The sequence below is a fragment of the Lepus europaeus genome, chromosome 10 (assembly GCF_033115175.1).
Source record: "Lepus europaeus isolate LE1 chromosome 10, mLepTim1.pri, whole genome shotgun sequence".
Classification (NCBI taxonomy): domain Eukaryota; kingdom Metazoa; phylum Chordata; class Mammalia; order Lagomorpha; family Leporidae; genus Lepus; species Lepus europaeus.
The window spans coordinates 77,342,514-77,414,602 of NC_084836.1; the positions used below are offsets into that span (position 1 = coordinate 77,342,514).

The 72,089-nt window shown below is 45.8% G+C and overlaps 1 non-coding gene and 1 pseudogene across 1 annotated transcript; both read right to left on the minus strand.

Annotated features, from left to right (window-relative positions):
* Positions 1 to 1,293: 1,293 nt before the first annotated feature.
* On the minus strand, positions 1,294 to 1,400 carry LOC133769220 (U6 spliceosomal RNA). Its single transcript, XR_009867122.1, has one exon. It is a non-coding gene; the product is annotated as a U6 spliceosomal RNA (small nuclear RNA).
* A 10,005-nt stretch (positions 1,401 to 11,405) lies between these two features.
* LOC133768105 (coiled-coil domain-containing protein 115-like) lies at positions 11,406 to 41,083 on the minus strand (annotated as a pseudogene).
* Between the last annotated feature and the right edge of the window lie 31,006 nt (positions 41,084 to 72,089).

Here is a 72,089-nt window from a genome sequence, read left to right on the forward strand (position 1 = left end):
CTGTATTGGAAGAGGAGCAACTGGGACTAGAACCAGTGCCCATATGAAATGCCAGCACTGCAGGCTGAGGCTTAGTCTACTATGCCACAGCACTGCTCCTGTCTTACTTTTTTGATGTGTACATTTATGTGTTCTTTGTCAGACTATGTTGAAGGTTTTTATTTAATGAATACAAGTTTCATATGTACAGCTTTTAGGGATATAGTGTTTCTTCCCCCCATTCCTGCCCTCCTACCTCTACTCACATCCCACCTCCCACTCCCTCCCCAATTCCATTTTCCATTAAGATTCATTTTTAATTGACTTTATATACTGAAGATCAACTCTATACTCAGTAGAGATTTCAACTATTTGCACCCACACAGTCACACAAAGTATCACGTACAGTTTGAAGACAAGTTTTACCATTGATTCTTAGAGCACACTTCATTAAATACAGAAGTCCAACATGGGGAGCAAGTGTTGTTGATTTAACAAAAGACTCTCTTATTTATAACGTCAATGATCACCCAAGGCTCGTGACATGAGCTGTCAAGGCTATGGAAGTCTTCTGAGTCCACAAACTCCATCTGTTTTTAGACAGGACCCTATGCAGAGTGGAAGTTCTCTCCTCCCTTCAGAGGAAAGTACATCCTTCTTTGATGGCCCTTTCTTTCCACTGGGGTCTCACAGAGATCTTTCAAGGAGAACCATTTTTGCCACCATGCTTTCTATGCGTGAAATGCTCTCATGGTATTTTCAGTCAGATCAGAATGCCTTAGGGGCTGATTCTCAGGTCAGAGTACTGTTTAGGGCGTTTGTCATTCTATGAGTCTGCTGTGTGCACTGCTTCCCATGTTGGAACATTCTCTCCTTTATAATTCTATATTTATTACCAGGCACTCGGTCTTATTTATATGATCCCTTTGACTTATGGTCTATTTATATGATCAATTCCATACTTAATACGATCACTTTATCACATAAGATGGGATTAGTGCCACACAGCTAGAAGGGATTTGGAGCCCCATGGCAAGTTTTTAGCTTCACCCTTAGGGGTTAGTCTGTGGGAATGTGTGAGGATTTGTATGGCTCCTCACCCTCTCTTTCCCACTCTTGTTTTTAACTGGGATCTATTTTCCATTGACTTAATATATCTATGATTAATTCTATGTTAAGTAAGGACTTCAACCAATGGTATTAAGTAGAGAAACAAAAGAACAAAAAAAAAATAAATAAAATGAAATAATAAACTGTTCCACGACAGTCAAGATAAGGGCTGTTCAAGTAACTGCCTCTCATAATGTCAGTTTCAAAACTATGGAACGCTTCCCAAATCTGCATGTCATCCTTGGGCACGGGCCATGCTAATCCTCTCTGTATTGTTCCAGTTTTAGTAGATGTGCTGCTGAAACGAGCACTCTCTCTAACTTTTTAAATGCACTTTAGACATCAGGGTACTTCAAGAAGTTTGCAGAAAGTAATAGAAGTAAAATATAAGCTTATTTTTGAAGAAAAATACTGAAATGTATGCAGAGTTTTTTGTCATAATATTCACATTCAAGAACATTTTGAAGACCACGTGTGTATGCATGGATATTTCTTGGCACCAAAATGAACTTTTCCTTTTTTTTTTTTAAAGATTCATTTATCTATTGAAAGGCAAAGTGAGTGAGTGAAAGAGAGAGAGAGAGAGAGAGAGAGAGAGAGATCTTTCATCTGTTGATTCACTTCACGATGGCCACAATGGCTGGACCTGGGCCAATCTGAAGCCACAAGCTTCTTCTGGGTCTCCCACATGGTCATTAGCAGGCAATTGAATGGGAAGTGGAGCAGTCAGGTCTCGAACCAACGCCAATATGGCAGGCCAGCATCACAAGCTGCAGCTGTACCTGCTATACCACAGTTCTCGTCCCATAAACTTGTCTTTTAATGCTGTTTTCCATAACATTCACAAGTGCCCTAAAATACATACATATATATATATATGCGTATATTTATAAATATATGTATTAATATATACTGACCTGGTCATCTTGCTATGGGGATAGAAATTCTGTGTGATCATCTCTCCCCCACAAGAAGCAAAGCCTGTTAACACAATTTCAGCCATATGCAAAAGTCTGGCTTTGAGTCCTGGGTTGCTGACTTCTTTTCCCTTTGCAGATGGGGCTGGGCATTGTCCTTCCTCTAATGGAATTGCTCCAGACATCCAAAGCTTACTCCTGTGTATCCCTATGTACACACAGATGTGCTATTTCAAAGTGCAGGGGCTCCTGCTTTCTTGGCTTGCAGCTCCTCTTCCTCACCCTTCCTTCCTGAGATTGTCCTGTTTGTCTATACTTTATGCATTCTCCAGAGGCTTCCCTGAGCCCCTACCCATCAGCAGTTTTCCACCTGTGGTTCTGGGCATGCTCTTAACCATGAAAGGGTCTTCTTGCAACAAGCTCTTGTTTGTTTGCTTGTTTAAAATATCCTTTATTTTCTCAAAGCTAATAAGTGCATTACAGGAAACTTACAAACACAAGAAGCAAAGAACAAAGTCATCTGCAATCACAAGCAGTTGAGTTCAACATGTCCTTTTGTGTCCTGTGCATGCACACATAAAATCCACATTTATATGACTGAGATATAGTATGTACACATCATGATTTTTCACACTTCAAGAATATTTACCAATTCCAAATCACAAAGCTGGAAAGAGTATGTTGATAACCAAAAATATACTACATAAACTCAGTCTTTTAGCAAAAACTAATTGATTTCCTTGGAAACAAAAATTTTGTACAAGACAAAAACAGTAACAGGCCTCTAAATACAAGTTTTGGCCAAGTTACAGTTAAGACACTGCATTCCCTTACTGCCCTACACTGATAAACATAGCAACATGTTCTGTGTGTTCTGTTTCTAAGATAACTGTTCTTTTTCTAAGGGAATTCATGACCACATTGGTATTATAAAAATATTATCAAAAAGGCATGTTGGCCGGCACCGTGGCTCAATAGGCTAATCCTCTGCCTGCAGCGCCAGCACACCAGGTTCTAGTCCCGGTTGGGGTGCCGGATTCTGTCCCAGTTGCTCCTCTTCCAGTCCAGGTCTCTGCTGTGGCCCGGGAGTACAGTGGAGGATAGCCCAAGTGCTTGGGCCCTGCACCCGCATGGGAGACCAGGAGGAGGCGTCCACCATTCCAGTGACTATGCCCAGGACTGTGATATCTCCCTCCCAAAGGAAGGCTAGCAAGGTCACTCCCAGAAGACTTCCTTCCTAAAAACTACTAAGAGGGGTGTTTATACAGGCATTATCTTATTACCTCTACTTTGAATATACATTGGGCATTATTAGGACATATGTATCTTTAATACACAGCAGTATCAATTAAAATGCATATATATGTATATATATATATATATATATATATATATAACAATGGACAATTGGAACAATCTAACAGGAAGGAAACTGTTCTATGCATACTGCCTCACAACCACACCCCCGACACCCACCACCCAGTGACTTCAGCATTCTCTCCAAGACATCAAGTTGAATGCCATTCCCAAAATGCAACCACTCCTATGAAATTACAAACTACTTAAACAGGTGTTACTTTTAAACACCTGGAGACCAGATGCTTCTAGTAAGGGCTTCAGTTTCCCACTAAACACACAATAGCCCCTAAAATACCCACACATGTAACAAAGGCTCTAATGGGAGCGTCTTCTCAACAAGAACATTCTGGATATTCTTTAATATCTGCAGACTAGATATTGTAAAATTAGGACTCTTTGTCCCATACATACACAAAATATAAAAAACAGCCAGCTTAATCAAATGCATGTAACATATAGGGCAGTAGGCAAGCTCTCATTTTCTAGTACACAGTAGCAAAAACACGGTTTGTAATCTCTTCCCACACAGCTCCCTAAACCCAACCAACAAAGTACAACAGAGTATACTCTTCATAAAACTGGCTCACCAATTCCACTTCCAAGGTTCCCTACCACATTTTTTTTTTGACAGGCAGAGTGGACAGTGAGAGAGAGAGACAGAGAGAAAGGTCTTCCTTTGCCGTTGGTTCACCCTCCAATGGCCGCCGCGGTAGGCGCGCTGCAGCTGGGGCACCGCGCTGATCCGATGGCAGGAGCCAGGTGCCTATCCTGGTCTCCCATGGGGTGCAGGGCCCAAGCACTTGAGCCATCCTCCACTGCACTCCCTGGCCACAGTAGAGAGCTGGCCTGGAAGAGGGGCAGCCGGGACAGAACCGGCGCCCCGACCGGGACTAGAACCCGGTGTGCCGGCGCCGCAACCTACCACATTTTAAAAGCTATTTAGGAAAGTGCTAATCCACTGATCCTACTTTTAAAAACGCCAAGCACTTCTAACATCTCAGTCACTAGATAGTTCACATGGAGATCTTCAAAAAGTTCCTGGAAAATACTTGCCAAGAAAAGGCTATACGGGGTTTTATATTTTGCACCAAAACAAACATCTTTTGACATCATTTTCCATGAACTTTCTGAACAACTAACATATAAGGACAAGCCCATTAAGAAGACAACAACTTTACACAAAATTGCACAAATGTTAAGGGCTATGATCTCAGGTATCATCTAAATGTGTTCATTTTGGTCAGCAACCCCTCCGACTGCCTTCTCCCTGGCCACACCAGCATCCAGTGGCGCCCAGCCCGCCCACCCCGGCCCATGGTCACTCACCACTCTGCCGCCTTCATCTCGTGGGTCTTTGCTCACTTCTGGGCTGCTCTTCTCACTTCCTTTTGCCGAGGCCTTGGTCCAGTCCATCTTCCCAGGCCCAGTGAGGTGTCGGCCAGCTGGGACACTGCGCTCACCCCAGGCCCTGCATCCACAAGGCCCCAAGGCTGGGAGACCACGCCCCACTTGTGCAGTAGAGCCCGCCTCGCCTGCTCGGCCCTGGAGCTGCCAATGGCCTAAGCAGCCTGGCCGCACGTGCACAACAAGGGCTATCACTCTCCAAGACTAACCACCCATGCACACACAGGGATACACGGACACATGCACACACAACACATGCACCCCACATGCATCACACACACACATACACACATGCAGAGAGAAAACACACGCACAGACTGAGACACCACACTTACACCCCCCCACAGACTGAGACACCACACATAAACACTTAAACACACACACTCACTCATGCACTGACACACAGACACACAAACATGAACACATGCACATACGCACACCCTCCCAAAGACACCACACAGACACACATGCACACAACCCACACAGACTCACAGACATCAGACATACCCACATGCATACACAGATGCACACACACATCCCACAACATACACACGCTTGGAAAGTCCACATGTGTAGTGTTTACAGATGGCGTAACAAACATTCATCCAAAAGTCATTTACAGTCATTTATACTCATTTCCTATGAATTTCAACAGAAATTATATAAAATACAAGGATTTTATGACCTTGTCATACACTGACAATCTCTTGAACATCTAGAAACAAGCAAAAATTAAGGGACCGATTTCATTACTTCTACATTTCACCTAGGACTGTTCAAGAACCAAGGGGTGCGCACAAGACCTGTGATGTTTCTCACTCTCGCCTATGGTACCTCGGTGGCCTCTGTCCATCCAGGACCCTGGATGCAGCCACAGCAGTTGCTTTGAAAAGGCCAAGTGGGATGGCCGGCGCTGCAGCTCACTAGGCTAATTCCTCCACCTGTGGTGCTGGCACACTGGATTCTAGTCCCAGTCGGGGCGCCGGATTCTGTCCCGGTTGCCCCTCTTCCAGGCCAGCTTTCTGCTGTGGCCCGGGAGGGCAGTGGAGGATGGCCCAAGTGGTTGGGCCCTTCACCCCATGGGAGACCAGGAGAAGCACCTGGTTCTTGGCTTCGGATCAGCGCAGTGCGCTGGCCGCAGCGCGGCGGCCATTGGAGGGTGAACCAACGGCAAAGGAAGACCTTTTTCTCTGTCTCTCACTGTCCACTCTGCCTGTCAAAAAAAAAAAAAAAAAAAAAAAGGAAAGGCCGAGTGGGAAAGCAGAGAGTGGCTTCTGCATTGACACATGCAGGCCTCCAGACAACAGCCCGCCCATCCTCCCAAGGGCCGCGGGCTTCTTGGATAGCCTTCTCCCTGCACACACCAGTGTCCAGCGGCGCCCAGCCTGTCCACCCCAGCCCATGGCCACTCACCACTCTGCCGCCGTCGTCCTGCAGGGGCTCTGCTCACTTCCTGGCTGCTCTGCTCACTTCCCTTTGCCGAGGCTTCGGTCCAGTCCATTTTCCCAGGCCCAGTGAGGTGTTGACCAGCTGGGCCACCGTGCTCAGCCCAGGCCCTGCATCTGTGAGGCCCCAAGGCCAGAGGACCAGGCCGCGCTTTCACAGTAGAGTCCGCCTTGCCTGCTCGGCCCTGGAGCTGCCAATGGCCTCCTTGGCCTGCCAGCGCCTGCCAGGCTCCTCGCCTGGCCACATGCACACACCAAGGCCCATGGTCCCTGCACAGCACCCAGTAGGACTGGAGCAGTCATTTGCAAATGCTGCCAAACTGCCAAGTACAGCATCACTCTCTAGACTAACCACACATGCACACACAGGAATACACCTACCCATCACACACAACACAGCCACCTCACACACATCACACACACACACACACACACATGCACAACAAATGCACAGACTCAGACACCACATATACACCCCCCCACAGACTCAGAGACACCACACATACACATATGCACACACACTCACCCATGCATTGATACACAGACACACAAACATGAACACATGCACACACACACACCCTCCCCCCCACACAGACACCACACAGACACACAGGTGCACAGTCACATATGCACACAACCGACACAGACTTACAGACAGCACATGTACCCACATGCACACACAGATTCACATACACATGCACACACAGATGCACACACACATACCACAACATACACACACTTGGAAAGCCTACATGTGTACGTTGATTGTATTGAATCAACTTAATCAATAAACTACTCTTCTGAATAGAGTCTATCTTTAAATAGCTTAGGGTCATGAGCTTCTTGGTTGGGTAATAATTTTATAGCTTTTGTTTTGGCTGGGTTGTTTGTTGGGATAGGGGAAGATGATATACCCTATGTTCTCCCTGATCTGTGATAACTCTTAGAGCCCCAAAACGTTCATTTATAGAACTGAAATCGACACTGTGAGAAGCAATGTCTTTGAGCAGCCCTTGTCCTGACTGCGGAGGAACAGTCACATTTTTGGTCTTGAAGAATGATGATGATATTAACCAACATCAGAGGATAGCATGGTTTCTGTTGGACTAGAGCTACTTGTCAGACATTTAGTGGAGATTTCAGTAAACAGGAGGACGTAAGTCTGCAGTTCAAGGGTGCAGGGTTGGAAATGGCTAAAGACAGTATTTCAAATAACCATTTAGGAATACTGTAACTGGAGGAGAGATCAGAGACTAAGGTGTAAATCCTGGAAAACCTCAAAACTCATAGCTGATAAGAAAAGGACCAGTAAAGGAGTTGAGAAAGAACAGCCATGAGACAAACAATGTAAAGCAAAAGCCTTGGGAGAAGTACAGAGAACTGACCATGAGATTTAGCACAGCAGAGAGGCAATAGCATCTATGAGCACATAATCTAAGGCAATATAATCTAAGATCACGGCTCCACCTCTAACTAGCTGCAATGGCCTTGGGCGAGTTACTTAGCCTGTGCTTCAGAGTCATCAGTCAAAGGAACCACAACAGTACCTATCTCAAATTACAATGAGGATTCATAAATAAGTGTAAGGAGCTTAGGACAGTCCAGATACAGAGCAGGCATGATATAGTGTTTTCTGCTACTGCTATTATTATTACAGATAATTAGCAAAACTTTCAGTTGAATTAAAGAGAATGGGGGGTGTGGCATAGCGGGTTAAGCTGCCACCTGCAATGCTGACATCCCATATGGGTTCTAATTTGAGACCCAGCAGGTACACTTCTGATCCAGCTCTCTGCTATAGCCTGGGAAAGCAACAGAAGATGGCCCAAGTGCTTAGGCCCCTGCACCCATGTGGGAGACCAGGGAAGAAGCTCCTGGCTCCTGGCTTTGTATTGGCCCAGCTCCAGCTGTTGTAACCATCTGGGGAGCAAACCAGTGGATAGAAGATCTCTCTCTGCCTCTGCCTCTCTGTAACTCTGCCTTGCAAATAAATAAATAAATCTTTAGAAAGAAAAAGAATAGGAGAGAAGTGAGAATGGAGATAGCAAGTGCAGACACTTCTTGAATTTGCTGTAAAGGACAGCAGAAAGAAGCGCAGTCATTGCAAGGGGACAGTAGGTTCAAATGGGGAGAAAACATTTGATTCTATTATTAAGCAAATGACTTTCTTTTTTTTGAGAAACAATATGAGTAAAGAATGGAATTTTTAACTAGAATTTTTTTCTTTTCTAAGTTTATGAAGCACTACACAGGAAAGAGAAAGAACTGCCTGGTGGTGGGGGGAGTGTGGTGGACGTGATGGTGCCAGAGTCAGGAAGGGTAAGTGAGCTGACCAGATGGTGTGGAGACATTTCTGATCACTCTTTATCTTTCAGGTCTATCTTGCTGTTTCCAGTGTCTATGTTATTAGATTGGGAAATGTTTGTTCATCCTCACTCAGAGGAATGCCATGTACCTATCTGAAAATATCCTTGTATTGTCTCACCTGTGAGAGAGATTTTCTCTGGGTAGAGTTCCAGGTAGGCAGTTAGTTTCACTGAAGACTTGATTTGAATGAATTCTCACTTTAATTGTTGGTGTTCAGAAGTCAGCTGTCAGTCTGCCACTTTTCTGAAAGCAATCCTTTGTGTTTTAAATAAACATTTTAATTGAAGGATGGCATTAAATATAGAAAAGCATGCGAATCCTAAGTGTACAGTTTAGTTGTCAGAAACCGATCACACTGTGTAATTACCATCCAGAGATACAATGCACATCATCAGGTACTGTAGTCACCTTTAGGACCCTCTCTAATATTCACTTCTGGAGAGTTTATTAATTGGCCTTTCATATTTAGCTCTGCCATCTATCTAGAGACAATTTCACATACATTAAAGTTAGGATTCATTTTTCTTCTCTATATGGATACACAGTTGACTCATCTATTAAAATGCCTCTAGGGTTCGCACGGTGGCATGGTGGCCTAGGACACTGCCTGTGGCGTTGGCATTCCATATGGGCACCGGTTTGTGTCCAGGCTGCTCTTCCGATCCAGCTCTCTGCTGTGGCCTGGGAAAATAGTAGAAGATAGCCCAAGTGCTTGGGTCCCTGTACCTGGAGGAAGCTCTGGCTCCTGGCTTCAGATCGGCTCAGCTCCAGCCATTGTGGGCATCTGGGAAGTGAACCAGCAGATGGAAGTTTCTGTCTCTCCCTATCTGTAACTCTACTTCTCAAATAAATAAATAAATAAAAGCTTTAAAATAAACACATAAAACACCTCTATTTCTCCATTGTTACATAGCTATCCTTTTCATAAATCAAGTATATATATAAACCAAGTACATATATATGTACATAAACATATATATATAAACTTATATATAAGTTTATGAAGCAGTACATAGGGAAAAGAAAGAACTGGCTGGAAATCCACACAAAGTTTTTATACAAAATGCATCTTCTATGAATTCTATGAATTTTCCTTATTTCACTAACTACACTTGCAGTAAGATGTAAAACAACCGTGGTAACAGCACTCATACTTGTCTCATGTATGACCTTAAGGGAAAGCTTACAGTATTTAACTGCTTAATATGATAAAGATTATGGGTTTTGTTTTTTGCAGAAAATACCTATTTTTCTCAGGAGCAGATACTGTTAGCAATTATCTTTTCTATATATATTATACTGTTTCCCTTTTATTCAATTAATGTGGTTAAATTATACATACTGATTTTTGGATGTTAAATCTTATTGTTTATAAAAGGAACCTGATTTGTGATATATTACCCTTTTTATATACTGTTGGACTATTACCAGCTAATATTTTGTTCAGGATTTTTGCAACTCTATACATGACACAGATTGATGGTTTTTGGTATCTTTGTAGATTCAGAAATCACAGTCATGCTGGTTGCATAAAACAACCTAGGAAGCACTCTTTATTGTCCTTTCTCTTTAGAAGAGTTTTATGTAAAATTGATAATATTTTTTCCTCGAAAATTTGGAAGAATTCCTTGGGCCTGGAATGTTCTTTGTGGGAAGTATTTTAATATGGATTTAATTGTTTTAACAGAAATTTATCAGATTTTCTATTTCTTCTTTACAGGTTTTGGAAAACTGCTTTTTTATAGAGTTTTTTCGTTTTATTGAGATTTTTAATTTTACTGGCATAACGTTGAACATAATACTCATTTTATCTTGTTAAAAAATCACTAGGATTTCTGATATTTGTAATTTGTGCCTTCTTTCCTCTTTTGATCAGTCTAACCAAGCACTTTATTTATTTTTTTTTTGTGCAATTCGATGGATGTTTTATTTCATAATACAATTGTTTTTGTTTTTGTTTTTGTTTTTTTGACAGAGAGAGAGAGAGAAAGGTCTTCCTTTTTGCCGTTGGTTCACCATCCAATGGCCGCTGAGGCCGGCGCATCGTGCTGATCCGAAGCCAGGAGCCAGGTGCTTCTCCTGGTCTCCCATAGGGGTGCAGGGACCATGCACTTGGGCCATCCTCCACTGCACTCCCGGGCCACAACAGAGAGCTGGACTGGAAGAGGAGCAACCGGGACAGAATCCGGCGCCCCAACCGGGACTGGAACCCGGTGTGCTGGCACCGCAAGGCGGAGGATTAGCCTAGTGAGCTACAGCGCCGGCCTCATAATAGTTTTAAAGAGCAACCCCACAAGCCAAGTTAAAAGACAAACCGGGAAGAAACATTTTACAGCTGGTATTATGGACAAAGAACGAATTCCCCCCAAACAGAAAGAGCTCCTAGACATGGCCGAAAAGACCAGCAACTCAGCAGAAAAATGAAGCGAGGGCAGAGTTCCCGCACAAGGAAACACAGCTGCCCCTCAACACGTGACCAGAGGCCCGGCCTTGCTCGGGGTAAGGTAAAGCCCGAAGGCCTCTTCTCACAGGCCCCTGACCACCGCGGTGGGGGAATTCTGACGGCGGTGCTGGCTTTTCACTGCCTGCAGCCGCCCTGGGCCCCTGAGGAGCCAGTGTCCCGGCGCACTGCTCCTGGTCGCCCACAGCGGAGCCTCGGCTGGCCCATCTGACTCTGTGCGCCCGCCTCACGCAACACGGGCCTCGAGGCGGTCTCAAAGCCGCCATTTTCGACATCCTCCTCTTCGACCCGAGTTGCAAACGTGGAAAGCAGGGACATGGGAAGGAGGGCATTAGCCGGGCTGCGGCCAGGGGCAGGGGCTCCTCACGAAGGAGGGCAGACAGCAGGCGAGGCGGCCGCAGCCCAGGACGGCTGTGCTCCGGGCCCCGGCCCCGGTTCAAGCTGCCCGAGTTTCTCCGGGAGCTTCCGGAGCTGCCTCTGACCCCAGCTAAGCGGATCCGGAGGGGGGCAATGTCCCCAGCCAGCTGCAGGCCATCCCGGAAGCTGGTTTGCGCCTCCGGAGCTGCCTCTGACCCCAGCTAAGCGGATCTGGAGGGGGGCAATGTCTCCAGCCAGCTGCAGGCCATCCCGGAAGCTGGTCTGCGCCCGCCGCAGACGGAGAAACCAGGATTCCGAACCAGTTCAGGGGGTCCTGGGGCGCTGGGGCTCAGGCTCCTGCGTCTTGGTGGGGCCCCGGCGCAGAGCTGCCTCGCGGGGCCCCGCCTCCTCCGGGATCCGGGCGCCGGCTGGGGTCCGCCCGGGGCCTCGCTGGCTCACACACACAGCTGGGGCTCCGTGCGGGAGGCGTACTGCAGGGGGCCTACCGACTGCACACCCATGGCGCAGCGCGCCTGGGCGAGCGACATCCAGCCCTCCTCCACACGGCCGTTCAGCGCCGCCCGTTTCGCCTCCAGCTCCTCCAGGTCCGCGAGCAGCTGCAGGATCAGCGAATCCAGTTCCGCCCGCACGTCCCGGGCAGCCACGGGTCCGCCATACTCGGGTCTCAGGTGGGCCGAGGATCGGGTCTGGAGCCGACTCCTTTAGGTCGCCCAATCACCGCCAGCCGCGCTGGGGTGAGAGCCAATCGGCGTGCGGGATACGCCCCCAAGGAGGCGTCCCCAGCCAAGGACCCGGACATGCCAACAGTATCTAGACTGATCACATCACCCCAGAAGTATAGGAACCGAGTTCCCCAATTAATGCCCCAAGCAGACCAACCAGTTGCACAGTCTACGAGGGCTAAAGGTGGAGGCGGTGGCATTTTAAAAATCAGCTTACCGCTATAGCAAAGGAAAAAGGCGAAGCCGTTTGGCAACCATTTTGATTCGGGAAAGAGTGGCTTTAATCACAGAAGGCGCCTTCAGGTACCTTCCCAATTAGCCTCTGTGCTACTGTTACAGCCGATAGGTTTTCTCGAGTCCCCAGTCATGACTGCTTCAGCAGTTTATCGCCCGTTGGTAGCAGCTCCGGAAGCCCTCGGGGGCCGACATCTTTGTTAACGGCCGTCCCACGTCACGTGACCTAACCAAGCACTTAAATTTTTTTTTTTTATATTTTTAAGATTTATTTATTTATTTATCTATCTGACAGGCAGACTTACAGATAGAAGGAGAGACAGAGAGTGAAGTCTTCCATCCTCTGATCCATTCCTCAAATGGCCCAAGGGCAGGAGCTGGGCCAATCTGAAGCCAGGAGCCAGGAGCTTCTTCCAGGTCTCCCACGCGAGTGCAGGGGCCCAAGCACTTAGGCCACGTTCACTGCATTCACAGGCCATAAACAGACACCTAGATTGGAAGAGGGGCAGCCGGACATGAACCAGTGCCCAGATGGGATGCTGGCACTGGAAGTGGGTACCACAGCACCACCCCCCACAACCAAGCATTTTATCAGTAATATTAGTCTTTTTAAAAAGCTAACTTTGGCTTTGTTAATATTTTCTAACTTTGTTTTCTATTTCCTTATTTTCTGTTTTTGTATTCCCTTCCACTTTCTTTCAGGTTTGATTTACAGTTTTTTAGATTTTTTTTTCTAACTTACTGAGCTATACACTTAAAAAAAATGTATTTGTTATTTGAAAGACAGAGTGACAGAGAGACAGGCAGAGACACAGACAGAAAGATCTTCCAACTGCTGCTTCAATCCCCAAATGGCCACAACAGCCAGGGCTGGACCAGGCAGAAGCCAGAACTCCATCAGGGTCTCCCACATGGTGGCAGAACCCAAGCACTTGGGCAATCTTCCATTGCTTTCCCAGGGAGAGTAGTGGGGACCCGGACAGAAAATAGCAGCCAGGACTTGAACCAGCACTCCAATAGGGATGCTGGTGTCAAGTGGTGGCTTTACCTGCTGTTCCACAACATCAGCAAAATCTTCCATTAAAATTGCAAATTGAGCTTCTGGCCTAACTCAGAGACATAATGTTCAGGAGCTTTGAGGAACTTGGCCAAGTGGGCCTCGTGCCGGCAGGCTGGCATGATTGCAGACGTCATTGATCAGGACAGGGTTTTGATTGGTGGTCCCTGCACTCAGAGAAGATAGTTCACGCCTTTCAAATGCATGCCGCTGACTGAGTTTATTCTCAAGTTTCCACACAGTGCCCTCACAGAAATACACCCAAAGAGCCTGAGATAAGGCAGGCATTAATATAAAATGGGCAGCCACAAGATGGGCCAAGAAGACTGAAGTCAGAGAAAGGAAAGCCAGGATGACCGATCTTGACTGTTTTCAAGTCATGAAGGCAAAGGGGTTCCTGCTTTCATTTAGGTTACTGGCTACCTTGTCAAATGGTTGATGCTCTGAGAATTATGAAACTACTTTATCCAGCATTTTTGTTGGCATCATTGGGCTGAATAATTCAGACTACCAAACTGTAAAGACTGATTTTCAAGAGATTTCAATTTCTGTTCTAAATTAAGCTTTTTTGCTTCCCAATGTTTACCTTTCCAAGGGAGCCCAATTCTAAAAAAGCATATAAATCACCATCAATTGCTATTTTAACTTCGTTGGTTTTTTAAAAAAGATTTATTTATTTGAAAGGCAGAATTATAGACAAGGAGAGAGAGAGGGAGGGAGGGAGGGAGAGAGAGAAGATAGCGAAAGCTCTACCCTCTGCTGGTTTATTCCTCAAAAGGCCACAATGGCTAGAGATGGACCAGACTGAAACCAGGAGCCAGGAACTCCATCTGGGTCTCCCATTTGGGTGGCAGGGACCCAAGTGCTTAGCTTATCTTCCACTGTCTTCCCTGGTTTATCAGCAGGGAGAGGTTTCAGAAGCAGAGCAGCCAGGACTCAACCCAGGCTTCCACTGTACCACAATGCCAGTCCCTGTTTTGCTTTGTAAGAGATAACCTCTCAATCCCTCAAGTAGGATGTTCCATCTCTGGGACTGACAGAAATTTGGAAAAGCTGGAACATCTAAGCTTTGCAAGTATGAAGGTATTTTAAAAGGCTCGTGGAAAATAGCATTAAAGATCAGGGTATTTTGGTGCAAAATAATTTTGAAATCTATGCATATGTGCTCCACAGATGTCTCCTTGTATTTCCACACACACACACACCCCACCCCTGGCATGCTTCTTGCTGCAGCCCAATCTAACACTCCAAGTAATTGAGCACAATATTCCTTTTTCCTTCCAAGAATTCTGGTTAAAAGTTCTGGGGTCGGCATTGTGGTGTAGTTTGTAAAGCCAATGCCTGCAATGCCAGTATCCCATATGGACACCAATTCAAGTCCCTGCTGCTCCACTTCCAATCCAGCTTCATGCTAATGCTCCTGGGAAAGCAGTAGAAGATGGCTCAAGTGCTTGGACCCCTGCACCCACGTGGGAGACTTGGAGGAAGCTCCTTGCTCCTGGCTTCAGTCTGGCCCAGCCTTTGCCAGTGAGCCATTTGGGGAGTGAACCAGCATATGGAAAATCAATCTCTCTGTGTGTCTCTGCCTCTCTTTCAAATTAATAAAAAATGTATCTTTAAAAAAAAAAGAAAAATAAATCTGTGCATATGGAGGGTCTTCAAAATGTTCAACGTGTATTATGAAAAAACTTTGTAGATTTCAAAAATTTTATATAATATACACTTATTTTTTAATTCCACTTTTCCACATTTGTAATTACCCTTGTATGTTATAATAAACTCTAATCTGTATGTACTATGGCATCATTCAGGTAAGAAGAATCTTTGATAAACTTTTCAGCAATTTGCTCACCAGAAAACCTCAAAGGGTGCAAAGACAGTGGCAATGATGTCTCCAGAATGAGGCAACACAGTCGTGGAGGTAATGGAGATTTGCATGGTCCAGGCAAAGCGTAGTATCACACCCTCTATGATGCACAGTAGTAGTAAGCCTGAGGAATAATAAACAAATTGAGTAGGCCTCCCACCACATTTCTCAAAAATAAGCACTTCTATCACCAACAAGATTCACAAATTTCTCACCAATAAGCACAGGTTCAAGAGGAAAAAGATTTATATTTCATTTGGGGAAGAAGTACATACTATATTTTAAGACTATTTCCAGGGCTGGTGCTGTGGCTCAGCAGGTAAAGCCGCTGCCTGCAGTGTCAGCATCCCATGCGGGCACCGGTAGTGCATCCACTTCCAATCCGACTCTCTGCTATGGCCTGGGAAAGCAGTAGAAGATGGCTCAAGTTCTTGGGTCCCTGCACCCATGTGGGAGACCCGGACGAAGCTCCTGGCTCCTGGCTTTGGATTGGCACAGCTCCAGCCATTGCGACCAACTGGTGAGTGAAGCAGCGGATGGAAGATCTCTCTCTCTCTCTCTCTCTCTCTGCTTCTCTTTCTCTTTCTGTGTAACTCTTTCAAATAAATAAATAAATATTTTTTAAAGAAAAGAATATTTGCATCAATTTCATTTTTTTAAATGGTACAATACTCAAAATGAAGTGTTACTTAATTTGAGTGATCATTTCACAAATACACTTCATTCCCTTATTTTAATATGAGACTCTCCTCTAGGCCCCAGAAATTATGAGCCAGATGGGATTACTGACTGAAACATATTCTAACAGGGATATGATAGCTAATGACTAAAGTGCTAGCATTAGAAAAGATAAGCAGATTATTAACTGTGCTATTTGCACTTATTTATTTCATCTGAAAGGTAGAAAGACGAAAGTGGGATCTTCCATCTGCTGGTTCATTCCCAGAATGCCCACAATGACCAGGGCTGGACCAGGCTAAGCTAGGAGTCTGGGAATCTATCCAGGTCTCCCATGTGCATGGCAAGAACCCAAGACCTTGGGTCATCAGCGGCTGCCTCCCAAGAGCATTCGCACAAAGCTGGACTGGAAGCAGAGGCAGGACTCAATCCCAAGCACTGATACAGGATGCAGGTGCCCCAGGAAGGGCCTTACTCTGCTATGCCAGAACACCTGTTTCTTGCCTTGCTTCCTGACATCAGTGAATGAAATAAAGCGTGGCTATCGCACACAGGGTGCAACTTAGGAATGTTCTATTTTCACTAGCAGAAGACAGTGCTCAACTCATACCCCCAGGTAGGAGTACACACACTTTAGGAGTCGAGTTTTAGCTATTATAAGCTTCAAGTACATAAACTGCCAGCAGAGCAGAACTGCAAGGCATGGTTTTGTCTGTTTATCCTCTAGGAAATTAGCTTTTTAAATATATGTATTTAAAGTTTGTGATTTTTTTAGAACCAGAATATTTGTGTATTAAGCCATAAGATTGGTTTTATTTAAACTAATTTAACAAAACAGCAGTACTAGTCTCTGTTAGAGGGCTATTTATTAAAAAAAAACCAAAACACAGGAGCCCCTTTACTACTTTCTCTTTCTATTCCCAAGAGACAAAAATTTTCACTTTATTTCTTCTACTTTTTATCCTCTTTATAATTAAATAAGATATGCATGCTACTCTATCTTATAGTCAATTTTAAATATTATCTATTGACTTATGATTATGATATATTTTATTAGGGTTACTAAGAGGGTTTTAACACATTGATAAATCTTCCTGTTCCAGTCTGCATCCTCCTAATATGGTGATAATGCAATTCTTTGATAAATCCACATTCAGCATACTTATTGTTAGGCTTAAACATGCTTTTAGCAGTCAGTCTAGGGGCTGGTGCTGTGGGATAGTGAGTAAAGCCTCTGCCTCTGATGTTGGCATCCCAGATGGGTGCCAATTTGAATTCTGGCTGCTCCACTTCCGGCCCAACTTCCTGCTAATGGCTGGGAAAGCAGTGGAGGATAGCCCAAGTGCTTGTACTGATAGGAGAGATCTGGATGAAGCTCCTGGCTCCTGGCTTTGGCCTGGCCCAGTCCTAGGGCATTGTGACCAAATAATTGGGGAGTGAACCAGTGGATCTCCAAGTCTTTCAAATACAAAAATAAATAATAAAAAAAGTAGTGTATGGTTGATGGATGTGGGAACTGATACAGAAAAGTGAAGTTTGAATATGGAGATAATAAAAATGGTTCCTGCACATGGAATGTCCTACTTAAAATTATGCATATCTAGTCATCAAGAACTGTTTTGTTTTTTTTTTAAGATTTTATTAATGGCTACAACACAAGTGGGAATGGGCCAGGCTAAAGCCAGGAGCCTGGAATTGCATCTGGGTCTCTCACATGAGTGGCAGGAGTCCAACCACTTGGGCCATCTTTCACTGCTTTCCTAGGCACATTAGCAGGAAGTTGGATCAGAAATGGAGCAGCTGTGATTCACATATGGAATTCCAGTGTTGTAGGCAGTGGCTTAACTCGTTGTGCCACAACATCAGCCTCCAGTAACTGATTTTAAGGTTTATATAGCTGTGCTTTTGATTTTTATTTATTCAAAAGGTGTTGAGACAAAGAGAGGAGACAGCTTCTTCTGGTCCAGCCCTCAAATACCAGCACCCACTGAGGCTAGGCCAGGCTGAAGCCAGGAGTCTGGAACTCCATCTGGGTCTCCCCCCTGAGTGGCAGAGACCAAACTACTTGGGCTGTCACCTGCTGCCTCCTTGGGTGCACATTAGCAGGAAGTTGGAAACCAGAGCACAGCTAGGACTTGAGCCTGGGAACTCCAATGGAGGATGTAAGTATCCTATCACTGCACCAAATGCCCACCCAATGTGTTCTTAATTTTTAATGAAGGTCCATTGGATCTCAGGAATGGCCTCTTTACTTTTCAAGCTTAAATGAATCTTACTCCAATATTTGCCTTTTTAAAATAAAAAGGGAGCTGGCACTGTGGCACAGTAGGTAAAGCCTCTCTGCCTGTGATGCCAGCATCCCATATGGGTGCCAGTTCTAGCCTTGGCTGCTCCACGTCGGATCCAGCTCCCTGCTAGTGCTCCTGAGCAAAGCAGTGGAAGACGGCCCAAGTGCCTGGGCCCTTGCCACTCACACCAGATACCTGGATGGAGTTCTAGGCTCGTGGCTTCAGCCTGGCCCAGCCTCTCCTCTGTAGCCATTTGGGGAGCAAACCAGTAGATGGAAGATTCTCTTTCTCTCTGTAACTTTGCCTTTCAAATAAATAGATAAATCTTTTAAAAATAATAAAATAAAATAAAAAGAGGGCCAAGATTGTGGTGCAACAGGTATCAAGACACTGTTTATGATGTCAGCATCCTGTATCAGAGTACCAGTCTGAGTCTTGGATGCTCTACTTCAGATCCAGCTTCCTGCTAATGCTCCTGGGTACACAGCTGAAGATGGCCCAAGTACTTGGGTCCCTGACACCCACATGGGAGAAACAGATGGGGTTACTGGCTCCTAGCTTCAGCCTGGCCCAGTTCTAGCTATTGCAGCCGTCTCTCGCTCTCCTCTCTATCACGCTGCCTTTCAAAAAATAAAACAATGAAAAGAGGTGTGGTGATCCAGAAAATTCTTCTTATAAATTTGCAAATTATAGTGTAGGAAAACATACACTTTATATTGTAGGGTCATAAAAGTATGTAATAACAAAGAAACTAGTTAAAGCTTCTTTTTTTTATATATGTCAAATATTTTATTTAATTCATAAATGAGTGAGGGAATAAGTATGATATATAGAGCCAATTAAGTAAATGAATATTAGAATAAAATTGCTGGTTACATACAAATTGACTAATGTCTTACAGGGTTATATACAATTTAACTAATGTCTTACAGGGCAATAAAACCATAACCCTAGGGATTTCTCTTTCAAGAAACAAGTATTATTTACACCTCTACCAGGAAAAATTGACAATTTAATCTATGCCCCTTCAGAGTTGTAAAATAGGCAAGTCAATTGAATGTTAACCCAGGATAAGGTTTAAACATGCAGTAACCTTTTTACTTATTTCTTTTTTTTTATTAAACTTTTATTTAATGAATATAAATTTCCAAAGTATAGCTTATGGGTTACAATGGCTTCCCCCCTCCCATAACTTCCCTCCCGCCTGCAACCCTCCCCTTTCCCGCTCCCTTTCCCCTTCCATTCATGTAAAGATTCATTTTCAATTCTCTTTGTATACAGAAGATCAGTTTAGTATATATTAGGTAAAGATTTCAACATTTTGCCCATATAGCAACATAAAGTGAAAAAACTACCATTGGATTACTAATTATAGCATTAAATAGCAATGTACAGCACATTAAAGACAGAGATCCTACATAATTTTTTTTTCAAATTAATTAATTTTCTATGCCATTTCCATTTTAACACCAGGTTTTTTTTTTTTCATTTCCAATTCTCTTTATATACAGAAGATCACTTCAGTATATAATTAGCAAAGACCTCATCAGTTTGAATGCTAATTCACTCCCCCTTTTAAACAGTTATAACTTACAGGTTTCTATGTAATAAAATTAGTGAATAGAAGCTTTAACTAGTTTCATCAGTTTGAAACTAGTTAGCATTTCCGTAAAGCTACACACAGTTCCTCTGTGCAATCCTCACAGCAGGAAATGTGTGTCACAGCTCTCACTGAGGCAAGAACAACACAAGCAGCTATACGGTACACAATCTGGTAAGCACGGAAGGGCCTGCTTTATCTCAGCTTGTGATCACTATCTTCAATGACTGATTTTCTTTTCAAATGAAATTCATAAAAATGTGTACTGTCTTGGTCATATTGTAGGGAACCGCAGGCTGACCACCTGTGAGAACCTCATCTACATAGTTTGCAGCAATCGGTCGACCACAAGGCCTACGAAAACAGCCAGGTGAAACAGGTGAAACAGAATGGACTCTGCATAAACAACTAGGAAGAACCAGGTGAAACAGATGAACTTCCGACCTGAGGCTATACGCGCCCTTTCATCTGATTGGACGATATCAGCATAAAGGGACATTGGGATCTGGGCGGGCCGGCGCGGCCCTTCCTCTTTTCTCCTCTCCCCACTTTCCTTCTGCCCCCACAAGTAAAAGTTCCTTGAGAACCGATGAACAGTGACCGTGTCGTGACTGCGTTGGACCGTTGCTGGCGAGGGTCTGACACATATATTCTAAATTTTCACACTGGGCTTATTACATAATGGAAGTAAAAGATCATTAGCAATGAGCACCCCCATCTCCCTCTTCATTTGCTTATCTGAAGTTACTCTACATATCATTCAGCACTCTCCTCTGTCTTCAATCCTCACACTTGCAAATAGCGTCTCCTACTCAACAACTGAATATGACACATTCCCACACTTTTGAAATATATTTTAAAGTATTCATGATATTTTGAGAAACTGTAAAATATGATTTATCCAATCTATATCTTCCTTCCTTATCACAGAATTTTAGAATTAGGAAAAAAAATAGAAGATAATCTAGTCTAATACCCTTACCTTATAGAAGAGAATTCACTGTGGTATGAGTGCCTACAATTAAATGGCTGGTTAGAAGGGGAGCTAGAATCAGAATGCACATATCAGGATTCTCAATTTGTTGTTCAATTTCCTTTAAGGTCTAATCAGGACATTCATTCTTAACTAAAACATTTGTGTAAAGATACTTTCAGTCTTTTGACTTTTTAACTTGGCCTCTCATTTTTTATTCATGTATACAAAATCCTTAAAATAATTTTTGAAGAAGTATCTATATTTTCTCATTGAATTGGCATTTGATTATAACCAACACTTGTTGAAATAAATCAAAGTGGAAGGCTTTCTGATGCACCCAACTTGAGTCAGGCACTTCCTTACTTTTGTGAATTCATAATACTGCTCATTCAGCCAAAATATTTAGTCATTCATTTCATTAAGTGTACTACATATCAGGAACTAACTATGATGGACAGTGAGAGATATGGACATCTGAACAGATAATTACAAGATAACGTAATGACTGCAGAAGTTTATATAGGGTAAAAAAGGATAGGGACTAATGGCCACGTATGACAGGAAAAAATAAAGGCTTCTTAGGGAGAGTACCACAAACTGGAGGAACAGGAGTTTACAAAAAGGAGGGAATGCCATGTTCAAAAATAAGTCACAAATTATACTGTTATTTTTCTGTTGAGTTATTTATAACATTGTGTTGTAGTTTATTTAAATTATTTATTTAGATGATAGTTTAAGGTCTCCCTGGGGACTTTGTTTTTATTTCCTGTAATGCCTAACATAGTAAATACCTAATACATTTTTGCTGACTGAACAAATCAGTATTTTTGATAATTATTGTTCTATTTATATTGGGTTAGAATAACTAGAGGTTGAATCTATATTGCAGTAAGATTTAGTCAGTGATACAAGTAACTTTTCTTTTTAAACAAACACAAACATTCCTTGCACCTACTTTTGGGGGGTACACAATCTCCTCTTGGAGAAGTGTTTTCTCCAGCATTCTTTTCAAAGAGACCCTAGTCTATCTTCAGATCCCAGATGAGGTAGAGGAGGAACTGATGACACAAAAGACAATCCACAGGTAGAACAACATGGGGTCTGAGTGACCTTGTTCTGAAGAAAGAAAAGGGAAGAGGAAAAGAGGCAATTATTAGAGTTAAGTAAAATTCTTCATCAAATAAAACTGAAAAACAGACTCTTCGCAGAGCTCCATAAAGAAAGAGGCCTTTAAAGAAATTTTTAAAGGATCACTGTCTAAAAAGGTTAAACAATAAAGATGATTTCCTCGAAGTCCAAAGAATTCCTCAAATATTTATTGAGTACAAAATATTTGTACAAATGTGCATTTGGAGTTTTGGAGTCTTCATGCTAAATACATAAAAGTTCAAATAATTGCAATAGTTTTACTTCTTTTTTTAGATGTATTTATTTGAAAGAGTTACAACGAGGCAGAGCCAGAGGCATAGGCAGAGAGAGAGAGAGAGAGAGAGAGAGAGAGAGAGAGAGAGAAGAGAGGTAAGTCTTCCATCCACTGGTTCACTCCTCAAATGGCTGCAATCGCCAGATACGGGCCGACCCAAAGCCAGGTGCCAGGTGCTTCTTCTGAGTCTGCCACGCAGATGCAGGGGTCCAAGGACTTGGGCCATCTTCTACTGCTTTCCTAGGCCATAGCAGAGAGCTCGATTGGTAATGGAGCAACCAGGACTCAAACCAGTCCTCATATGGGATGCCAGTACTGCAGGCAGTGGCTTTACCCGCTGTGCCATTGAATAGGTCCCACTTTTTGTTGTTGTTTTTTTTTTTTTTAAAGATTTATTTATTTATTTGAAAGAGTTACAGAGAGAGAGAGAGAAAGAGAAAGAGAGAGGGAGGGAGGGAGAGAGAGAGAGAGAGAGAGAGAGATCTTTGTTATGCTGGTTCACTCCCCAGAGGGTCCCAATGATCAGGACTGAGTTAGGGACTTCATCTAGGTATTCCACATGGGTGGCAGGGGTCCAAACATGAGTCATCTTCTGCTGCTTTGCCCAGGCCATTAGCAGGGAGCTGGATTGGAAGTGGAGCAGCCGGGACTTGAACCAGTGCCCATATGGCATGCTGGTGTCACAGGCAGCAGATTTACCTGCTATTTTTTCCCCACCTGTTAAAGATTTATTTATTTATTTATTTTGAAAGTAAGAGTTACAGAGAAAGAGAGACAGAGAGGGAGAGAGCATGCTTCCATCTTCTGGTTCACTCCCCAGATGGTCACATTGGCCAGTGCTTAGCCAGGCTAAGGTCAGGAGCCAAGAGCTTCTTCTGGGTCTCCCACATGGCAGGCTATGAAAAAGATGCTATTATTATTAACTCCATTTTTCTTCCATTTTTACAGTGATAAAAACTGACATTTAAAGAAATTAGATAATTATTCCATTGTTAAGAAGTGACAGATCTTAGGCATAAATCCACAAACAGGTGACCTATAATTTCAATAACAATCATGTTGAACAGTTCATGATAAGCAGAGTTGATGTAAGGAAACCTATTCTTAACTGTATGGGGTCTTAATTATACTGCCACCCATAAGGGAGACCTGCATTAATTATAATTAAGACCCCATATAGTTAAGTTAAGGTATACTTCCTCCTCAGGTGAGTAGTACAAATATAAATGAATTCTGAGATCGCTGGAGGTAAGCTTTGTGAGAAGAAGTACTGGTGATAAGGCTGTAAATATAAATGACAAAAGCCAAGAACTTTTAAACTAGATTACAGTATTTGCATTTAATTCACTACTGTTTGGTTACAGTGTTCAAATTTCCTACATCCTTGGCTTGTAAATTGAATATATTTCAGTCACTAAAAGTCACATTGCTATTAGTGTGGGAACAAAAAGAAAAAAAAATATTGTGCAGCTCCTTGGAGAGAAGCCACCACGTATATCCAATACCCAACGTGAGAGTCTACTGTTTCATCTCTAGGGCATTTTGTGGCTCTCTGATGCCCTGTGTTGCACAGTGGCAGACTCATCCCCGAGGCCCACTGAGGAATACATCAAGGCATTGGTGCATTCTCTCATTCATCACTCATTCACACGCTCATCGGTTAAAACGTACAAAAGGGGTTACTTCAAAAAGTTCATAGGGAATGGAATTAGAAGTTGATTTTAGGCCTGCACTGCAGCTCATTAGGCTAATCTTCCAAATGCAGCGCTGGTACCCCGGGTTCTAGTCCCAGTTGGGGCGCCAGATTCTGTCCCAGTTGCCCCTCTTCCAGTCCAGCTCTCTGCTGAGGCCCGGGAAGGCAGCGGAGGATGGCCCAAGTCCTTGTAGCGGCCATTTGGGGGGGAACCAACGGAAGGAAGACCTTTCTCTCTTTCTGTCACTGTCTAACTATGTCAAAAGAAAAAAAGAAGTTGATTTTAGTGTGAATTTTTTAAATCTATGAATGCTTTTTAAGAAAATGCATATTCCTAGAACTTTATAAGGACCTTTCCTATATTCCATGGTTTATTTATAAACTAATGCTAAGAACTTACTGTCTTTCAGATATTGCATCAGGAAATAATGAAAAAAGTAAGAAAGACAAGTTCTTTGACCTCAAAGAGAGGAAGTGAGATACTATTCAAGGATATGAACATTAATATAATACTCTGAATTTCAGGGCTGGACATTTTGCTAGTGCTTGAGCTTCTGATTAGGCTGCCCTCATCCCACAGCAGAGAGCCTGGGTTCAAGTCCCAGCTCTGCTCCAGCTTCCAGCTTCCTGCAATACTTACCCTGTTGGGAAGATGTTGGTGTGAGACCTGGATTGAGTTCCTAACTCCTGGGTTCAGCCTGCTGCAGCCCAGTCCTGCATTCAGACAATGAATCACAATGTAGGAACTCTCTCTTTAGCTCTCAAATAAAGACATTTAAAAAGTAATTTCAAAAATTAGTAAAGACTAACAATAACTGCGACTCTCTGTCTTGGTAAAAAGAGGACAAAATCCTTGAGCGACCAAGTCCAAAGAAGTTATCTTGATGAGGTAACAGTAACGTGAAGCCAAATGGATAAGGAGGATCCAGCCAAGACAGAGTGAAGAGAGGTTCTGGACAGAAGTAGCATCAGTGATAGACAGGAAGTGGGAGTGGGAGTAGAGGTAGTGATCAAGAGAAGGAATGGCTTGAGATGAGGTTGGAGATGTAGGTGGGGTTCCTGTTGAGAGTTTGGATTTTTTGTTAAGCATGGTTGAAAATACTTCAGCAATGGAAAGTTATAATCTGATTTGCCTTTTTAAAGACTACTTTGAGTTCTGTAGGGAAAATTTTATTGGAAAAGGCAAAAGGGAATTTGGGCAAACTGGTAGGAAATGATTGACACATAGTCCAGGAAAAGATGGTGGTGACTTATTCAAAGAAGAAAAGAAATAAAAAATGAAACAGGAAAGTGACAGAATTTTAGGGATATGTTGGTAAGATTTGGTCATGAATTGTAGCAGAAAAAGGAACGAGTCAAAAACAATACACAAAAAGTTCTTTAACTTATTAAAAATGCCGAAAACACAGTTATTGCGGGATATAGCAGACAGGCAAAAGGAACTTCCAGCGCTGTCCACAAGGGAATATTGGAGACCCAGATGGGTAAAGATTACATCTAGCAGAGGTTCTCAAGCAGACACACACAGTTTCTTAGTATCTATCTTCTCAATAGACTTTGCTATGATGATGGAAACGTTCTATATATGTGCTGTCCAACGCTGTGGTCATTGGGGCTATTACACACATGAAATGTGATCAGCTGAGAAACTGACTTGAATTTTAATTTAATGAAATGTAAAATTAAATATCCAATGGTTTAGTCAAAAGTATTTGCCCAAACTGTGTTTGCAGTGATTTTATCCCATCCCCTCCCCAAATTAATGTGTTGGAGCCCCAACCTCTAATGCATTGGTATTTGGAAACATGACTTTTGGAAGGTAGGCAATTAGGTAATTAGGGTTAGATTAGGTGAAGACAACAGAATGCGTTTGGCCCGATGCGATTAATGAACTTACAGGAAGAGATACCAGAGAGATTTCTCTGTTTCTCTCCTTGTCTGAACAGGAAGAGGTCACGAGAGCCCACAGTGGGTTGACGGCTGCCCACAGTCCAAGGGGAAGGTGCCTCGGATGGGACTTACATTTCTAGCATCTTTGGGCTTGGGCTTCTCAGTCTCCAGAACTGTTAGGAATACGTTTCTATTGTTTAAGCAATTCAGTGACTGGTATTTTGTTACAACAGCCTGTGTAGCCTACAAATGTCTCCTATGTTCTAGGCATCGTACTAGGCATCAGAGCCTCAACAACATGTAGAGAGATGTGTCCTTACTCTCCTAAAATGTGGGTAAAATCACCCACAAAACCCTTTTATCTGGAGAAGAGAAGATAATATTTCAGAGAAAAAGATATCAGGAGAAGAAAGAACAGTTGAAAATAAGGAAAAACAGATTATTGGACAGACACGAAGTATGCTTGGTAAGTCTCTTAAGGGGACATGGATAAAAGACCGTAACAAAGTAGTCACAGAACCACTGGGAAGACTGGTGGACTGGTTAGTACCCAAGAATGATAGCAGAGAATAAGCAACCACCAAACTGAGGAAAAAAGGCACAGCCTGTGGTAGCCACTGCCTGAATATTGAGAGATTCAAACATCTTGATGAGAGTTGCACCCTTTTCCAAATATGTGAGCATTCTTCCACTAAGACGCTAACAGTTCAGTAGGCCACAGCCTACTCCCACTCCTTATCTGGAGCTAGATGAAGTTATGAATGTAGGGTAATCTGGTGAAATGTTTGTCAAGGAAAGAATAGGTGGTAAAGTCCTTTGATACTGAATCAAAGGTCTTCAGGGATTTGATATTAACCACTAGGAGGGGTAGGCTAAATTATATTATGCTCCTAAGTGTTGGTATTACTGCTGTAGATGAAACAAATACAATGAAAAATGAAAAATTAACTAATTCTTCTATGAATCCTTTTTGAAGAAAGACAACAATATATGGATTTTACAAGCACAAACCACTTCAGTAACCTTTTTAAACGTCAATTATTTTCTAATTTTATTTCGACCAGAAAAAAATAAAAGAACTCTTGAGGTGGCTGGAATAATCTCTCCAGAAACATAGCATCATTTCCTCAATAAAACTTTAGAATAACTTGTTAATAATACCCATTGTTTTCAGAAAATGAATTTCTTTAATTTCCTGCATTCAGCTATTAATTATGCAATATGGACAAATAAAAGAGAAGTAATGACATAAAATTCTGTAAGGAAAATAATTATTATTCAGTAAAATTACTTTTCTTTGCACTCCCCTTGTTTAAGGATAATTCATCCCTTTTTTATGATGTCATTTTGGACATCTCAGTTTGTCTAAGGAAATTCCACAGATGATTTTCTTGCAACTCTAGTTTTGGGAGAGAGTTTCATTGTATTTTTCTGGAAGGATAATATTTAGGGGATAATAAAAAGAGTATTTTTTTTTAAAAAAGGCCAGGTACTTGCTAACTCTTAAAGGGGTGGTCACTGTCAGACACTGATGTGGTTTAGGGAGACATCAGCACTTTCCTCCAAGCCTGAGTTGAAAGCTATTTTGCACTCTAGCTCAAGTTGACAGGAAGACCTAGATATATTATTCAATTTATTTACAGAGAAAATTCCCAAAGTTAGACCAGTGTGTGAGGAGAATCTCGGTGCCTAGGTGCAGGCAAATGTATAGCCAAATGTCTCCAATGAAAACAGAATAACAAACAATGAAAGCACAGTTCATGCATGGGAATAAAGTGATCTCTCTTCTCAATGCCACCCTTCCATTTAGGGGTCAGTCATCCAGTTTGGACCACACTAAAAGACAGAACAATTTGTTCAGGAAAAATTCGATACAAATTACAGTACTGCTGCATCTAAACAATGCTGGTCAGGGTTTGACAGTACCTTCCCCATTTACTTTCCAAGATTAAAGAAGGTCCTGCCCTTAATAGTAACCATATCGACACTGACCACAGCATGGGTATGTCATCTTCTGTTTCTAGCTCCTTGGATAATCTGAAACAGGCTTACTGTACACACCTACTTGGTGAGAAGCATCACAGTAGGTTATTGTGAGGCACATCAGAATGTATTATATTCTTGTGTGTGGCCAAGAGCTAATGAGGAAATTGATGAAATAGATCCACTTGGAGCCTCTGACAGATGAGTGTGAACCTGAGAGGGGCTCTCTCTATTTGCTTCAGAAAGGGAGACCCCTTTGGGAAGGTGCAGGAATTAAAACCTCTTACAGAGAGGAGATTGCCAGGGCCAAAATGTGGACAACAGTTCCTGGGTGGTTGGAGTGGAGATTTGATAGGAAGGTCTATAGACTGAGGCTGGAAAGTTAGGAAAATATGTACAGTGCAGGACTTTGAATAGTCTCATTGCAGAGTTTAAGAGTTATGCTATGTTTTTTCCTTTTAACACAGGGCTTTTCAGAACCTGCAACATACTAACATGCCTTGTCTTTCCCCAAGAAGTAGTGTAGCAGTGCAGTGGTTTCCCTCTCCCTTCCTCCCTCCCTCTCTCTCCCTTTTTGCCTCAATTTTTGTTCATGGAGTTCTGGAAGTCAGGTACCAAGATTCCTTGCCCAACTGCAACTTCTACTTAGGGAAACCTACTTTTAAGGAATTTGACACTGATTCATAAGAAAAAGCAGTCATATATACTATCACAATCAGAGCAGCCTACAAAATATTTTGAGCCTGTGCTTGTCATATATGTTCTAAAAATCACAAAATCATGAATTAGAAGATCATTTAGAATCAATTTGTTATTTAAATATCCTCTAAAAAATCCATATATTTAATTATTTAGCTCCTGTTGAAAAGGAACTCAATTAAAGAACTTCATTCCATTGTCAGAGTATATTACTTTCAGTTCAAATGTGTTTTCTCAGCTCCATGGGGGCTTATTTTAGGGCAGTCACTAAAAGGCGAAACATTTTCCTACCCAACAGTCATTTATGTCCTGGAAAAGAAGCATCTCATTTCTCTCTAGTCTCTTTTTCCTAGTTCCTCCCAGTGTAGGTCATGTAGCACAGTTTCTACATCCTGCCCAGCCTGCTCTTTCCCCTGGGACATTGCAGTTTGCCAGTTTTTCTCTTGACATCAGACAGTAGACATGCTCCATTCTAATGCCATCTGAGCTCAGACTGGAACACCCTAAATTCTCGACTTTATGCATCCAAATATACAAATCAGAATCATTTGGGTTAAATTGCACTCAATATGAAGTTGTAGTTCTGAATTACTGAAACTATTTTCATATCAACGTCTATTCACCACCTCTTTATGATTCATCCCACTGTGATTGGCATAGTGTTCTTGTTTGGTTCTAACTTCTTGTTAGGGCTATATTTCTAGATTGAAGCAGTGTGCATAATTTGGACCATGGACACAGAGGGCAATCACCAGGTGAGATAAGCAGAGCTAGGGATGAGTAAGCTTCACTCCTTACACAGAAAACTAATTTGTTAGTCTGACAACTTAATGGATGATTGACACTTGAGTTAACCTGACTCCGAACCTCAATCCAGTGTTCAGAATACGGACAACTGAATGGGGCTACTCCTCAGTGTGTGAACCTATCTCTGCCCTGAGGTGGGGAAGTTGCTTTTAGAGAGTACTCCCAGACTCATCAAAGTTATACAGAAGAGTTCTCTAGAGCACTGTTGTCCCACCCCAGCCATAGGCATCAGAGGGTAGAGTTGCACCTGCCTGATGTTTGCTGATTTTCCTTTAAACCCCTGAGCCTGGATGAGGCAAGTGGTCATGGGAGTTCCAATGCATCTTACAGGGTGAGATCTCCATTCCTCCTTAAAATTCAGTAGAGCTTGGTACCTGGAAGCCAGCCAACTCGTGTGCAAGGGCATGACTTTTGTGTAAGGAATTTGGAGACCAAGGTCTCACACACATGCAATCAGAGGCTTCTGGTGTCAGTATTCATGAATTATCCTCGGGGAAAGGAGATGAGGATTGACACATCAAAATTCTGCCTTTGTATAGGGGCATGTCTGTATAGTTCTGATCTGGTTTATAATCATGTTCATTATTTGAATTTATCTGCTGTCTTTCTTTTATGCCAAAATGCTTCTGGACCAATATAGAATTACTATGAATTAACCTTGAGGTCAATGCAAAGTTCACCACTTAGGAAAAAGAAAAACATTCTAAGGTGTAGGAAAAGTAAAATAAAACTTTTCACTAGTAAGCATATCTTTAATAGAAGTTTTTCAAGAAGAAAGAACAATAAAATGAATACAAATCATATTTAATGACTGGATCAAAATGTGTCTTCATATTTTACACTTTAGTTAGCAATACACAAAACAAGGTGAGGTAATGGGAAATCAATTCAAGGAAGATTTCCATACTTCATTTGAAGTGGAAAAATGTTTATACCAGCAGAGTGTGATAAGCCTTATCCTATTTATACGGTACTTGTCAGAGCAAAATCACCCAGAAAGCTATTGCTATACAAAAAGATTTTAAACTAGGAAATACTTTTAAATAAAACTAAATGTAATCATGCACGATGCTTACATAACACACATAAAAGCAAAAATAAAGAAGTAGAAAAATAAAACCAAAGAAACAAACAGAATATAAATAATAAAAAGACAAGTTTAAGTTTTAATGTGCCAATTACAGTTTGGGTCTTCAACAGTCTCACCTTCAGCAAGCGGTAGGACAGCAAGCAAAATATCAGGAATAATGCTGAAGAAATGAACAATATAACCAACGCACGTGATGCAACTGATATATAAAAATATCGTACCCAACAACATCAGAATATACATTTAAAAATAGGCCAGAATATTTTCTATGATAGTCCATATTCTGGACCAAAATTTATACCTCAACGAATGTAAAAGAAACTGAAATAATGCAGACATTGTTTTGGAGCAACTAGATAAAATAGAAAAACAACCGGAAAATCTACAAATGAATAGCATTAAATATATATATATATATATATATATAATGTATAAGTCAGAGAAGTAGTCTCAAAGGGAATTTAAAATGCATCTGAGTTCATATGAGAATAAAATATGTAAAATGTGTATTGGTGTTATTGCAGTGCCGTGAGGCAAATTTTTATTACTAAATACTTATATTAATAAAGAGAAAAGTACTCATATCATTAATTTAACGTTTTATATTTAGAAACTAGAGGAAGGAGATGTAAATATACCTAAACCAAACAAAAATGAGGAAGTAATGAAATTAGAAATTAATAAATTTGAAAAGAAGCAAACTAGAAAATGAAACAAAAATTGCTATTAAAAATCAATCAAGTTGGTAAAACTCTAGCAAGACTGCAAAAATATAACGAAAAAAGAACCTGCTAGTTTCAATGATGAAATAAGAGGGGCTGGCTCTGTGGTGTAGCAGGTAAAGCCACTGCCTACAGTGTCAGCATCCCATATGGGCACTGGTTCAAGTCCCAGCTGCTCCACTTCCAATCCAGCTCTTGTCTGTGGCCTGGGAAAGCAGTGGAGAATGGCTCAAGCCCTAGGGCCCCTGCATCCACATGGGAGACCTGGAGGAGGCTCCTGGCTCCTGGCTTTCGATCAGATCAGCATAGCTCCACCCATTGTGGCCAATTTTGGAGTGGTCCACTGGATAGAAGACCTCTCTCTCTCTGGCCCTCCTCTCTCTGTTTAACTCTGACTTTTGAATTAATAAATAAATCTTTAAAAACAAAACAAAGCAAAACAAAGATGAAATAAGAAATACCATCTACAGATTCTGTAGGGTTACTGTAGACATTAACAACAGAGGAATACTAAAGGAACTTATTCATTTGACAACCTAGAGGAAATCGGTTAATTTCTCAAAAAATCACAAAGCACAGAAAACTTAACCAAACAAAATAGACCATATTAATAGTATTATAACTAATAAATAGATTGAATCTGTCATTTTAAATCTCCTGATAAAATTTTCATGCCCGGGTGGCTGAACTGTGCAAGGCTGCCATTTAAAGAATTAACACCAACCTTAGACAATTTAACCTCAGACAACCTCAGACAATTGTAAAAAGAGAAAATACTTTCTAAGCCATTTTATGAGGTCCCTACTACCCAGGTTAATAAGAAAGCCAGACAAAAAAAAAAAATAATGGAAAGAAAGTAAAACAAAAATCTGCTGTACAATATAATTCCAGAATAAAAGTGCATGCAAAAATCCTCAAAATATTAGCAAATTGAACTGTACGATGTTTCAAAAGATGTATACCGCACAACTAAATGAGGTTTGTTCTAAGTGCATTGCTGTTGCAACATTTACTCAAAGTTGATACAGTCCAACATGTGAACAGGCTAACAAGAGAAAAGTGAGTAAGATTATATCACCTGACACAGGAAAATATTTCACAGAACCTAACTCTCATTCATGATAAAATTCAATATAAGTGGAGATACTGCAGGGTCAAGGAAGAGTAGGGGATGAAACAGCAGAGGAAACTCTTCCGGAACTAGTGATTCACAGTGGACCTGCGTGGAGAGCGTGGGAGCCCAAGTTCGGGACACCAGCAGCAGACTCAACGCACCAGCGCTGGAACGCGAGGTGAGCCGAACCTCCATAGCCCGAGATACCAGCGGGCAAGCGGAAAGAGGAGGCTAGAGGGAACGAGGCTTGAAACTCCGTGGGGAAAAGTTCACCAGGCTAACTAGAAGAGAGAGAAAAAAAATAAAAAAAGTGACCGATACGGACACGAGTTTCTCTCTCTCCGCTCACCTCTCAAAGGCGAGCAAGACAGAGCAGGCGCCATTTTGGACATACGTCATAAGCAGGGCGACCTCAGGTCTGCACCAGCCCTGAGCCTAGCAGAAAAACCTGACTCTGGGGGGAGGGGTGAAATAACAGGAGATTAGCATCTAACTTGGCAACCCAGTGGGAGACTGCAGGAGAATTGGAGCCCACACTGAGGGCAGCAGAGATTCCCTGTGTGATCCTTGGGAAAGAGCTTCCGATCTCTGGCTCCTGTGGGTATATCATTCGCCTGCTAACTACCTCCAATTACATTCAGCTGTGCGGAATTACTTCCCTTTTGAATCAAAAAAAGAAAGAGAGATTTACCACACCTAACCTGGGAGTGTCATCTTTGACACACCCTCAACCCTGAGGAACCAAACACAGCTCTCAGTCCACACTCATCTCAAGCCTCTAAGGCTCCACTGAAAGCAGACAGTCCACTTAATATAGAGCCATAGTATAACAAGAAAAAACACCACAGTGAAGAAACCAAATATCTCCAACATGCCAAACAACAAACACAAAAACCAAGCTAACAAGAACAAGGAAGAAACTATGACGCCCCCAAATGAAAAAGACACCCCAATGCAAGATTATGAAGATGATGAGATCGAAGAAATGCAAGAAGCGGATCTCAAAAAATTGATAAGAACATTAAGAAGTTCTCAAAAACAAATTCTTGAACTACAGAAATCCTTCATGGACAAGATAGAAAATCTCTCTCATGAAAGTGAAATATTAAGGAGGAATCAAAATGAAATGAAACAACTAGTGGAACAAGAAACTCTGATAGTGACTAGAAATCATAATGAAATGAAGAGTTCAATAGATCAAATGACAAACACATTAGAGAGCCTTAAAAACAGAATGGGCGAAGCAGAAGAGAGAATATCAGACTTAGAAGACAGAGAACAGGAAAGGAAACAGGCAAACCAAAGAAAAGAAGAAGAAATTAGAAATCTAAAAAATATTGCCGGGAATCTACAGGATACTATTAAAAAACCCAACATTCGGGTTCTAGGAGTTCCTGAAGGCATGGAGAGGGAGAAAGGATTAGAAGGCATTTTCAGTGAGATACTAGCAGAAAATTTCCCAGGTTTGGAGAAGGACAGAGGCATCTTAGTACAGGAAGCTTATAGAACCCCTAATAAACATGACCAAAAGAGATCCTCACCACGACATGTTGTAATCAAACTCACCACAGTGAAACATAAAGAAAAGATCCTAAAAGGTGCAAGAGAGAAACGTCAGATCACTCTTAGAGGATCTCCAATTAGACTCACAGCAGACTTCTCATCAGAAACCCTACAAGCTAGAAGGGAATGGCGAGACATAGCCCAGGTACTAAGAGAGAAAAACTGCCAGCCCAGAATACTATACCCTGCAAAGCTCTCATTTGTGAATGAAGGTGAAATTAAGACTTTTCATAGCAAACAGAAACTGAAAGAATTTGTTGCCACTCATCCTGCCCTGCAAAAGATGCTTAAACATGTGTTACACACAGAAACACAGAAACATGGTCACCAATATGAAAGAAGGTAAAGGAAGGAAACCTCACAGCAAAAGATCACTGGAAGCTCAATTTCTCTTTGACATAGAATTAAACTCTGATGCTCTGTTAAAGCAATGTGTTAAAGTAATCTATTATGTTCTCTTGATGTCTGTTAAATTCTAATTGTTCAAAAACAGCTGAATTTTTATTAAGAGCTATGGGTTATTTAAATATGTGCTTTTTTCAAAAATTTGAATAATCACCTGGTAACAATGATCAAATTTGGTCTATGTTATGTCATGATTTTAAGGAATCTTATTTCAACCAGATATTTTGGATTTTGAGCCTTCTTGGCATTCTTGACAGGCATTCAAAAAATCAAAGTTTCAAACAATCTGGTCTCTAAAATTTCCAGTAAATCCTGGACTTTGGTTTTTCCAGTTTGGGCCCAACTGAAAAAACCGAAGGACCTATGTCTCTCATCTTATAGAGACACCAACTAATCAGACTATTTGGATTATATTAGAAGGACTGTCAAGATGTGATGTGGTACCAGACTTTAAGTTTCTATAATGCAAAATGCTATTAATACAAATGTTTGAGAATTAAAAAGTCTAATGATCTTGTGTTACTAGACATGATAGTTATCTTAATGAGAAAGCCCCAGAGGCCTAAAGGGTTAAATACTTGTAAAATCCTACAGGTGCTTTCAAAAATACTGTGAAGTAAGCAAGTGCCTCTTGTTGGTTGATGAGTTTATAATTTTAAACATGGCAACTTAAAGTCTTTTGTCATCCACAGTTATATATGATGTGCTGCTCATAAAACTAAAGCGTTGTTGGTTCTGTGTTTAGCTGTCCTCCTATAGGTTCCTATGGACTTTTTCCAGCCACTTCTATTGTATTCAGTACTTTGGGATGGCTCTGTAAACAGATGAAGCCAATAATGTATTAACAGTACCAACTGAGAGAAAGTATGGTTAACTGAGGTTACTAAAAACAAAAAGCAATTCAAATCAATTGGCAATCTACAAAAGAGTTAAAGATTTTAAAAGCTATTATTAAAATTGCTATATTGGTCTATTATGCTATATTATATGTGTGTACATATTGTATGTCCACATTGGGAAATTTTATTAAGAGTTTTATTTTAAACGGCTTATAGATAAGATTGTCCATAAATTTAAGCTGCTAAAATCAATCAAAGATACATTTTAATTTGTGGGACCTGAATCTGTGTATCATATGTTTTAGACTTGTTGGTAGAAAGAAACTAAAAACATTTTAGATGGTTGTGCTTAAGTTTACTGGCTAAACAAACTACACCATGTTAGATATTTAAGAAGTTTTTTCAAATACATGATTCTTAAAATTTATAGAAGGCATTGGACCTTCTGGTAAATGTTTTCTTAAGTTGTTATCTAATGGTTGAAACGGTTTGCTAAGTATTCATGTGATATAGCTATTGTCAGCAAGCGATCTAGGACTTGCTCCCTCATTTCTCTATTCTAAGCCCAACTTGTTCTTTCATTTCTCTATTCTCTTCAAGGTAGGAAACTAATTCTATTGTGAAGGAATCTGTAGGATGCACAATTTAATCTTTAGACCTTATAAAAGAGATGGCTAACATTTTTCTGTAATAGCATAGCCAAAATAAGAACTTAAATAATAATCTCATAGCTAGATTCACTTCGCCATCAGCGAAGTATACAGTAAGTAGAAAAAACCTCCCTTTCAGACCAAAGGGAAAGAAAGTTTTAAAGTGAGAATATAATTTTCCTCATGGGCATTGTCTACCTTAGAAAAACTACTACAGAACATGCCTGTGACTATAGACTTGTAGTTCAGGCCACCGAAGATTAGAGATGGGACACGGGCACTCCCTTGACTTGCATCCTCTGGTCTGCTTTAACACAAACCAGGAGGAAAAGAAAGCTAGGCATCAGAAGCAATGGGTGGTAGGCCTATTAATGGCTGATCTGTACAGTGATCTGCCCTCAAGGAGACCCAACAGGCCAGTCCACTGCAGTGGCTTTCAATGTGGTAAGCCTGGGCTTCAGCAGAAGTCAGCTTGTGAAGAGCCCTGGCAGCTCTGCCAAGAGTTGGATCACTGGAAATGGACCTGCCCTGGAGTCGAAGAATGCCCAGGTCAGAACCACAGATCTTATTGGCTCTAAGCTGAAAAGCCCTTCACTCAGCCCAACTTCCAAAGTGACCACTGCAGCTGAGGGGATGGTCAAGTAGGGTCAGCAACATTACAGGCAGAACTGTAAATTTCTTGTTAGAGATGCCACCTGCCTTTACCTGGCCAGCTCTCCTCCCAGGCCAGCCAAGTAATGAAAGTCAACAGAGTGCCTTCCCCTAGGAGGTTCACACCTCCCTTAGGATATACCCCATGGGAAGAGATAGATAGGTCTGGGCCTCTGAATTTACAAGACCTAAAGCCCACCAGATTATTATCAAGCCCCTTCTATCAGGTTCTATTTGCCTCTCAATCAGAAAAATTACTTGTAGCTTTGACAGCACCTTTCTTAGCTCCTCTAATAATGACTCTGTCCTTTGTTCTAGGCCCTGTCTAGCACACTTGGGCCTCATTCCTTTGTAATCATAATCTCTACTCTACCACCAATGGCTCTACTCCCAACCTGTGTGTACTGATGGTCCTCTTCCCCACTTAATGCTGTATAATTGTTCAAACCTGGTAAATGCCACTCTTAGGATCATTGGTTACTATCCTCACCCTGTCTTTTATGACCTTGTCTAAATATGATCAGAGTCTGCAAACTTGGAAGGCTTCCATAGCCTTGGCAACTCATGACGACAGCCTAGGATGGTTACTGGTGCCATAAACTAGAGTGTCAATTTGTTGTGTCAACAACAGGAGCCACTGTGCCCTTGCTCCTCATGTGGGATCTCTGTCCTTAATGTGCTGTACATTGTGATTTAATGCTATAACTTGTACTCAAACAGTATGTTTCACTTTGTGTTTCTATGTGGGTGCAAACTGTTGAAATCTTTATACTAAATTGATCTTCTGTATATAAAGAGAATTGAAAATGAATCTTGATGCAATTGGAAGGGGAGAGGGAGCGGGAGAGGGGAGGGTTGCGGGTGGGAGGGAAGTTATGGGGGGGGGAAGCCATTGTAATCCATAAGCTGTACACTGGAAATTTATATTCATTAAATAAAAGTTAAAAAAAAATTCGGAGCAAGATAGGAATTGGGAGTAATTATGTTCACTTGAGAAAAAATTATAAAACAACCTCTATTTAATATCACATATAACAGTAGAAGATTGAGTGCTGTCCACCTTGGATCAATAACAAAGAAAAATACAAGCTCTCACACTCTTTCTTAAAACACGTACTCTTACTAGTACTGTAAGTTCTACATAATATAATTAAGGCAATACAAAGAAATAAATGAATACAGATAGAAAATGAAGAAACAAGACTGTCCCTGATTTCAAATGACATTATAATCTCCATAGAATATTGGAAATATCCTACAAGAACTCATCCATAACTAGTAAGAGTCTTCAGCAAGATTAAAGGACGCACAATCAATACACAAAATTCAACCTATTTCTGTATATTAGCAGTGAATGGATGCAAACAGAAATTGACAACTAGATAACATTTGCAACTGCTACAAAAACCTGCAGAGGCACAGGTCCCAGCTGAATGGCCGGAGCACAGGCTGCTGTGGCGCTGATCATAGCACAGGCAGAAGCCACTGGAGCGCGCTGCCACCATAAGCTTATTTTGACACAAAAGTACTGAAATGTATGCAGAGGTTGTTTTTTTTGTCATAATATTCATGTTCAAGTGCATTTTGAAGACCATGTGTATGCATGGATATTTCTTGGCACCAAAATGAATGTATCCCCCCCTTTTTTTTTAAAGATTCATTTATCTATTTGAAAGTCAGAGTGAGTGCGTGAGTGAGTGAGAGAGAAAGACAGAGAGACAGAGAGAGACCTTTCATCTGTTGGTTCACACCCCAGATGGCCACAGGGCCAGACCTGGGCCAATCTGAAGCCAGGGGCTTCTTCTGGGTCTCTCACATGGGCATTAGCAGGGAGCTGGACGGGAAGTGGAGCAGTCAGGTCTCGAACCGACACCCACATGGCAAGCCAGCATCACAAGCTGCTGCTGTACCTGTAATGCCACATTGCGGGTCCCATGAACTTGTCGTTTAATGCTGCTTTCTATACCTTTCTCAAGTGCCTTAAAATATATATAAATATATACGCATATATATGGTCATCTTGCTTTGCAGGTAGAAATCCTGTGTGATCATCTCTCCCCCACAAAAGTCAAAGCTCTGAAATACAATTTCAGCCATATGTGTAAGTCTGGCTTTGAGTCCTGGGTTGCTGACTTCCTTTCCCTTTGGAGATGGGGCTTGGTATCGTCCTTCCTCTAATGGAATTGCTCCAGACATCCAAAGCTTACTCCTGGGGATCTCTGTGTACACACACAGAATCCTGTGAGTCTGCACACTCAGATGTGCTGTTTCAAAGTGCAGGGGCTCCTGCTTCCTAGGCTTGCAGCTCCTCTTCCTCAGCCTTCCTTCCTGAAGTTCGCCCTATTTGTCTATCCTTTATGCATTCTCCAGAGCAGTGTTTACACAGGCATTATCTTATTACCTCTACTTTGAACATACCATGGGCATTAGGACATTTGTATCTTTAATACACAGCAGTGTCAACTAAAATACACCTATATAATAAGAGATAGAAAAATCGGAACAACCCTTCTATGCTACTTCGTCATGACCCCACCCCCGACACCCACCACCAGTGACTTCAGCATTCTCTTCAAGACATCCAGTTGAATGCCATTCCCAAAATGCAACCACTCCTATGAAATAACAAACTACTTAAACAGGTGTTACTTTTAAACACCTGGAGACCAGATGCTTCTAGTAAGGGCTTCAGTTTCCCACTAAACACACAATAGCCCCTAAAATACCCACACTTGTAACAAAGGCTCTAATGGGAGTGTCTTCTCAACAAGAACATTCTGGACTAGGAAACCTTTCCCTTCCCATCTATGCAAACCCAGTGGACAGGTAGAAGCACCTGTAATGCTTACAGGGAATGTTAACAATATCACTTCCATAAGTGGCTCTAAGAACAGTCTTTCCTATGAGTTTTAACACAAAGAAAACTCAACGTATTCGATTACTAATTCTACTTTTGTCATACACCAGCAATCTCTTTAACATCTAGGAAGACTAGGTGGGACTTGTTTACCCTTTACATATACCTTATGTACACAGCATGACAAACAGTCTGGACAATGGTTCACCTTGTCCCACCATACACACTCTGGGGAAAAGCCCTGTAGACTTTGAGAGATCAAAATTCCAGGATCCTTAGGAACCGCCCAACCCACAATCAGAGCTGCAGCGGGCAGAGTGCAGCCATCTTGTTTGTTTACATTTGGCCTTAAAGGAGGCTGGCTTCTGCTCCAAAGGGGGAAGCAGCAGGGGTGGAGTCCAAAGGTGGTCTGGAGCTACTTGACACTCCTCAGGCAGGAGGTGCAGTGAGAGAGAATGGCTGACCAATGAACCCCAGGCACAGACACACAAGGGCAAACATAGGAACAAGGAAACCGGCCTCTAAGGGGTGGAGATTGGCACCTCAAAGCCCTGACACCAACCCACGCAAGCTACAAAAATAAATAAATAAAATAAAATAAACAAAAAAAATAAGTAAAAAATAAATAAACAAACTCTAGAAGGCAGAGCAGCCTGCTTACACTGGATATTGGTACAAACTCACAGCAGTCTATAGCAGAGGGAAATCAACCGGAAAAACCACCCAGACAGAATGCCAAAAAACAAAACAAAAACCCACAATAAGAATACAGAAGAATATATAAACTCACCAATGGAGCAGACTAAACCAACCATAACAGAGGCTGAAGAAGAAGAACCTCTTCTTCTTTTTGCATACTTTTTACATACTTTTTGCATCTAGAATTAGATGTTTCAAAGAAGGACTTAAACGTGTCCACCACATACACAGCAGTGTTGAATAAACTGTACGCAGGGAACTGCTCATATCAGAGGTGTCTTCTAAATAGGAGCATTCACGGAGGTCTAGAGAAGTCTTCACTTCTTCCAACTCCGTCCCCCTCCCACTCACAGGTAGATGTGGGCAAACGTGTCACTGCAATGTGAAGTGACAACTTCACTTCCAAAAGTCCTTTTCAGAAGACAGAGTTGTATGAATTTTAACACAAAATTACAAAATGTGTTAGTCTACTGACTCTACTTTTGTCATCCATTGGCAACCTCTTTAATATTTACAGAGTAGATATTGTAAAATTAGGACTCTTTGTCACATGCATACACAAAATATAAAACACGCAAAGGTAAATCAAAGGCATGTAACATATAGGGCAATAAGTAAGCTCCAATTTTCTGGCACACAGTAGCAAAAACACGATTTGTAATCTCTTTGCGCCCACCTCCCTCAACCCAACCTCAAAGTAAAACAGAGTATACTGCTCAGAAAACTGGCTCACCAATTCCACGTTTTAAAGCTATTTAGGAAAGTGCTAATCCACTGATCCTACCTTAAAACACACCAAGCCCTTCTAACATCTCAATCACTAGATAGTTTATATCCAGATCTTCAAAAAGTTCATGGAAAATACTTATTACAAAAATAGCTTTATGGACTTCGAATTCTTTGCACCAAAATAAACATATTTCGACTACATTTTCCATGAATTTGATATACTCTCAGAAAGGGCCTTGCCCACTAAGAACACAACACTGTTAAACAAAATTTCACAAAGGTAACAAGGGCTATGATCACAGGTATATTCTAAATATGATTATTTTGGTCTGCAACCTCTCGGATGGCCTTCTCCCTGCCCACCCCAGCGTCCAGCGGCACCCAGCCCACCCGCCTGGCCCATGGCCACTCACCGCTCCGCCGCCATCGTCCCGCGGGGCTCCGCTCCCTTCCTGGCCGCTCTGCTCACTTCCCTTCACTGAGGCCTCGGTCTAGTCCCTCTTATGGGGCCCGATGAGGTGTCCACCGCTGGGACACCGCACTTACCCTGGGCCCCGCATCCGCGAGGCCCCAAGGCCCAAGGACCAGGCCACGCTTGCGCACTAGAGCCCGCCTCCCCTGCTTGGCCTTGGAGCTGCCAATGGCCTCCGCAGCCTGCCAGCACCGCCAGGCTCCTCATCAGACTGCACGCGCACACCAAGGCCCATGGTCCCTGCACAGCACCCAGGAGGACTGGAGCAGCCATTTGCAAATGCTGCCAAACTGCCCAGTGCAGCATCACCCTCTAGACTAACCACACATGCACACACAGGAATACAACTACCCATGCACACACAAAACATGCCACGTCACACACACACACAGGCACACACACAGGCACAGGCACAATACATGCAGAGACTCAGACACCACACTTACACCCCCCCACAGACTCAGAGACACCACACATACACACATGCACACACACATACTCACCCATGCACTGACACACAGACACACCAACATGAGCACATGCACATACACACACCCTCCCACATACACAGACACCACACACACACATGCACACACAGGCACACAACCCACACAGACTCACATACATCACACATACCCACATGCACACACAGATGCACACACACAGAGACCATAACAAACACACACTTGGAAAGCCTGCATGTGTTTATTGATTGTATTGAATCAACTTTTGTTCTCCACCATCTCAGTGTGCTAGAATGCTCTAAACATAACATAACATAACTTAAACAATGCTTCTGGGGAATCCTAATATATAAGGTACACAATTCCTTTACTCAGCTTAAACAAAAATCCTGTATTTTGCAACAGGTCTATGACTTCCCAGTGCGGGCTCTGGCTGGCCCAACCTCCCACAGGGAGCTGAAGGGTGACACTGGTATAATGTGTGCAGGTGTGCACACGGCATCTGTGCCTAGCTGGGGGGTGGGGTAGAAGTCAGCAGCCCACAGAACCTTAGGGGAGGTCAGCTAAGTGGATTTCAAGAAGTGACCTCACTTCCTTGACGATGGCCACAACAGAACCTGGAACCCCGGTTACCAGGCGCCCACAATGTGGTGCTGGTGACCCAGCCAGCTCAGTTGGTCAGAGGCCATCGAGCAGATATGTTCTCGTGTTGTCTCCCAAGATCCCAAGGCCCAGGCCTGGGCCAGCCCCGGGCTGCGGATATTCTCCAGAGCTACAGACATTGGGTCAGCCCTCGCCCCCAGCAGCTCTGGCAATTCTCTCAGAGGGAAACCAAGGTGATCTCAGACAGCCAGGCCAGGACCCCTGGGCAGACCTCCCCTCTGATCCTCCTGGGTGGCCCTGCATCCACCTTGGGTGGTGTGTGTGTGGGGGGGAACTCTGGGGAGGTCAGTGACCCATGGGAAAGGGCAGGGGGTGGGATGGGGACCTGGTGGTCCCATGACAACCGCAGGAGGGTGGCGGCAGCACATCAGGGTCAGGATTACGACCACCCTCCTTGTCTCACCCCAGAATGACAGTGGCATTGCCACACCCCTGGAGGACACCAGCGGAGTGGGGACCATGGTGGCAAGCAGGCTGGAGGGGGAGCCCTCGCCAAGAGCAGCTGATTCAGCTCCAATGGAGCCGGACCCAGCCGAGATGGCAGCAGCTAAGATGGGGCCAGGACCAATCCTGGAACCTGAGGAACCAGCAACAGTGGAACCCGTGCCGTCCCTGTCGCCGGCCAGCAGCGTGGGGGCCCAGGAGCCAGGCATGGTGGAGAGGCTGGTGAGTCAGCTGGTGCCTGCCCAGCAGAGAGGGGACCGCTTCATCGTCCCTGCATTCCTGCTCATCTACCACAAGTTCGCCACCACCCAACAGGTGCTGCATCTGCTGTTCCAAAGGTGAGGGCCTGCACCTGCAGGCGCAGGGGGGACTCGCCACCCTTGGCTGGAACCTGGTGACACCCTGCTCCCCTTCAGGGCCTCAGTGTGTTCTTGGAGCATCTGGGTGGTCAGGGGAGTGTCTCTGAGGTTGCTAAAGTTCTTTCTAAGCCTGGTCCTGAGGGACAGGCTGCCCAGGAGGTCTGATTTAGAGATTTCCTCCCATGGCTCATGAAACAGCCTTGGACCTAAGGCTTCATCTCTCATGGCCACAGGCAAAGCTGTTTTGCTGTTCACAAAGAACCTTCCAGATGCCCTCTGGAGGACCCTATCCTGATAATGTCCTGAATAGGACCACTAGGGGCTGGTAGAGGGGACTCAGACCCCTCAGACACCTTAGAAGGAGCTCAATTCACCCACAGAGCAAACATAAGAAAGCGCCCACTGTGTGCAGGCACATACCCAGGAACTTAGCAAAAGACAGCACACAGCACAGACCACTCTATCTGCCCTGCTTTTCTTCCCTTCTAGTCAGGGAGTCAGCCCCTCCCCCAGACCTCCTGGCAGGTGGCACACAGGACACCACAGGTGACAGCTCCTGTCCTCCTCTAGGTATGCATCCTTTCAGCCTCACTGCGAAGAGGACGACCGCACTAAGGAGTGAGCGGGCTTTGGGTCAGGAGGGAGGTTTCTAATGTCCACAGCAGGGACATGGGGTGCAACTGGGGGGCTGACCTTGACCCAGGATTGCCCACTTCCTGGGATTCCCACTAAAGTCTGAGGTCAGGGCTGTTACCTGAAGAACGTGAGAGACACACGAGGTTCCTGGGCATCCTGAGAGCAGTGGGAATCTGTCCCTACCACAACCCTTCTCAGAAGGGCTGGCCCAATCCCTCCCATCTCAAGAACCCGAGAGCAGGTGGGAGCATCGGGCTACACATGACCCCTCTCTGCCCACCTGCACCAGGGGCTGAGCATCCTCTGCCCAGATCTCAGAGTCACAGGGGCGAGGGGGGGTGTGGCCAGGAGACGTCTGACTCTGCTGCCCACCTGCCTGTCCCCAGTGCCCTGTGCTCCCTCCTGGGAACCTGGCTGGAACGTTATCCCGAGCACTTCTGTCAGCCTCAGGACCTGACCTGTCTGCACCAGCTGGTGGCCTACGTCCAGCTCCATATGCCATTCACAGAGCTGGCACTCCGAGCCCAACGGCTCCTGACCCAGCTGGAGGACCCCAAGCCCAAGGAGGCTGAGGCTGAGCCCAAAGGTGAGGAGGGCTTGGGTACGTGGGAGACTGGGAGGGCATTGGGGCAGAGCCTCACTGGGACGAGGCTTCAAGCCTGACGTTGTCTGGGAGCAAAGACCAGGCTCAGAGCCTCAGGCCTCACCACATCTGGGCAGGGTCCTGTTGTGGGCAGGGCTGGGGCTTCCCTGGAAGGCAGGAAAACTCCTGGGTGACCACAAGGAGCAGGAAAGGCTGTGGTGTTGATATTTTCTCCTTCTGCATTTGCTCCTGCATTTCTGTGCTTAGATCTAGCGCCAACTACAGCAGCGGCACCCCAACCAGAGTCGGCTGAACCATCGCTGCCCTGGGCAGTCCATCTTTCAGCTGCAGAGGCGCTGGAGGCCCCTGAGGGTCCAGCAGGTGAACCAAGTGCAGGACCCCACCAGGAACAAGACGTTGAAATGGCGCCCTCCTTGTCAGCTGCCGGCAGGGTCAGGACCCTGGACACAGGCATGGTGGAGAAGCTAGTGAATCAGCTGGTGCCTGCCCAGCAGAGAGGGGACCCCTTCTTCGTCCCCACATTCCTGAACATCTATCGAAGGTTCGCCACCACCCAGCAGGTGCTGCACCTGCTGTTCCAAAGGTGAGGGCCAGAACCTGCAATAATGGGATGACTCAGTACCTCTCGACTGGGTCTTGGTGATGTCCCAGACCCTGCGTGGTCTCAAATCATTCACGCAGAGTTTTGCTGCTCAGAGAAAAGCCCCTGGGTGATTTCGGGACCAATGGGATGAGCTCCTGAAAGTGCTTCCCCGAGGAGTGGGCTGCCAAGGACAGGGGTCTCATTTAGCATTATGTTCACCCTACAATGAGGCTCTGGGCCCTCAGGCCTCACCACCCATGGCCTCAGGCAAAGCAGTCTTCCTATTCACAAAGAACCTTCCAGAGACTATGTGTGGTTCTCTGTTCTGTTAGTGACCCAAACTGAGACCCCAGAGGGTGAGAAAGGGGCCCAGGCCCACTTAGACCCCCGGGGACAAGCAGGCTGACTTCACAAGCTCACACTTATGCAAACATAATGAAGTGCCCACTGTGTGCAGCCCCATGTCCAGGAACTTAATAAAATTCAGTGCACAGTACAGACCACTGTCCCTACCCTGCTTTTCTTCCCTTCTAGTCAGGGAGTCAGCCCCTCCCCCAGACCTCCTGGCAGGTGGCACACAGGACACCACAGGTGACACCTCTTGTCCTCCTCTAGGTATGCATCCTTTCAGCCTCACTGCGAAGAGGACGACCGCACTAAGGAGTGAGTGGGCTTTGGGTCAGGAGGGAGGTTCCACTCTCCCCAGCAGGGACACGGGGGTGCCACTAGGGGGCTGACCGTGGCCCCATCTCCTACATTTCTGTGATTAATGCTATAGGGCTGAGGTCAGTGACATTGCCTTCAGCAGGGAACAGAATTGTCTGGGTTCCTGGGCATCTGGGGAACAGTGAGAATTCATCCACAACACAACTCAAGCCAGGCTGGCCCACCCCTTCCCATGTCTGGGGCCTGCCTGGAGGCAGGCAGCAGCCGGCTCACACATGGGCCACTCAATGCCCACCTGCAAATAAGGCCGTGTCTCCTCAGCCCAGAACCCAGAGTCACAGGGGTGAGGGAGGGTGTGGGCAGAAGGTGTCTGACTCTGCTGAGCTGACCTCCTGCTACCCCTAGTGCCCTCTGCTCCTTCCTCGGTACCTGGCGGGACCGCTACCCGGAGCACTTCTGTCAGCCTCAGGACCTGGCCAGCCTGAATCAGCTGGTGGCCTACGTCCAGCTCCAAAGGCCCAGCTCGGACCTGGCACGCCGAGCCCGGCTGCTCCTGAAGCAGCTGGAGGATCCAGAGCCCAAGGAGGCTGAGGCTGAAGCGGAGCCCGAGGGTGAGGACGACTGGGGTGGGTGTGTGGGAGCCTGAGAGGGTCTCGAGGCTGCCCCACACCGGGAGGAGGCTCCAAGGCTGGTGTTGGCTGGAGTGAAGACCAGGCTCAGAGTCCCAGGGCTGCAGCACATTCTGGCCAGGGCTCTGCTGTGGGCACAGGGCTGGGGCTCAGAATTCTGGAAGGCAGGGACATCTCCCTCTTTCAAGGACAGCAGGAAGGGGCAGTGGTGTTCATGACATTTTCTCCTCCTGCAGCTCCAGCACCAGGTGGAGACCTGGAGGCGCCTCCCGCAGCGGCTGCTGCCCTTCTGGGGTCAGATTGGGTGGCAACCCCGCCATCTGCTCCCCAGCCAGAGCCACCTGAAGCCTGTCTGTCCCTGGCAACTGTGCCAGCTGTGGAGGCCCTGGAGCGCCCTGCATGTCCAGAAGCCAAAGCAGAGCCAGAGCATCCCCAGCCCTGGTTCACGAAGCGGCGCTGGCCCTGGGGCCGCCGGCGTGGGCAGCGCGCAATCTCCTATGAGGACCGTCCCCACCGTCGTTCACCCAGCTGGGTGCGCACCCTCCTAAGCTGCTTCCCCATCCGCTCATCGGGGCCCCGCTCTGGCCCCAGCCACGAGTGAAACAACTGTGGTGGCAGCAAACCGGCTCTGCACAGCTCAGCTCCTGGGTCCTCCAGGGCCACCTCCAGCCAGAGCCGTCCTGCCCCTGGGCAACATAGTTCATTCATTTGTAGCTCCCTCTCCTGCCCTCTTAGACAGTTTATTTAAATCCCCCTCTGTAGTACAATATAGCTCTCTTCATGCTCCTGTGTGGATGCCAGTGCACTGAGTCCCCACCCGTGCTGTGTAGCCACCTTCTCCCTGCTGCACATGGGAGCCCCACGCCGAGCACACGGGGACCTGGTTGGCACCCGCCACTGTCCTGGGGCAGGGAGGAGGAAGCCCCTGTGTGTCCCGGGGAACCATGAAGCGGCCATGGGCTGGGTCAGTGCTCCCTCATGCTTAGGGACATGGGTTCTGAGGGTAGGCAGAGTGGCTGGTGTCCTCACTGGAGCCTCAGTGTTCTCATCTCTGACATGGGCTCATAGCCTTCCCCAGAGGGCCCCATGGAGCCAGGTGGAATGAGATGCATATTGTTCCCTAAATACTCCTTGAGCTCCCAGCTCTTCAGCTCCTGGCTCCTGGATGAGGACTCACACAGGTTCCGCATGGACAGGGCAACTTTCTCCCAGCAGGGGCACAACCTCCGAGCCTGCGGAACCGTGTCACCATCTGTCACTGTGATCTGAGCTCTGACAGCCCATATCCCAGTGCCCACGGATGGGGCTCTGACAGGAGGAGCCCAGGAGTGCTTGGCCTGGATGGTGCAGGCAGTGGTGTCCACAGCACAGGAGAGAAACCAGGCCAGGCCAGGAAGCTGACAGACCCCCACTGACAGACCGCCCAGGATCCAGGCCGAGACGCACTGCGGCTGCAAATGGGAGTCTCTGCAGTGTTCCTGAGTGGGGGGACGACTCCCTGCATGGTCTGCTGCTCTGTGCCAGGAACCTGGCAGGGCACTGGGCCCCTCCTCGCCTGAGAGAGAGTGGCCGTGGACACCTAGACTCTACAGATGTGCAAACAGCTCCGAGAGGAGCCCCTGCCCACCATGGGTCTAGGAATTCAGGGGTGGTTCCCCTCCCCCTGCTGCACTTAGCAAATTGCGTGCAGACTCACAGCTAAGAACCTGAAGGCTCAGGGAGGTCAATGGTCAGGGGTTTTTGTCTTTCTGAAGATGGTGAAAGCTGTGGAGATGTTCTTCATGGAATCTGAACTTCTCACAAGGCTCCGTGGTGGCCTATGGAGGAAACAGTGGAGGCAATGGGAATTGGGCAGGTGCATGCTTTGTGGGAGTTCCTGAGCCACACCATGGCGTCCCCACCCACACAGGACTATCTCTGGGAAAAACCAGGGATCTCTTCCCACCCACCCCCTCAGATCCCCAGGCTCTGCTGCCTGTGCCAGAGGTCTGGGAGGGTGCACCTCTCTTGGGGGCAAAGGGCAGCTCCATTTGGTCATTGTGGGGGGCAGGGAGCCACCCAAAAGATCACCCTGACATCTGGCCCATGGTGTGGAGCACTCAGGATGGTTCATGTCTGCAGACACACAGAAAGAACCAGGGGTCATTTCCTGTCCCAGATCTAAGGGGTCAGGTTGGAGCAATGGCAGCTCAGGCTAGTGAGCCCCCACCCCCCCCGACTGGGGTGCACATTGGGTCACCTGAGGGACAGAGCAGGTGGAGTGAGTCGGCCTGCACGGTGAGGGGACAGAGTAGACAGCGGCTGGTGCTGAAGGCAGCTGCAGGCTGCAGGGGTGAGGTCAGTGTCAACAGCTGGGGGTGTCTGAGTCCCTGCAGGGCCTTCTATCCTCCCTGTGGTCTCTCACTGCCTCCTCCTGGGCACTTGGGGATGGGATGGCGGGGGTGGTCATCTCATGGGAGCCGTTTCCCACTGCTCTCTGTAAATACCCAAGAGCAGCCTTCAGATGTGGAAGGAAAGCTCTGTACTTCCTGGTCCTGCAGTTCGCAGTCCCTGGTGGGACCACCCCATGGGCTGGGGCCTGATGAGGCAGGGGTCAGCACACAGGAGTGGAGGGAGGACCACATTTGCACCCAGGTCACAGGGATCCTGTACCCCTACAATTTTGATGAGGAGCCTTCTCCTGGGTATGAGCTCCTAATGCCTCTGCCATGGTGACCCTGGACCTCACAAAGTCTACCTCTGGATCATCCACTGGACGAAACCTCCAGCCTCTTCCCCCACACCGTCTGCCTCCAAGCTGTTAACACTGGGTTTGGAGTCTGAGAAGCCGGTGTCCAAATGATGGCTGACCACCCACTGTGCTCAGGAGGAAGCTGAGGCTCCCAGAACCTGCTCCCATGCCCCACAGAGTGGCAGAGCCTGCCAGACTCTGGCACGCAGGCCTGACAAAGAGGCTGCACCCAGACATACCACGATGGAGCTCTGTGCCCAGCGGTGCTGAGGATCTTTGGTCCCAGAGAGAAACCTCGTCCTGCACTCACAGGAGCTGGTCTTGCTACCAGGACAGCCAGGCCTGCACTGGCCTTCCCCGGCTGCCACACTTCACTCAGCATAAGGGGCAGGCTCTGACCCCAGTTCTCTGAAGGTCAGAGCATGCTGGGACCCCTGACTCTGGAGAGGCCTCTCTGGGGGAAGGTGAGTAGGACAGAGCCCAGGCTGGAAAGTCAGAGACGAGGGTCCTTGTCCTGCTAATCGCTTTGTAGCTATGACCACAGATAAGCTCTGGGCCTCAGTTCCCATCCAGGGAACAAGAAAGATGCAGACCTGCCTGGTGGGTTGTCAGAAGACTTCCCTGCGATGGGCTGATGGGATGGTCTCCCTGAAGTGGGGCCCCTTAGGGGCCACTTGCTGGCAGGGCACAGGGTCTGGGCAGCACCTCGCATGTGGCTTCTCCTGCAGCCTGGCCACCAGGCAGTCAGCATCACTGAGCAGCAGTGCAGCAGGTCGAGAGCCACAGTCTGTCCCAGGTCAGGGGGCTCAGCAGGACAGGCGGACGTGCTCTGTGCCTCTGGGCAGGGCCTGTACAGGGACCCCAGACCTCCACCCACAAGGAAAGGAGCACGGCTTTCTTCACTCATTCACTCACTGAGCCAGTGTCCCCCAGTCCTTGCTGTGTGTCCCTCTCCTGTCTTCATCGGGGACGGCCCCACGGAATCCACGGGAGCCCTGCACAGTCAGGCCAGCCCTTAGGAGGCTGCGGACTGCAGTGTCGGTCAGAAGGGGGGATTCTCCCTGGACTCCTTCAGACTTCAGTCTACACTCAGTTCCTCCCAGTCAGAGTCTCATCTAGTTCCCCCAGCAAATCTCTCAGAGGTCCCAGCGTCCTACTGCCTCTGCTTCCTGGGAAAACCAGACTACCATATAAATTATAAAGAACAAACGACAATCATAAAGATGTGTCAAATGGGGTTATAATTTATAAAGATGCAATGTCAATCAAAATAACAGCACCAAGTAGAAGGAACAATAGTGCAGGAACCAAGTTTTTATATGTTATTTTGTACTATATATATATATATATATATATATATATATATATATATATAAAATACATTAGGTTGGTATCAATCCAAGCTAGATTGTTGGAAACTTGTTAATCCTAATATGCAAGACAATCTTTAAGAAACTCTACTTATAGTAAAAGAAGCAATGTGAACATTAAAATCATACAATACCTATTTAGTGCAAAAAAAATAGGAACAGATGAAGAGAGGAAAAAAAGCACCAGACCAGATCTCACAGTCCAGGCTTCAAACATACCTCAGCATCAGCCCAGCACCCACAGACCAGATATCAGCCCAGCACCCACAGGAGCAGCATCCCAGCCTGCCCTGTAGACCCAACCACCAGGCTGACCCAAGGTCCCACGCTCAAGTAGACCAAGGGTGTATGCCTGCTTCAGGAGAACCTAGATAGAAGACCTCCTAGTAGAACCCTTTCTACAACCTGCTGCATCTAGGCTCCGGGACACTCCACCCCATATGCATTCTGCTTCTAAACAGTTCCTCAAAGCCCCAAGGTTTAAACCCACTCTCATGGGCCCAGCCTCCAAAATGACCCCTGTGGATCCAGGATCTGGTCCTCTCTCCATCTCCCCAGACTGCAGATCACCCCTCATGGCCCAGGCAGCCGGCCACACCTGTGACCACAGACCTTACACTGGTTAGCACAAGCTCAAGCTCCATGCCTGCCCCAGCACCTGTGTGCCCAGGATTCAGCTGATCCCTGTGACCACAGTTTGCAGCAACCTATGTCCATGTCTGGTCTTACAGACCCAGGACCCAGGGCAAGCACGGAAGATTTTGGTGCTGAGTCAATCACTAAGCACCAATGTTCCAAAATCCAACCCTGTGTACCCAAGCTCTAGGCCACAATCAATAATAGAAGGAATATTGGAAAACGCACAACAGGGAAATAAAGATACCTGACCCTGAACAATCAATGAGTCAAAGACAAAAGAAATGGTGATCTTAACATGTCTTCAGCAGAATGAGAATGCACACACCACTGAACAACGAGTAAGGGGACTGAATCACTAATAAATCCTACTGTCTAAGAAAAGTGCAAGATGGGATGATTTCACTGTGGAATTCTATCAACCATGTGAAAACTGATACAGAGTTTTCCCAAATTCTTCCAAAAATTTGAGGGTGGATCAGCACTCCAAAACTCAGTTTACATGAACAACATTACTCTGATTCTAAAACTAGACTAGGATGCCAAAGAAAAGATTACAGGTCAATATTCATACTGAGCATACATTTTAAAAATCCTTAACAAAATACTATCCAGCAAAATTCAGAGCATACCATCTGACTCAACACATGAAAATCAATAAATGCAATTCTTCCACCACATTAACAGAATGAAAATTGACATGTGGAACATAAATGTGGTATACAACACTACCAGACTGAAGGTCAAAACCCATATGATCTCCTCAATGGACCCATGGAAAGTCCTTTACAAAAGCCAGTACCCTTTCATGAGAAAATCTCAACAAACTATCTAGACAAGGAAAGTCCCTCAAAACAATGCAGGTTATATGACAATCCCACACCTAACATCACATTCAATGAAAAGCTGAAAGCTTTTACCCTAAGAACTGGAAGAGACAAGGATGAACCCTTCTAACACTTGTATTCAATCTAGCACTAAATGTCCCATTAAGAACAATGAGGCATGAGAAAGAAAAAAAGATATCCACATTAGATAGGAAAAACTTAGTTGCCGCTGACATGATCTTATATGTGGAATATCCTAAAGATTCGAATAAAAACTGTTGAAATTAATAAACATTCAATAAGTTGCAGGATAGAAATCAACAACACACAAAAATCAGGAGAGTTGGGCCCCACATTGTGGCATAGCTGGTAAACACCACTCCAGTATCCCATATGTGCGCCAGTTTGAGTCCCAGCTGCTCTACTTCTAGCTCCAAATTGGCCCAGCTTAGGCCATTGCAACCATATGGGAAGTGAACAAGCAGATGGAAGACATCTCTCTCTCTCTCTCTCTCTCTCTCTCTATCTCCCTCTCCTTCTCCCTCTCCCTCTCCCTCTCCCTCTCCTTCCCTATCTGTGTAACTCACTCAAATAAATAAATCTTAAACACACACACACACACACACACTGATATAGTGCCCCACTCACGTCAGAATGGCCAGTTTGCAAATCAAACCAAGAAAAAAGGAACAAGTACTGGTGAGGATGTAGAGAGAAGGGAACACTCCTTCCCTGCTGGTGGGAATGCAAATTCGTATAATGATTATGAAAAGCAATATGGACGGTCCTCAAAAAATTAAAAGTAGATCTACCGTACGATCCAGGAACCCTACTACTGAGGCCTCATGAGTAGATCAGTGCTCTCCTGGGAGCCAGTCCTCACTCTGGCAGGATTCCTTTCCAAAAGACAGGGCTGGTCCTGGTGTTCCCGCCTCCCTTTCACACATACTCCTCTTCTTCACGCAGCTGTTTCTTCTTTCTGCTTCTCCACCATGAACTGATGCAGCACGTGGTCCCCACCAGAGGGGACAAGGGATCTCAGACTTTCCACCTTCCACTTCTTGAGCCAAAATAAGTCCTTTTTCTTTAGACAGTACAGTCTTGGGGGATTTTGTTACAGCATTACAAAATGGTCTAAGACAACATCCAAACAAGTTAGAACATTATGCCGAGGAGGTATCTGCACTCTGATGTAGCAGCAGTACCACAACAGCCAAGAAATGGAAACAACCTAGGCATCCTTTGATGGATCAATGCTTAAAGAAAATATGGCAGGGGCTAGCATTTTGTCTAGCTGTCAAAGCTGACACCTGCAATGCTGGCATCCCATATGGGCTCTGGCTTGATCCCTAGTGGTCCACTTCCAGGGCAGCTGCCTGCCAATGTGCCTGGGAAAGCAGTGGAAGGTGGCCAAAGTCCTTGGGCCCAGGCACCCACATGCCAACAACAGAAAGAAGCTCCTGGCTCTTGTCTTCAGATTGGTACACCTCCGTACACCTCCGGCCATTGTGACCATCTAGGGAGTGAACCATTGGATGGAGTCTCTCTCTCTCTCTCTCTCTCTCTCTCTCTCTCTCTCTCTCTCTTCTCTCTCTCTCTGTAACTGCCTTTCAAATAAATAAGTCGTTAGAAAAACCAATATTCTTTGCATACACAAACAATGCCATTGCTGAGACAGCACTTCTAAGATCAATCCTACTCACGTTAGCTCCAAAAAAAGCTAAATATCATAGAATAAATTAAACAAGGACATCAAAGAACTTTATGATAAAAATTACAAAACATTAAAGAAAGAAATAGAAGATGGCATTAAAAAGTGGAAAATCTTTCAAATTCATGAATTGGAAGATTAAATAACATCAAAATGTCCATTCTACTGAAAGCTGGGGCAGGTGATGTGGGTTAGCAGGTAAAGCGACTGCTTGTAGTGCTTGCATCCCATAGTGATGCCAGTTCAAGTCCCAGCTGCTCCACTTCCGATCCAGCTCTCTGATATGGCTTGGGAAAGCAATACAAGATGGCCTACATCCTTGGGTCCGTGCACTCACATGGGAGATCTGGAAGAAGCTCCTGGATCCTGGTTTTCCTTCGGCCCTACTAAAGCCATTGCAGCCATCTGGGGAGTGAACCAGCAGATGGACGATCTCTCTCTCCTCTCTCTCTCTCTCTCTCTGCCTTTCAATTAAATATATAAATTTTTTCAAAAGTGAAGTGTAGACTAAATGCAATTCCAAACAAGATAGCAACAACATTCTTCTCAGATCTAGAAAAAAATGATGCACAAATTCATATGGAAACACAAGAGACTCCAAATAGCTAAAGCAGTTCTGAAACAACAAAAACAAAGCTGGAGGCACCATAATACCAGTGCTTAAGACATAGCACAGGGCAATAATAATCAAAACAGCCTGTAATGGCACAAAATCAGATGTGCAGACCCATGGAACAGAAAAGCAACTCCAGAAATCACTCCATGCATCTATAACCAACTGATCTTTGACAAAGGAGCTAAAATCAATCCCTCAAGCAAACACAATCTCTTCCAAAAATAGTGCTGGCAATACTGGATCTCCACATGCAGAAGTAGGAAGCCAGACCCCTTCTTTACACCTCACACAAAGTCACTCAAAGTGGAACAAAGACGTAAAGCTATGATCCAATATCTTCAGATTACTAAAAACACTGGGGAAACCCTGCAACACATTGATATAGTCTAAGAGTGCTTGAAAAAGGCCCAGAGCCACAGGAAAGCAAAGCCAAAAGTAACAAATGGGATTTTATCAAATTGAGAAGCTTCTGCACTGCAAAAAGATGTTCAGCAAAGTGAAGAGGCCACCTATAGCATGGGAGAAATTATTTGCAAATTATGCAACTGATAAAAGATTAATTTCTAGAATGGCTAAAGAACTCAGGAAACTCAAAAACAAGAAAACAATTCACTTAAGAAATGGGCAAAAATCTGAACAGACATTTTTCAAGAGACGGACATCAAATGGCCAACAGACACATAAAAAATGCTTAGGATCACTAGCCACAGGGAACTGCAAATCAAACCCATAATTAGGTTTCACCTCATCCCAGTTAGAATGGCTTTCATACAGAAATCAACAAACAACAAATGCTGGCAAGGATGTGGTTGAAAGGGCACCCTAATCCATTATTTGTGAAAACGTAAATGGGTGCAGCCACTGTTGAAGACACATACCTCAGAAATCTGAATAAATACCTTCCATATGACCCAGCCATCCCACTCCTGGGAATTTATCCTAAGGAAAAGGCATTCAGAACATGAAAGAGTGATCTGCACCCCAATGTTCTCTGCGGCTCAATTCACAATGGCTAAGATATGGACTCAACCCAGATGTCCATCAACTGTTGACTGGATAAAGAAATTCTGGTGCATTTACACTGTGGAATACTACTCAGCTTAAACAAAAATCCTGTATTTTGCAACAGGTCTATGACTTCCCAGTGCGGGCTCTGGCTGGCCCAACCTGCCGCAGGGAGCTGATGGGTGACACTGGTATAATGTGTGCAGGTGTGCACACGGCATCTGTGCCTAGCTGGGGGGTGGGGTAGAAGTCAGCAGCCCACAGAACCTTAGGGGAGGTCAGCTAAGTGGACTTCAAGAAGTGACCTCACTTCCTTGACGATGGCCACAACAGAACCTGGAACCCCGGTTACCAGGCGCCCACAATGTGGTGCTGGTGACCCAGCCAGCTCAGTTGGTCAGAGGCCATCGAGCAGATATGTTCTCGTGTTGTCTCCCAAGATCCCAAGGCCCAGGCCTGGGCCAGCCCCGGGCTGCGGATATTCTCCAGAGCTACAGACATTGGGTCAGCCCTCGCCCCCAGCAGCTCTGGCAATTCTCTCAGAGGGAAACCAAGGTGATCTCAGACAGCCAGGCCAGGACCCCTGGGCAGACCTCCCCTCTGATCCTCCTGGGTGGCCCTGCATCCACCTTGGGTGGTGTGTGTGTGGGGGGGAACTCTGGGGAGGTCAGTGACCCATGGGAAAGGGCAGGGGGTGGGATGGGGACCTGGTGGTCCCATGACAACCGCAGGAGGGTGGCGGCAGCACATCAGGGTCAGGATTACGACCACCCTCCTTGTCTCACCCCAGAATGACAGTGGCATTGCCACACCCCTGGAGGACACCAGCGGAGTGGGGACCATGGTGGCAAGCAGGCTGGAGGGGGAGCCCTCGCCAAGAGCAGCTGATTCAGCTCCAATGGAGCCGGACCCAGCCGAGATGGCAGCAGCTAAGATGGGGCCAGGACCAATCCTGGAACCTGAGGAACCAGCAACAGTGGAACCCGTGCCGTCCCTGTCGCCGGCCAGCAGCGTGGGGGCCCAGGAGCCAGGCATGGTGGAGAGGCTGGTGAGTCAGCTGGTGCCTGCCCAGCAGAGAGGGGACCGCTTCATCGTCCCTGCATTCCTGCTCATCTACCACAAGTTCGCCACCACCCAACAGGTGCTGCATCTGCTGTTCCAAAGGTGAGGGCCTGCACCTGCAGGCGCAGGGGGGACTCGCCACCCTTGGCTGGAACCTGGTGACACCCTGCTCCCCTTCAGGGCCTCAGTGTGTTCTTGGAGCATCTGGGTGGTCAGGGGAGTGTCTCTGAGGTTGCTAAAGTTCTTTCTAAGCCTGGTCCTGAGGGACAGGCTGCCCAGGAGGTCTGATTTAGAGATTTCCTCCCATGGCTCATGAAACAGCCTTGGACCTAAGGCTTCATCTCTCATGGCCACAGGCAAAGCTGTTTTGCTGTTCACAAAGAACCTTCCAGATGCCCTCTGGAGGACCCTATCCTGATAATGTCCTGAATAGGACCACTAGGGGCTGGTAGAGGGGACTCAGACCCCTCAGACACCTTAGAAGGAGCTCAATTCACCCACAGAGCAAACATAAGAAAGCGCCCACTGTGTGCAGGCACATACCCAGGAACTTAGCAAAAGACAGCACACAGCACAGACCACTCTATCTGCCCTGCTTTTCTTCCCTTCTAGTCAGGGAGTCAGCCCCTCCCCCAGACCTCCTGGCAGGTGGCACACAGGACACCACAGGTGACAGCTCCTGTCCTCCTCTAGGTATGCATCCTTTCAGCCTCACTGCGAAGAGGACGACCGCACTAAGGAGTGAGCGGGCTTTGGGTCAGGAGGGAGGTTTCTAATGTCCACAGCAGGGACATGGGGTGCAACTGGGGGGCTGACCTTGACCCAGGATTGCCCACTTCCTGGGATTCCCACTAAAGTCTGAGGTCAGGGCTGTTACCTGAAGAACGTGAGAGACATACGAGGTTCCTGGGCATCCTGAGAGCAGTGGGAATCTGTCCCTACCACAACCCTTCTCAGAAGGGCTGGCCCAATCCCTCCCATCTCAAGAACCCGAGAGCAGGTGGGAGCATCGGGCTACACATGACCCCTCTCTGCCCACCTGCACCAGGGGCTGAGCATCCTCTGCCCAGATCTCAGAGTCACAGGGGCGAGGGTGGGTGTGGCCAGGAGACGTCTGACTCTGCTGCCCACCTGCCTGTCCCCAGTGCCCTGTGCTCCCTCCTGGGAACCTGGCTGGAACGTTATCCCGAGCACTTCTGTCAGCCTCAGGACCTGACCTGTCTGCACCAGCTGGTGGCCTACGTCCAGCTCCATATGCCATTCACAGAGCTGGCACTCCGAGCCCAACGGCTCCTGACCCAGCTGGAGGACCCCAAGCCCAAGGAGGCTGAGGCTGAGCCCAAAGGTGAGGAGGGCTTGGGTACGTGGGAGACTGGGAGGGCATTGGGGCAGAGCCACACTGAGACGAGGCTTCAAGCCTGACGTTGTCTGGGAGCAAAGACCAGGCTCAGAGCCCTCAGGCCTCACCACATCTGGGCAGGGTCCTGTTGTGGGCAGGGCTGGGGCTTCCCTGGAAGGCAGGAAAACTCCTGGGTGACCACAAGGAGCAGGAAAGGCTGTGGTGTTGATATTTTCTCCTTCTGCATTTGCTCCTGCATTTCTGTGCTTAGATCTAGCGCCAACTACAGCAGCGGCACCCCAACCAGAGTCGGCTGAACCATCGCTGCCCCGGGCAGTCCATCTTTCAGCTGCAGAGGCGCTGGAGGCCCCTGAGGGTCCAGCAGGTGAACCAAGTGCAGGACCCCACCAGGAACAAGACGTTGAAATGGCGCCCTCCTTGTCAGCTGCCGGCAGGGTCAGGACCCTGGACACAGGCATGGTGGAGAAGCTAGTGAATCAGCTGGTGCCTGCCCAGCAGAGAGGGGACCCCTTCTTCGTCCCCACATTCCTGAACATCTATCGAAGGTTCGCCACCACCCAGCAGGTGCTGCACCTGCTGTTCCAAAGGTGAGGGCCAGAACCTGCAATAATGGGATGACTCAGTACCTCTCGACTGGGTCTTGGTGATGTCCCAGACCCTGCGTGGTCTCAAATCATTCACGCAGAGTTTTGCTGCTCAGAGAAAAGCCCCTGGGTGATTTCGGGACCAATGGGATGAGCTCCTGAAAGTGCTTCCCCGAGGAGTGGGCTGCCAAGGACAGGGGTCTCATTTAGCATTATGTTCACCCTACAATGAGGCTCTGGGCCCTCAGGCCTCACCACCCATGGCCTCAGGCAAAGCAGTCTTCCTATTCACAAAGAACCTTCCAGAGTCTACGTGTGGTTCTCTGTCCTGGTAGTGACCCAAACTGAGACCCCAGAGGGTGAGAAAGGGGCCCAGGCCCACTTAGACCCCCGGGGACAAGCAGGCTGACTTCACAAGCTCACACTTATGCAAACATAATGAAGTGCCCACTGTGTGCAGCCCCATGTCCAGGAACTTAATAAAATTCAGTGCACAGTACAGACCACTGTCCCTACCCTGCTTTTCTTCCCTTCTAGTCAGGGAGTCAGCCCCTCCCCCAGACCTCCTGGCAGGTGGCACACAGGACACCACAGGTGACACCTCTTGTCCTCCTCTAGGTATGCATCCTTTCAGCCTCACTGCGAAGAGGACGACCGCACTAAGGAGTGAGTGGGCTTTGGGTCAGGAGGGAGGTTCCACTCTCCCCAGCAGGGACACGGGGGTGCCACTAGGGGGCTGACCGTGGCCCCATCTCCTACATTTCTGTGATTAATGCTATAGGGCTGAGGTCAGTGACATTGCCTTCAGCAGGGAACAGAATTGTCTGGGTTCCTGGGCATCTGGGGAACAGTGAGAATTCATCCACAACACAACTCAAGCCAGGCTGGCCCACCCCTTCCCATGTCTGGGGCCTGCCTGGAGGCAGGCAGCAGCCGGCTCACACATGGGCCACTCAATGCCCACCTGCAAACAAGGCCGTGTCTCCTCAGCCCAGAACCCAGAGTCACAGGGGTGAGGGAGGGTGTGGGCAGAAGGTGTCTGACTCTGCTGAGCTGACCTCCTGCTACCCCTAGTGCCCTCTGCTCCTTCCTCGGTACCTGGCGGGACCGCTACCCGGAGCACTTCTGTCAGCCTCAGGACCTGGCCAGCCTGAATCAGCTGGTGGCCTACGTCCAGCTCCAAATGCCCATCTCGGACCTGGCACGCCGAGCCCGGCTGCTCCTGAAGCAGCTGGAGGATCCAGAGCCCAAGGAGGCTGAGGCTGAAGCGGAGCCCGAGGGTGAGGACGACTGGGGTGGGTGCGTGGGAGACTGAGAGGGTCTCGGGGCTGCCCCACACCCGGAGGAGGCTCCAAGGCTGGTGTTGGCTGGAATGAAGACCAGGCTCAGAGTCCCAGGGCTGCAGCACATTCTGGCCAGGGCTCTGCTGTGGGCACAGGGCTGGGGCTCAGAATTCTGGAAGGCAGGGACATCTCCCTCTTGGCAAGGACAGCAGGAAGGGGCAGTGGTGTTCATGACATTTTCTCCTCCTGCAGCTCCAGCACCAGGTGGAGACCTGGAGGTGCCTCCCGCAGCGGCTGCTGCCCTTCTGGGGTCAGATTGGGTGGCAACCCCGCCATCTGCTCCCCAGCCAGAGCCACCTGAAGCCTGTCTGTCCCTGGCAACTGTGCCAGCTGTGGAGGCCCTGGAGCCCCCTGCACGTCCAGAAGCCAAGGCAGAGCCAGAGCGTCCCCAGCCCTGGTTCACGAAGCGGCGCTGGCCCTGGGGCCGCCGGCGTGGGCAGCGCGCAATCTCCAATGAGGACCGTCACCACCGTCGTTCACCCAGCTGGGTGCGCACCCTCCTAAGCTGCTTCCCCATCCGCTCATCGGGGCCCCGCTCTGGCCCCAGCCACGAGTGAAACAACTGTGGTGGCAGCAAACCGGCTCTGCACAGCTCAGCTCCTGGGTCCTCCAGGGCCACCTCCAGCCAGAGCCATCCTGCCCCTGGGCAACATAGTTCATTTGTAGCTCCCTCTCCTGCCCTCTTAGACAGTTTATTTAAATCCCCCTCTGTAGTAAATATAGCTCTCTTCATGCTCCTGTGTGGATGCCAGTGCACTGAGTCCCCACCCGTGCTGTGTAGCCACCTTCTCCCTGCTGCACATGGGAGCCCCACGCCGAGCACACGGGGACCTGGTTGGCACCCGCCACTGTCCTGGGGCAGGGAGGAGGAAGCCCCTGTGTGTTCAGATCTCACTGACTGCCCAGAAGAGTGAGGAATCCAGGGGAACCATGAAGCGGCCATGGGCTGGGTCAGTGCTCCCTCATGCTTAGGGACATGGGTTCTGAGGGTAGGCAGAGTGGCTGGTGTCCTCACTGGAGCCTCAGTGTTCTCATCTCTGACATGGGCTCATAGCCCTCCCCAGAGGGCCCCATGGAGCCAGGTGGAACGAGATTCACTGAGGCTCCCTGCACACTCCTTGAACTCCTAGCTCCTCAGCTCCTGTCTCCTGGATGAGGACTCAGACAGGTTCCACATGGACAGGGCAGCCTTTCTCCCAGCGGGGGTAAACCTCGGTGTCTGGGGAATTGCGTCACCATCCGTCACTGTGATCTGAGCTCTGACAGCCCAGTGCCCACGGATGGGGCTCTGACAGGAGGAGCCCAGGAGTGCTTGGCCTGGATGGTGCAGGCAGTGGTGTCCACAGCACAGGAGAGAAACCAGGCCAGGCCAGGAAGCTGACAGACCCCACTGACAGACCGCCCAGGATCCAGGCCGAGACGTACTGTGGCTGCAAAATGGAGCTCTGTGCAGTGTCTCTGATGGGGGGACGACTCCCTGCATGGATTACTGCTCTGTGCCATGCACCTGGCAGGGCACTGGGCCCCTCCTCGCCTCAAAGCCAGTGGCCATGGTCGCTGACACAGTACTGAGTCCCTGCCCATCGTGGGACTGGGAACTCAGGGGTGGATCCCCTCCACTGCTGCACCCAGACCAAGGCAAGCACCAGGCCCACCATGTGTAGAATCACAGCTCAGAGCCAGAAGGTGCAGGGAGGTCAATGGTCAGGGGAGTTCGTTTTTTGGAAGACTTTGAAACCCGAAGTGATTTTCTTACAGTTTTTCTCAAGTTTTCCACAGGATTTGGGCTGGGGTGGGTAGGTTGCCTATGGGGCTTGAGGGAGGCAGCTGAGTCAGTGGGAATTGGGCAGGCCCATGTGTTTGTGGGGGTGGCCAGGAGCACACCACACTGTCCCTACCCACAGTGCCCACTCTGGGAAAAACCATGGATCGTCCCCCCTCCCCAAGGTATCTGGCATCTGGGAGCCCTAGGTGATAACTGTGCAGGATCTGAGGAGGGTGCAACTATATGCAGGCCCAGGCTGTGAGACTGGACGGTGACAGGGCTATGAAACAAGTCATAACAGAGAGGAGATGTGAGTGGCTCACTGCCACAGAAGGACATGGCACAGTGCATCCAGGTGTGTCGCCAACAGAAGAAAATGAAACAACCCCAAATAACAATATAGAAAGACCAAGCAACAACCATGACCGCAGTGAGGAAAATCAGAATCCCAAGTTGGGACAACACACGATTAGAAACATCTGCTCTGCTTTCCAACCACCCCTCTAAAGCCCCCACAACGAAAACCATCAGCCAAGCGGGTGAAAGACAAACAGAAATAGGTGACCAATACTCATGGGAAACAAACTGGCAACAAAAAAGACCAAAATGTGACCATTTTGGTCTGGAACCATTCCCTCCTCACTTCCCTCCCTGCCCTCCCTCCTGTGGACAAGTGCTAGCATATGGAATGTTTACCGATGGTGTAACAAACTTTCATCCAAAAGTCATTTACAGAGGACATGCTTTCCCATGAATGTCAACACCAATTACATAAAATATGTGAAGTTTACTGCCTTGTCATACATAGGCAACCTCTTGACATCTAGAACCTAAGTGTCACAAAATTAGGAGTCGTTTGTCCACTATATACACTATAGAAATAGTAAAACAAAAGGACCCAAACACAGAAAAATGGCTGAAAATAGCCCAAGCAGCAACACACCATCATATTACCTCTTACAATTCCTCACCTCCCACCTTCTCCAAACCACAGAACACACACAGGTTGTACAAGGCTCCCAGACAAGGCCAACAATTCCATTCCCCAGAGACGCATTTCATGAGTTTTACCAAAAAGATATTTAGAGAGGTATGTCACTATTTCTGCATTTAACCTAGGATTGCTCAAGAACCAAGGGGCATCACGCACAAGACCTGCTGTGTTTCTAACTCGCCCCTATGGTACTCGGCGGCCTCCGTCCATCCAGGACCCCTGGATGGAACCACAGCCTTAGGTTTGGAAAGGCCGTGCATAAAGCAGAGAGCAGCTTCCAAATCTGACACACGCAGGCCTCCCGACAACAGCTGGCGCATCCTCCCGAGGGTGGCTGGCCTCTCAGACGGCCTTATCCATAGGCACACCAGTGTCCAGCGGGGCCCAGCCTGCCCACCCTGGCCCACGGCCGCTCACCGCTCTGCCGCTGTCATCCCGAGGGTCTCTGTTTCCTTCCTGGCTGCTCCGCGCACTTCCCTTCACAGAGGCCTCGGTCCAGTCCCTCTTCCAGGGCCGCAGAGGTGTCCGCCAGCTGCAACACCGTGCTCAGCCCAGGCCCCGCATCCGCCAGGCCCCAAGGCCGGAGGACCAGGCCGCGCTTGTGCACTGCAGCCCGCCTTGCCTGCTAGACCCTGGAGCTGCCAATGGCCTCCGCGGCCTGCCAGTGCCTGCCAGGCTCCTCGCCTCACCGCACGCGCACACCAAGGGCCATTCTCCCTGCACCCAGGAGGACTGGAGCAGCCATTTGCAAATGTGGCCAAACTGCAAAGGGCAGCATCACTCTACTCTAACCACACAAGCACACACAGGAATACACTACACATGCAAACACAATACAGGCACCCCACACACATCACATACACCCATGCACAGACAACACACAGACACCATACATACACCCTCCCCACAGACTCAGAGACACCACACATACACATGTGCACACATGCACTTACACACTACACTGACACACACACAAACATGAACACATGCACATATGCGTACCCTCCCACACACACAGACACCACACAGACTCACTTGCACACACAGGCACACATGCACACAACCCACACAGACTCACAGACATCACACATACCCACATGCACACAGAGATGCACAGACACAGACACACACAGATGCACACACACATACCACAACATACACACTCTTGGAAAGCCTACATGTGTTCATTGATTGTACTGAATCAACTTAATAAACTACCGTTCTGAATAGGGCACATCTTTAATTAGCATAGAGTCACTAGCTTCTTTATTGGGCAATAATATTATAGCTTTTACTTTGGTTGGGTTGAGTCGTCCATGGTTAGGTACACTTATACTGGTAGCTATCAGATTGACAGCTTGTTCCTGGGAAGTCGCAGCTTTATTTGTCACATCATTGTGATACACGACTTGGAATCATCTTGGGGGAACACTCAGAGCAATTTGATCTGTGAAACAGTTTCTGAAGCATCCTTCATCCGTGTCATGGAAGATTAATTCTCTGTGCAGGAGGAGGTCAGCCGCCAAGACAAGGCACCGCCTGTAGCAGCTTCACCTGCCTGCAGGAGGAGGGCCGATTGCACAGTGCTGTTTTTCCTGAAACCAGATCTACAATCACCCCCCTGGAGCAGTGAAGCATGCTTAGCTGCTGGTGTGGCTTCCAAGAAATCCAGGATCTGGGGAGAGATTTGCCCCAGGCTAAAGAGATCTCTCTCACCCTCCCCAGGAGGCACTGTTGCCCACTCCAGTCCTTTCAGAAAATTATATTCCATGAGTTTTGGCTCCCTCTAAATCTTCCACCAAACCAGTAGAGTGCTTTCATTCTTACTAAGGAAAATATAAATGAGAAAATATAAAAATGAGAGCTATTATGCACTGAATGTGTCAACCATTTAAGAGTGAAATGTACAAAAGAGTTCCGGGTGATTATCCTAGTGCTGCCGCCACACTGTGACTGGATTTTGGTGTGATAGGTCAGCTGTTCCCAAAAGTCTATTCAGTAGCTGCCAAGAAATGGGCAGGGTGCTACTACTTCAGGGACTGGCTTCTATTCTTGGAAACTTCATCATCTGAAAATTATTGCTAGAATTCTTGGTAAAAATGTCAGTATGCCTAGACATTTCTTAGAAAAGAATATAAATTTAAGGTAGAAATGCTTGGTGTTCTAGGAAAATTCCAACTATCAATAACTTTCAATTTTTAAATTTTATGCCAACAAACTCTCTTCATTTAATGATGTATTTCTGTGTCCTTAGGTTTTAAGGTTTCCTTTATATAGGAAATACACACACATACACACACACATATTGGCAGATGAAGAGGATCCTTATTTAATCCAATAAAAAAGAGTAGGCTATATAAAATCTACCTACAATGTGGTCATTTAGCCCCCGTTCCACTATAGAAAGTTAAGTCCATTCCTCCTCCTAGTTATAACTACAACTTCTGGGAATACTCAAAAAAAAAAAAAAACTAGCTGAGGATTTTGAAAAATCAATAAAAATCGAGAAGGAATGTTGTAGCCTGAATAAGTGATCCACATGGAGACGGGTTTCCTCTTTCTCCCCAACCCACTCCCATCCCTCCCTCCACCTTCTCAACCCCTGGCTTCCCTCCTCTTCCTCCAAACCCCCAATCATGGGGTCGATAGCTAAAACACAAACAGGATGTCCAAATTTCTGGCCAGAAGGACATGAAAAAGGGACACTGAGGGTTCTGCCATGAGATGCCCAGCCATTTGGCTCGAGGTTCTTTCTGGGTGTGTCCTGAGAGTGTTTCTGGGTGATTTATATTTCAATCAGTGAACTGAGTAAAGAAGACTGCCCCCACTAATGCAGGGGTTGGGGGCACCCAATCCACAGAAGTCCCAGATGGAACAAAGGCAGAGGAAGGGAAATTCGCTCTTCTGGCTGTCCTCCTTTGCTCTCCACCAGACTCGGCTGCTGCACCATTGGCCCTCCTGAGTCTCCGGCTCGCTGAGCTTGCTGGTTACAGACCTGGGGGAACTTTCTGAACACCAAAACCCAGGAATGACTTCACTGGGCCTGTTGAGGCATCATCCACAGAAGGAATTGTTTTGTTTCTTAGGTACTCCATGAGGCTAACTGGAGCAATTGCCACCTCTCTAATGGAAAGCAGAGCTTCTCAATGTTTCTGCCTTGCTTGGGTCTCATTAGTTTAAGTGCCTGTATTAAATATGCACATGTAGTTCTATCACAATATCCCAAGGAGGCTCTGAACCATTGGAAGCACTGCAGATCCTCCTGGGGCATTGCTTTGAGTAGGCAGCACCTAAGAATGGCAGCTGAGGGAATGCCATTGTGTCCTCCTGCTGGGTGTGCATTCATTCAGTTTCCCAGCAGCATATGAAGCCTTCTGGAACTGAATGGAGGATCACTTGGCTTTGCTCACAGCATTTTAGAAGATCAGCAGGCTTCTGTGTGCTGGCACTCACTTATTTTTCTAGAACTGGATTTAAGGGTAAAATGAAATCTTGCCCTCAACATTTAAAGGACTTTCAAATACTACATCACAGGTTTCGGTTCTAAAAACATCACTTTCCAAACTTGATGAGACTGTCATAGTTTGTAATTCATGGGACTCCAATTTCCATGGCTGTGCCATGACCAACTCCAACAACAATCTCTGTTAACAATGAGCATCAATGTGCAACTCAGGCTTTCCCTTACAGCTGACTCTATCATTCACCAGTCTGCAAACTGTGTAAGGGATTTAATCTCTTTTGCCACTGTTTCCTCAGAGTATTGACTATCAATCATGTAAAACACTTTGGTCAGTGTCTCGTATATAATAAATACTTCATGAACTTTATCCATTCTAATTGTTTAGAGCTATGCAGTTTCAATGTACCATCTCAACCTGAAAATACAAATCAATTTGCAGAAAAAAACAACTAGCTTTAACTGATTTTATGATAGAAAAACTACTCGGAGGGAATGATTTTATTCATTAAGACCCATTTCATCTCTATATCTGTTTAACATGAGAAATGAATGTACTAATACTGAATTCAGAAGTGATGTAAACTCATGAAAGGTAACAGAGCTTTCGTGTAGACTGATCTTGTTAGTTGCTTTCTCAATTCTTTTTTTTACAGATTCTTTTGTTCATATATTTATTTGAAAGGCAGAGCAAAGAAAGGGAGGGTGAGACAAAGAAAGAGATCTGCTATTGGCTGGTGTACTCACCAAATGGAGCCAACAGCCAGTCTGGGCCCAGCCCAAATCAGGAGCCCATCTAAGTCTCCCACATGGGTGGCAGGGGCTCAAGTTCTTGGGCCTTCTTCCACTGCTTTCCCAGATGCACTAGCAGGAAGTCGGATGGGAAGCAGCGCACCCAGGACTGGAACCGGTGCTCTGATCTGGGATACTGGCATCTCCAGAGTGGCTTCACTGCTGCAAGACAATGCTGGCTCCAACAAGTGATTTCTCATAGGTCATAGAGAGTCAGAGACAGAGAGAGACATACAGAGCGAAATCTCCCATCCACTAATTCACTCCCCAATGCCTGCTCAGCCAAGGCTGGGCCAAACTGAAGCCAGGAGCTAGGAACTCAGTCTGGGTATCTTATAAGAGGAGCAGGGGCCCAACTATTTGAACCACCACCTGCTGCACCCCAGGGTATGCAGTAGCAGAAAACTGGGATTGGGAGCAAACCTAGGACTCAAACCCAGGCAGCAGAATATGGGATGCAGGCATCCCAAGCAAAGTCTTAATCACTGTGGCAAACATTCAGCCCTTAAACTTTTCATTAGTACAGAAATATTTAAAGACCTGTCTTTGACCATGCATATAAATAAAACAGAATTCCACTTCAAATGGCTTTAATACTCAATTTTGAAACTTAAATTACATAAATTTCTTGTATGTACATAGAACAATGCATAACTGAATTTTTCTTTTTTACATATTCTTTTCCCATTTTAAAAAATTTTTATTTAGGGCACACAAATTTCATGTAGATCAGAAGCATAATGATACTTCTTAACCTGCCCTTCCTCCCTGCAATGTACCCACCCTTCTTCTTCCTCCCTCTCCTATTTCCACTCTTTATTTTTTTACAAAGATCTATTTTCAGTTAACTTTATAGTCGTAAGATTAACCCTGGGGCCAGTGCTGTGGTGTAGCAGGTAATGCCACTGCCTGCTGTACAGGCAACCCATATGGGTACCGGTTCAAGTCTCAGCTGCTCCACTTCCGATCCAGCTCTCTAATATAGCCTGGGAAAGCAGTGGAAGATGGCCCAAGTCCTTGGGCCCTTGAACCCATGTCAAAAGACCTGGAGGAGGCTCCTGGCTTCTGACTGGAACAGCACTGGCAGTTGCAGCCAACTGGGGAGTGAACCAGTAGTTGGAAAACCTCTCTCTCTCTCTGCCCCTCCTCTATCTGTGTGTAACTCTGATATTCAAATAAATAAATAAATCTTTTTTTTAAAAAAGATTAACCCTACACCAAAGAATGAGTTCAACAAATAGTATGAAGAAAAAAACACCGTTATTCAACAGTCAACAAGGGCTATTAAAAATCATTGCATCTGATTTGATAAAGTGCAACACCCTTTTATGATGAAAACTCTAAACAAATTGATCTAGGAGGAACATTCCTCAAAACAATCAAGGCGATTATGACAAACCCATGGCCAGCATCCTACTGAATGGGGAAAACTTGGAAGCATTCCCACTGAGATATGGTCCAGACAGCGATGCCCACTCTCATCATTGCTATTCAATATAGTACTGAAAATTTTAGCCAGGGCCATTAGGCAAGAAATAGAAATCAAAGGGATACAAATTTGGAAGGAAGTAGTCAAACTATCCCACTTTGCAGACAATACAATTCTTTTTTTAGAGAATTCCAAGAACTCCACTTAGAGACTATTGGAACTCAAAGGAGAGTTTGGTAAAATAGCAGGATATAAAATCAACACACAAAAAATCAACAGCCTTTGTATACACAGACAATGCCATGGCTGAGAAAGAACTTCTAAAATCAATAGCATTCAGAACAACTACAAAAATATTAACCTTCTTGGAATAAATTTAACCAAGGTGGTCAAAGATCTCTACGACAAGAATTACACAACTCTAAAGAAAGAAATAGAAGAAGACATAAAAAATGGAAAAAAAAATCATGTTCATGGATTGGAAGAATCAATATTGTCAAAATGTCCACTCTTCCAAAAGGAACTTACAGATTCAATGCGATACCAAATAAATACCAAAGACATTCTTGTCAGATGTGGCAAAAATGATGCTGAAAATCATATGCAGGCAGAAGAGACCTCGAATAGCTAAAGCAACCTTATACAACAAAAACAGAGCTGTAGGCATCAATACCAGATTTCAAGACATACTACAGGGCAGTTAAAATCAAAACAGTCTGGTGCGAGTACAAAAACATATGGACAGACCAATGAAACAGAACAGAAACATCAGAAATCAATCCAAACATCTACAACCAACTTATTTTTGATCAAGGAGCTAAATCCAATTCCTGGAGCAAGTATAACCTATTCAAAAATGGTGCTGAGGAAAATGGTTTACCACAAGCAGAAGTATGAAGCAAGACCCCTATCTTACACCTTACACATTCAACAGGGATTAAACATCTAAATCTAAGACCTGCCACCATCAAAGTATTAGAGAACATTGGAGAAACCCTGCAAAATACTGGCACAGGCAAAGACATCTTGGCAAAGACCCCAGAGGCACAGGCAGCCAAAGGCAAAATTAACAACTGGGATGACATCAAATTGAGAAGTTTCTGTACCAACAGAATGGGAGAAAATATTTTTTTTGCATTTTTTTTAACTTTTATTTAATGAATATAAATTTCCAGTGTACAGCTTATGGGTTACAATGGCTTCCCCCTCCCATAACTTCCCTCCCACCCACAACCCTCCCCTCTCCCGCTCCCTCTCCCCTTCCATTCACATCAAGATTCATTTTCAATTCTCTTTATATACAGAAGATCAATTTAGTATAAAGATTTCAACAGTTTGCACCCACATAGAAACACAAAGTGAAACATACTGTTTGAGTACTAGTTATAGCATTAAATCACAATGTACAGCACATTAAGGACAGAGATCCCACATGAGGAGCAAGTGCACAGTGGCTCCTGTTGTTGACCCAACAAATTGACACTCTAGTTTACGGCACCAGTAACCACCCTAGGCTGTTGTCATGAGTTGCCAAGGCTATGGAAGCCTTCCAAGTTTGCTGACTCTGATCATATTTAGACAAGGTCATAAAAGACAGGGTGAGGATAGTAACCAATGATGCTAAGAGTGGCATTTACCAGGTCTGAACAATTATACAGCATTAAGTGGGGAAGAGGACCATCAGTACACACAGGTTGGGAGTAGAGCCATTGGTGGTAGAGTAGAGGTTATGATTACAAAGGAATGAGGCCCAAGTGTGCTAGACAGGGTCTAGAACAAAGGACAGAGTCATTATTAGATGTGCTAAGAAAGGTGCTGTCTAAGCTACAATTAAGTTTTCTGATTGAGAGGCAAACAGAACCTGATAGAAGGGGCTTGATAATAATCTGTTGGGCTTTAGGCCTTGTAAGTTACGAGGCCCAGACCTATCTATCTCTTCCCATGGGGTATATCCTAAGGGAGGTGTGAACCTCCTAGGGGAAGGCACTCTGTTGACTTTCATTACTTGGCTGGCCTGGGAGGAGAACTGGCCAAGTCAAGGCAGGGGGCATCTCTAACAAGAAATTGACAGTTCTGCCTGTAATGTTGCTGACCCTACTTGACCATCCCCTCAGCTGCAGTGGTCACTTTGGAAGTTGGGCTGAGTGAAGGGCTTTTCAGCTTAGAGCCAATAAGATCTGTGGCTCTGACCTGGACATCCTTCAACTCCAGGGCAGGTCCACTTCCAGTGATCCAACTCTTGGCAGAGCTGCCAGGGCTCTTCACAAACTGACTTCTGCTGAAGCCCAGGCTTACCACATTGAAAGCCACTGCAGTGGACTGGCCTGTTGGGTCTCCTTGAGGGCAGATCACTGTACAGATCAGCCATTAATAGGCCTGCCACCCATTGCTTCTGATGCCTAGCTTTCTTTTCCTCCTGGTTTGTGACATCAAATTGAGAAGTTTCTGTACCAACAGAATGGGAGAAAATATTTGTAAATTATGCAACAGATAAAGGATTAGTCACCAGGATCTACAAAGCATTCAAGAAACTCCACCACAACAAAACAAACAACCCACTTAAGAGATGGGCCAAGGACCTAAACAGACATTTTTCAAAGAGGAAATCCAGACATCCAATAGACACATGAAAGAATGTTCAGGATCACTAGCCACCAGATAAATGCAAATCAAAACTACAATGGAGGTTTCACCTCACCCCGGTTAGAATGGCTTACATACAGAAATCAACTAACAACAGATGCTGGTGAGGATGTGGGGAAAAAAAGGCACACCAATCCACTGTTGGTGAGAATGCAAACTGGTGAAGCCACTATGGAAGACAGTTTGGAGGTACCTCAGAAATCTGAATATAGCCCTACCACAGGCCTCAGCCATCCCACTCTTCACAATTTACCCAAGGGAAGTTAAATTGGCAAATACAAGAGCTATCTGCACCTCCATGTTTATTGCAGTTCAATTCACAAGAGCTAAGGCATGGAGTCAACCTAAATGCCCATCAACAGAAGACTGCATAAAGAAATTATGGGATATGTACTCTATGGAATACTACACAGCGGTTAAAAAATGAAATCTGGTCATTTGCAACAAAATGGAGGAATCTGGAAAACATCATGCTGAGTGAAATAAGCCAGTCCCAAAGGGACAATTATCGTATGTTCTCTGTGATCTGTAACTACAAACTGAGCAACTAAAAGGAAACCTGTAGAAGTGAAACTGACACTACGAGAAGCAATGACTTGATCAGCCTTTGTCCTGTCAAGAAACAGCTTACTATTTTATTCTTTTTAGTATTTTCTTTTTCTACTTAACACAATTCGTTGAACTCTTTACTTAACACAATTATTCTTCGGTGTTTAAATTTAACTGAAAACTGATCCCTGTTAAAAATAAGAGTGGAAATAAGAGAGGAAGGAGATGTACAGTTTGGCACATGTTCCCTAGGACTTACCCCTAAGGGTAAAGCTAAAAACGTGCCATAGGACTCCAAATCCCATTAAGTTGGCAGGTCCTAATGCCATCTTCTTAATTAAAGTGATTAGTTTAAGTTCATAACTGATCATAAAGATTCGATTAAGTGTCAGAGAGATTACATAAATAAGACCAAGTGTCTGCTAATAATAATTGATAGATTTTAAAAGGAGAGAACAATCCAACATGGGAAGCGGGATACTCAGCAGACTCATAGATTGCCTCAGAATCAGCCCTTAAGGCATTTGGAGCTGGTAAAAAGCTAATGAGAGTTTCTCAGGCATTGAAAGCCAAAGCACTCTGGCAAATAATGACCTACATGAAAGATCTCTGTGAGTGAGAACCCAGTGGAAAGAATGGGCCATCAAAGAAGGAGGTACCTTTCTTTGAAGGGAGGAGAGAACTCCCACTTTGATCATGGCCTTGTCTAAATGTTGTCGGAGTTTGTGGACTCAAGAGGCTTGCATAGCCTTGGCAGCTCATGACAAGAGCCTCAGGTGATCAGTGATGTCATAAATAAGAGTGTCAATTGTTAAATCAACAACAGGAGTCACTGTGCACTTATTCCCCATGTAGAACCTCTGTCCTTAATGTGTTGCACTATGAGAATTAATGGTAAAACTAGTCTTCAAACAGAACTTTATACTTTTGTGTCTGTGTGGGTGCAAACTGTTGAAGTCTTTACTTAGTATAGAGTTGATCTTCTGTGTATAAAGATAATTAAAAATGAATCTTAATGAAGAATGGGATGGGACAG